General features: G+C 32.8%; 3 protein-coding genes and 1 pseudogene across 4 annotated transcripts in view; 2 read left to right on the forward strand and 2 right to left on the reverse strand.

Annotated features, from left to right (window-relative positions):
* Positions 1-11,357: 11,357 nt before the first annotated feature.
* Positions 11,358-11,875, reverse strand: LOC120184634. The gene is made up of 2 exons (XM_039189048.1): positions 11,781-11,875; positions 11,358-11,665 (listed from the first exon to the last, which is right to left on the reverse strand). Exons 1-2 carry the CDS (start codon positions 11,851-11,853, stop codon positions 11,511-11,513), a joined length of 228 nt encoding a protein of 75 aa, XP_039044979.1. The 5' UTR covers positions 11,854-11,875; the 3' UTR covers positions 11,358-11,510.
* A 28,897-nt stretch (positions 11,876-40,772) lies between these two features.
* Positions 40,773-41,598, reverse strand: LOC120184618 (annotated as a pseudogene).
* Positions 41,599-48,950: 7,352 nt separating this feature from the next.
* Positions 48,951-49,271, forward strand: LOC120184590 (homeobox-leucine zipper protein HOX3-like). Its single transcript, XM_039189012.1, has one exon. It carries the CDS (start codon positions 48,951-48,953, stop codon positions 49,269-49,271), a length of 321 nt encoding a protein of 106 aa, XP_039044943.1.
* Positions 49,272-69,474: 20,203 nt separating this feature from the next.
* The window catches only part of LOC120184562 (UDP-rhamnose/UDP-galactose transporter 4-like), a 3,575-nt gene continuing 960 nt past the window's right edge, over positions 69,475-72,089 (forward strand). Inside the window, exons 1-5 of one of the 2 annotated variants that reach the window (XM_039188992.1) lie at positions 69,475-69,514; positions 70,685-70,923; positions 71,384-71,568; positions 71,655-71,855; positions 72,072-72,089. The exon at positions 72,072-72,089 is cut by the window's right edge and continues 144 nt beyond it. In XM_039188992.1, the coding sequence (XP_039044923.1) occupies positions 70,794-70,923; positions 71,384-71,568; positions 71,655-71,855; positions 72,072-72,089 (534 nt within the window). In that variant the 5' untranslated portion in view covers positions 69,475-69,514; positions 70,685-70,793. Of the gene's footprint in view, positions 69,544-70,684; positions 70,924-71,383; positions 71,569-71,654; positions 71,856-72,071 lie in introns of both variants that reach the window. The other variant, XM_039188993.1, reaches the window with a different exon arrangement.

Below are 72,089 nucleotides of genomic sequence, written 5' to 3' on the forward strand. Positions count from 1 at the left end.
CACTTGAATGAGTGTTCGTCTACTCAAGTTTGGCTCGATGATAATTTTCGAAGTATTCAGCTCTTCTCAATTCTAGATCGCATTCAGCACTAAGGATTGGATATTTGTTCGACAAATCAACCACGAAGACCGAATTGAACTGAAAGGAAGTACAATATGTACCCAAAATTTAGAGCCGTCCAAATTAGTCTGGAAAACTCCGAAGTAATTGGAATAGATTTGACTGCTAAATGAACTAGGTAACCTCAATGACTGAGGATTATATAAGTGATTTGGATGAGTTTGGGAATGCTAATGAACTTACATGATGTATTGTCCTTCGGATCATGAACTACAAATCAAGCACGTCAACATTTCATGATATAGTGGAAGTGTGAACATGAAATAAAGACATTGAAAGATTTATTCAGCGATGATTCCGAAGATAATATATGGACTAGAATTTGTGGTATTAAAGTGTAAATACCCTGTAAGGACAATGAATTGACCAGTCGACAAGCATTAATTCTGGAAGATATTCATATGAAGTTGTTTGATAATGAAACCAATCGACATAGACTATAAATGTCCTGAACTTTCATTTCTTCTTTATCAGCTTTAGTCACGTTCTGAATAACTGATGATTCCGTCAGTTATTGAACTCTTCTAATAGTGATTCTAAATTCTGACATTCTATCGGTATACTGAAGATCCGTATTTCTCTGCATGCAAAGATTATCCAGTACATCTGAATAATATCCGTAAACTCTGGTGTGCTCCCTAATCACATGAATATTTTATTTGATTTTCGATTTGAATTCTGTTATGATATCTAACCTGGATTCTGATATGATATTGATATGGATTTTGATTTGATACATGACCTGGATTCTGATCTGATACTTAACTTGAATTATGTTTTGATTTTTTATATATCCATTTACGGACGAAACATGTTTTATTAGGGGGATTTTTGGAGGAAGAATACTTGCAGGTTCCTTGGCTTTGTGCTCAGGGCCTTACTAGACATGACGGGGTTGTATGGTTCTGGGGAACCTACATATTTTGTACGTGACGGATTGGGGTATATATATATGTTTTAAAAGAATATGTATCTTTTTACTGGTTTTATGGGAACACACTAGATAACCTATTCAAATCTCCTGAACCTAAACATCCGAAATATTTCTCTGAATTGAAAGCTCATTGTCCGTTAACATCTAAAATATCAGTAGGATCTCCGCTCAGGATAAAAATCTATGGATGTTCGGAACCAATAAGGAAATGTATGTTTATATGTATCTGCAAGTTCTTCAGCATCATCTGGTAGTTCTATATTACTGAGCTTTCCGAAGCTCACTCTATTACTCAACATTGGGTTACCCGCATCAGTCTGAGGGGGTTACATTTAGTGGTATCAGAGCTTAGGTTTTGAGTCAAAATTTTCAAGTTAGACCGACCGGTCGAATGTCAAAAGATATCTGATCAGTGCCCTAAACTACACTCATACCTCTCTAAGCCGGAACTCCAAGGCTAAGTTTCTATCTGTAACGAGCAAACCTAAGTTTTTATTCGTTAAGGCTGTACCTTTGCATAAAGGAATACCAGTAACATCTATCTGAATTCTGTAAAGTACCTCACGATCCATGTGAGAGTTACTCATATGAGAAATTATGACCTGACTCCGGAAATGAAAATTTGGATATGTTACCACTCTATGAACCTATTCTCGTAACAAAGGCTGAATTAATTTCACAATGATAAATCTGTTATGATTCTTTTATTGGAATGAGGGATAATTCTGATGATAATTTATACTCAACTGATTAAGGATTAGTAGATAACTCATACTTATGTAAAAGCTACCTGAAGATATTAAAGAATTGTTAGAAGCTTCATTTATGAATTTATGTAACTTGAGTGAATTTCGTGGACGGAATTCTTTTAAGGGGATGAGAGTTGTCATACCCCAATTTGTGGGAATAAAACTTTTTAGTTGAATGTGGGATTTAATGTATCAATCAAATTTTGTATTATCCTCAACCACCCCACCCCAGTCTGCACCTCAACCTTCACCAACCATATATTGTATTATCTATTTCAATAATTGTAGGAAAATGAAAAACCACAAGTGGGAAAAGTTGTTCAACCAGTGCAATTATTATTATTATTTTTATAGTATGTATAATAAAGAACAACAAGTGGCTAAGAGATGTCCCGAACTGTGTTTTCCTTCTTAACCTGCGCCACCAAAACGCACCCACCTACACCCTCTTATAATTCTGCACTCCGATAGTGTGCATGTAGATAATCTACTCATCACCCAGTTCCCGCGACTTGCTTCATTCTTCTACCACTGCTTCCAGATCCACCATATCGGTTCACCCCTTTAAAATCATCCCTCTCTAGCATCCCGACACGATGTCGTACGATAGCCAGGTGACTTCGGCAATTATTCTTCTTCGTCTTTGTTTTGGTCGAACTCCTTGTTTTTTGGAGTTTGGGGGAAGATTAAACGGATGATGCTTATTGATTAGGTCGAGATATTCCTTCCTTGTTGCCGTTGGATTCGGACGTACAAATGGCGGGAGTATTTCCAGGTTGATCTTATGGCCGGTACCACGTATCATGCTTGTTCCTCGGGCAATATCAAAGCCGACGAACCCATTCACACAAACAAGCGCGCCAGAGCTGTTGAGATTTTATGTAACAAGTAGGTGGTAGATGAAGTACCATGGAAATCAGAACTGCAACTGCAAAAAACATCAACTTCTTCTTTATTAACAGCTGCTTCTGATGTTGGCCTCAACTCTCTTGAATATGCCATTTCCAAGAAAGGCAGTGATGCGTAAAAAAAATGGTTGAAAGTTGCGTGGGAAATGAAACTTGAAATTGAGTTGAATTTCTAATAAATCACGTGGATTGTAGATAATGAAAAGGAAGATGGGCAAACCATAATTTCAGTAATCCATTTTTGGTAATGTTCTGAACTTGTCCTCTAGTTATGATATAGTCTTGATCAAGCCATGATAATTAAAGTTAATTCAATTTAGTCCCTAATTTTAGTAATTAGATATTATATTGGCTCCACAAGTTTTTAGATTTACCAATTGGGTCCTGAAATTATTATTTTTTAGATTCTAATAAATTATTTTTATGGCGAGGAAATTATTTGGAATCGATTTTGTATATTTGATGGTCCGGGTACGTGAGAGAAAAATTGAAAACTCGAAATCAAATATAATGAGTTCAGATTCGAGAAAAATGAGGTTCTGACAGCATATTAGATTATACCTGAAAAAGGCATATTTTGGATTCTTTTCGACGTCCTAGGTCCTAATCCGAAGTTCGTTTTGCCAAATTCGTACCCGGAAAGCCGTTTTTCCATATTTTACCTTCAGATTCAAGTTAGCTTTACAATTAAGTTAATTTTTTGACGTAAATTTGGTTACTTTGCATCCGAGGGATTATTGAAAGTTGATTTCAAGATCGAGGGCGTTCAAATAGATTTTAAATGATCGATCGGTATTGCACGAAAATCGAGGTAATACTTTACTACCTCTTTATGCTTATTGGAATATGTTGATATTAATAAATGCATGAATAAGATAATATTGGTCTTATATGTGTAGTTAATTAATTTCTACACTCGATCTGAATACGATAAAAATTCGGTATCTGATTATGGTTCAGATGATTTTTATAAGCAATTGAGGGATTGCTAGAATTAAAATTACAAGTTTTGTGCTTAGTGATAAAGGAATCAGCTTGGATCTATAACAAATAATTTATTTCATCAAAAGTATTTGGATGGGAAATTATGAGAATACTCTAGTAGGGTAAAATTATGAAAATACCCTTATATATTGTAAGATGACAAGAATTGTCCCTGGAAGTTGGTTAATAACTCTGAAAAGACATATTGATCCGGTAAAATTTCAGGTGTGCATAAGAAATGCTAGTTTTGCTTAGAAGATTTGGATAACTGGTTTTTAACCCCATTAGGGTTTGTGCAAGATGCTAGAAGTCTGTTAAGGGAATCATTTCAATATTAGAGAATGTTCGGGAATACTATTAACCATATGATCTCTAAATTATAATTATTTTCATTAAGAGTTAATATCGAAGTTATCTCATTAAGAAATTACAAAAATGCCCTTGAGAGGTAAAAATAGTTCGAGTTGACCCTGAATGAGAAAGTACTTTAAGGATTCATACTTAACTCGATAAATTACAGATTTAATTGTTAAGATCCTGTATTTGTATAGAAAATTCCTGATAACATGTTGGTAACTTCTAAGAAGACAATTGAACTGAAAATCTCTGAGTTAAGAATAATTTATCGATAGTGCTCTTTTGACAGAATTGTACGAAATGACTAAAATAAATGATAAGTTTAAATTCGATAATAAGATCGGACGGAAAGAAATTATTGTAATACACTGAATCTGTAAAATGACCAGAATATCCCTAGAATGGAAATGACCCAAGAATATCAACAAGCTGAAGAATGATTGGGTATCCTCGAGCTCTGTAATGAATGGAATAAAACTAAACAACAAAATGACCAAAATACCCTTATGGCCTAGACTAAGTAAATGTTTTGGATTAATTAAGGAATCCAAGTAAGTTTTGGTGTTGTACTACCCTTAAAAGTTATGGAACACAACTTAAGTAAGTTGATCAACCTTAATGATATGTCAGTACCTGATATGCTCAGATATCACTTGAATGAGTGTTCGTCTACTCAAGTTTGGCTCGATGATAATTTTGGAAGTATTCGGCTTAGTGCAACTCTAGATCGCATTCAACACTAAGGATTGGATATTTGTTCGAAAAATCAACCACGAAGATCAAACTGAACTGAAATGAAGTACAATATGTACCCGAAATTCAGAGCCGTCCAAATTAATCTGGAAAACTCCGAAGTAATTGGAATGTATTTGACTGCTAAATGAACTAGGTAACCTCAATGACTGAGGATTAAATAAGTGATTTGGACGAGTTTGGGAATGCTAATGAACTTATATGATGTATTGTCCTTCGGATCATAAACTACAAATCAAGCACGTCAGCATTTCATGATATAGTGGAAGTGTGAACATGAAATAAAGACATTGGAAGATTTATTCAGTGATGATTCCGAAGATAATATATGGACTAGAATTTGTGGTATTAAAGTGTAAATACCCTGTAAGGACAATGAATTGACCAGTCGACAAGCATTAATTCTGGAAGATATTCATCTGAAGTTGTTTGATAATGAAATCAATCGACATAGACTGTAAATGTCCTGAACTTTCATTTCTTCTTTATCAGCTTTAGTCACGTTTTGAATAACTGATGATTCCGTCAGTTATTGAACTCTTCTAATAGTGATTCTAAATTCTGAAATTCTATCGGTATACTGAAGATCCGTATTTCTCTGCCAACTAAGATTATCCAGTACCTCTGAATAATATCTTTAAACTCTGGTGTGTTCCCTAATCACATGAATATTTTATTTGATTTCCGATTTGAATTCTGTTATGATACTTGATCTGGATTTTGATCTGATATTGATATGGATTCTGATATGATACATGACCTGGATTCTGATCTGATACCTGACTTGAATTATGTTTTGATTTTTGATATATCCGTTTACGGACGGAACATGTTTTATTGGGGGTATTGTTGGAGGAAGAATACTTGCAGGTTCCTCGGCTTTATGCTCAGGGCCTTACTGGACGTGACGGGGTTGTATGGTTCTGGTGAACATATACATTTTGTACGTGACGGATGGGGGTATATATATATCTTTTAAAAGAATATGTATCTTTTTACTGGTTTTACGGGAACACACTAGATAACATATTCAAATCTCCTGAACCTAGACATCCGAAATATTTCTCTGAACTGAAAGCTCATTGTCCGTTAACATCTAAAATATCAGTAGGATCTCCACTCAGGATAAAAATCTATGGATGTTCGAAACCAATAAGGAAATATATGTTTATCTGTATCTGCAAGTTCTTCAGCATCATCTGGTACTTATATATTATTGAGCTTTCCGAAACTCACTCTATTACTCAACATTGCAGGTTAAAAGAATTGTACCAGTGCAACTATCGACATCAGTAAGGGAGTTCTTTCGGCGTTGTTTACGGAGGACAGTACATGTGATTAGGGGGCATGTAATTGTATTTTATTTTATATACGAGTCTGAAAATCTGTTTTATTTCCGTATACTGATAAATCATTATATAAGTTACATGTTTTAATAAAAAATTTAAATTTTCTGTTATTTTTATAGTGGGTCGCTCCGATGGTCCTAATGTGACACTCCAGATCAGATTAGGTTACCTGTATCGGTCTGAGGGGGTTACAGCAAACTTCAACAGGGGCAACGCCTTTCTCTTTAGTCTACTTGATAGAGGCAGTATTTCCAGTGGAAGTAGAAATCCCATCACTTTGAATTATGAAAGAGGTGAACTTGGATGAAGCTGAATAGGTTCAGGCTCGGTTTGACCAGTTGAATCTCATTGAAGAAAAGAGATTAAAAGCTATTTGTCACGGTCAGATGTATCAAAAACGGATGATGAGAGCTCATAATAAGAAGGTTCATCCAAGAGAATTTCGAGAGAGTGATCTGGTGCTAAAAAAGATTCTGTCAATTCATAAAGATTTCTGAGGGAAATGGATGCCTAATTGGAAAGGTCAATATGTTATCAATAAGGCCTTCTCTGAGGGAGCATTGATTTTGGCAGAGATGGATGGAAAAAAACTGAGAAATTCGGTAAACTCAGACTCTGTCAAGAAGTACTATGCTTGAAGAAGAAAGAATGAATGAATGAAAAAAATGAAAAAGTGAAAAAGAAAAATAACAAAAATGACTAAATGAATAAATGAAAAAAATGAAAAAATAAAAAAAAGAAAAAAGAAAAAAGAAATAAAAATGAAAAGAAAAAGAAAAAGGAGGGTTCGACATGAAAATCCACAAAGGACATCTTGAAACTAAAGGAAGGCTTTGAGTTAAAAACCTGAAAAGGCGGCTAAAAGGTATTTTGAGATTAGGCATCAGGCGTATAAACCCTCTTAAATGTCTGATATTTTGAGAGAAGCTTCACGTCTACAGACATTCTGGCAACATTTGAAGTCCTCCAGACATAAGCTCAATTCAATGCTTCAAGTTACATCAAGGGGATTGGTTCAGGAACACTCATGCTAGTGATCCATAGGGACATCTGAACTTGTAGTTCTAAATTTCCACTATTTATATGATTGTCATCACTTTGTAAATTCAATTCAATAATTTCAAAGTTTGTTATTTCAAGCCCAATTCTATTTGTTCTGTACATACACATAAACATCTTGTAAGTAGATTGACATAGCATTAAAAAGAAAATAAAAGATTTCTTGGTATTACTTTGAACTAATATTTCCAGTATAGAGAGTCTAAAATAAGTCAGGACCCTAATACTCGTGTATATAGTCGAAGAGTGTAGGGTAAAACATGGCCAAGGAAAATGTATGTAAGAGATGAAATCTTGAAATGGACATTGAAAACAATGATATTTTGGTGTGTGCTAAGACATAATATTATCAAGAAATTATCTACCTAACATAGATGAACAGTTCAAATTGAGGCAAATAAGGATTCGTATGGGAATGAGAAAAATTAGAACTTGTATAAAGTAACCCAAGTGAAGTATGGAACATAAATGAAAGATCAAATGACGCATTTGAATTAAAGATTTGCAGGACAACGGAGCTCACAATATTAAAACGATATCATGCATACATCAGTAGGCATCTATAAATAGGAGCATGTTCACCCATTCATATTCATTGAAATGCTTTGAATATTTTGACAGAAATACAGAGATATTCAACAACAACTATGATCCACCGCAGAATGAGGTGAACCAACATTTCCAGAAGAGTTCATAATGAGAAGAACTCGTCTTAAAGGAGAAAGTTCATAATGAGAAGAACATGTTCCTTTCAAATCCACCGCAGAAGGAGGTGAACTAACATTTCCAGAAGAGTTCATAATGAGAAGAACTCATCTTAAAGGAGAAATTTCTTAATGAGAAGAACTTGCTCCTTTCAAATCCATCGCATAAGGACGTGAACCAACATTTCTAGAAGAGTTCATAATGAGAAGAACTCGCCTTAGAGGAGGAAGTTCATAATGAGAAGAACTTACTCAATTTTTTGCTCGATTATATCGCATAAGGAGTTAGATCAGCATCATCGTTTCGCTCGTCCATCACATAAGGAGTTGGATTGGCATCACTATTGGTGCAACTATCACGGAAAGAGAATAATTGACATTTGCAGTGAAGAGGTTGCAATGTGACAAGAAGAGACCAATATGAAAAATGGTGTTTTTATATCTTTGCTTCATTTCCGTTTCACGGTAATGAGCAAAGAGGGGCAGTTGTAACCACTATTTTTCATACCCTAACAGAACTCTAACCTAACTATACCCTAGAGATATCATGCCTTCAACCGTCACTGCCATTTCCCAAGCCTCCTCAGAGATATCAACAAAACCCCGTAATATCCGGGGCATTAAAAGCATACCATCATCAACACAGTAGCACCACAGTAGATCTAGGATTGTTTTTATTTGTTTTTAAACCTATGTAAATCAGTTATAAGAACCAAACCATGTAACAAGAGCAGGGGGCTGGCTCTCGGTTATTCAGACCGAAAAATAGAAAAAAAAATATCAAAGTAATACAACTAGATTTTTCAGCAATCAAACGAGTGAAGGTATTCTTATGTTAATGTGTGTTTTTTTCTTTGTTCGTTCCTAGTTATGTGCTTAAAAAACGTAAATAAAATAGATGCATGTTTTTATATTATTTTAATTTAGTCCTCCGTTGGATGAATTATTTTTTGTTCAAGATTGACTACTGATGTTGATGTTTTTATGTTTTAGTCCTATGTTTATGGTTTCATTATGATTCCGGTGCTTCTATTTGTTATTTTCTTGTTTAATGCTATAATATTTGTTTTATTAATGTTTAGGATATCAAAGTCACTTTATAATTATTTTGTCACTATGTTATGAATGAATCCAAGTGTCTATTGTTTATTTTTACCATTAACGTATGTTTTATGTTTTAGGTATTTATTTTACTTGTATTATACATTATTTTATGTACATAAGATTGTATGTAGAGCATGGTATAAATTTTATTTTTTCATTTTTATTATATTTTAGAATAAATATTATGTTCTATGTTTAACATAATATTTAGAAAATATTTATATATTTATAAAGTAAAATAAAGTTAAAAATAATCTTAAAATTGTTTTTTAGTCCATATGTGTATTTATATATATATTTTTTTAAATGCTTCAATGTATCATTTTTATTTCATTTAAAAGCTTCATTAGCATAACTTAACTGATTACATAATTGGAATAAGGGCAATATTTATGCATTTTAAAATATTAAGAAGGGACAGTCTTAAGACAACTAGATGTCATTTTCCGATATTTTAAAATAAATAAATATCCCACTAGAAAAACCTAAAAAAATTGATTGCATTTAAAATTAATTAATTTTGAAGGGAAAAAGGAAATATTCACTATTTTAAACTTGTCGAGATAATTCGTCTAATTTTATTAGGGATTTAGTCTCGGTATTTTTAAATAATTGAATATCTCTTATCTTTTCTAGTAATATAATATTAATGGGTTTAATTTATTTCTTTGGTAGAATAAAAAATTATTTTAATATTGGATTCTTAGAAAAAAATATTATATTCTTTTTATTTCAGTTGGAAAGAGAAATATCCGTCCTAAAGTATTTTAGGGAGTATTTTCTCTTCAATTGGAAATATGAGAATATTTTTATTTTTCCTTAGAATTTTTGTATGGTTGAATTCGGAATAATGGAATCGTAATTTAAATATGTATTCAAACTCTTAAATTTCTACTATTTAGAGACAATATATAATCGATGGGTACCAATTTTGGGCGTTGTGGGGGTGCTTATCCTTCCCCACACGTAATCGACCCCCGAACCCTTTTTATTACTAAAAAAATAAATTTCTGGTTACATGTGGATCAGTGCATCTTTTAAAATGATATTTTTCTTTAAAAAAAACTCTTTTAAAAGAAGTTTTTTGGGTATTCGGCATACCTAACCTAAAAAAGCCGATGGTGACTCCGAAACATTTTTTTTACAAAATCGAGTTTTCACAAAATGAGTCGAGACTCGTCGTATCGCCGAAAATCGGTTACGACACCAAACTCCACACAAATGATCATATGCACAATCTACACTACCTCTCATGTCTTATTTTGTGTCTTTGACATGTTTTAATGGGTTGATTTCGACTTTGGTGTATTTAGGCAATATTTAGTAGCATTTCAATTTGGAAATTTTGCACTTTTATGGTATGGTATCGATATCTAGAATAAAGATACCTATTCTTTACAGATAAAAGTCGTACAAAAGTTAAGTGATTTTAGTATTAATACAGGGTTTAGGGTATCAATACTTAAAGTAAAGTATCAATATTTACTAAGAAGTAACAATACCTGTAATATTTTTTTGATCTGTCAAGATATCATACTTTTAAAAGACACCTATACATAAGATGAATATTGATTCTCAACCTTGAGTATCGATATACTAAGTATGTGTATTGATACTCATATATTTAATTCTCATGATTGATGATTGTTTTTTAGTTCTGAGTTTATAAAATCTACTCATACACACCTAATAAATGAATTATATATATATATACCTATTTCTTACAGGAAGGATAGTAATTTATTGTATACATCTATGATTACTTGGATTAGTTGTGTGATATACAATGTAGCCCTCAGATAATGTTATATCCTTTGTATCGTTTGATTAATTTGGGTGTAAAAGTTTTAAATTATTTTGATTTTAGCTCTAATTCTTGAAATGTAATGTTTTCTGTTTAAATTGTACTGAATAAAAGGTGTTACATTTAACCTAATAGACAATTAACATATGGAACATCTAGACTTACCCGATCACCTTCACTAACTAGATAGAACATACAACTACCAAACTAGCATGACGTGTCCCATGACGATCCTAATCTACCTTATGGAGACACTACATTCTATCATCTTCTTATATGAAGCTGCCACATGATATGAAGGCCATAAAACATATAAGAGGGTCCTTTCGCTCCTTACAAAGGAGGAGGCCCCAATTCGGCTCTCACCCTCCCTTTTTTCTTCTCCCTTCTCTTGGTCTCAGGCCACCTGATCTGAGTCTCATGGCCACCACTTTCTTCGACTATTATACTTATGGTTCTCCATCAAAATCAAAAGGAATGGACTGCTAAGAATAGCTACAACAACTATTCTCCAATGATTGAGCATGGACAATGCGTAAATGATTTCTTTTATTGCATTATCCCTTCTACTATATATACATGCACTCAAAAACAGAAGCAGGATCAAGGGGGAAAGAAAGAAATAAAGAGCTGAACTAAAACTAAACTAAACCAAATAGTACTTGTTTTTACAAAATCTGCCAATTAATTATGGATCGGTGGCTTTCTCGTTGCTGGAGTATAGTCCATAGAGACTAGTTCGTCAACGCTAATAGTAGTTTCTACTTCATCTTTTGTTAATGTAAGCTTTTGATGATCATGGGGTTTTTCAGTTTCTTTGGCCGCCGGTAGATTTCGTGCTGAAAAAGAAAATAAATGGAGTTAAGAGCAAGAAACTCCTCATATATGTCAAAGAAAATATAACATTAAAGGAATAAAGATATATAATTGATGAGTTGGAGACTCAAGATTTACCTCCAGCAGTTGAGGAGATGAAGAAGAAGAAAAAAGCAGCAAGAACAAGATGCTTGTAAGGAACTCTAGCCATTTAGAGTTTATCTGGTTTGTTTCAATGCTTTGGGTGTGAACAAACATCTTCAAGTTGCATGCTCTTATATAGAAGCAAATTAACAGGTACTGGTGTCTGGTTGTCTACACTGATACATGGATGGACAAGTGGAGCATTAATAGAAAATGACATCAAAATTTGTAGAAACTCTACGTGAGTAATGTGGTGTTTTAGAGTCTACATCAATGTCTCCTGCTGTCTTTGGCATGGAAAATACTAGCATAAGGCTCGGAAAGGAAAGCTCACACAGTAATGGAGGTGTCATTTAGACTGTTGGTGTAAGTTTGTTTCAATATTCTGCGTTGTTTTGTTGGTCTCATCTTATCAATTTTGCTTTCTAGACTTGTATCAAGAATAGGGACCAGGAAACAGCTTCTAGCACTGACTGGTTTTGTGGACCTTCATTTTCCTTTGCACTCAGGGCCATTCGATTTGGCACGAAATGTAAAATTACTTCTGTGAATAAAATTATTTAGAATTAAGATTTTTTAGTATATTTTATCAAATTATTTTAATAATAATTTTAGAACAAGTTTAATCTTTTTAAACAAACTTAATCTTCAACATTAAATTAAAAGATATTAGTATGAAATATCATAAAATTGGACTCTATCAAAAATTTATATTTAACATATTGTTAATAAAATTAATATATTAAAAATTATTTATATTATTAATATAATTAATGTATACTAATATATTTTCAATGTTATGTCTAACAGTGCCAAATCTATATATGCACAGTCTACTAAATAATAATATCATCATAAACAAATCATTACACGAAAAACTAAATGAACAAATGTGCATATAAATAAGAAGAAACTTTTATTTTTCATATTTTATTTTAAACTAGAGATACCATAGATCAGGTTGAGAACTTGACATCTGGTTTTAAAAACATTTATCCTAAATTACCTATTTAGTACTCATGTTTAAAGTTGAGGCATGGTAATTGCGAAAGGACAAGCGGAATTTGTAATAAAAGACAGTAATTTCCGATGTTCATGCCTACTAATATTAACATGATAAAGGGAATTAAGAAGATCCTTTGGAGTGAATGTGTTGTTTTAAAATCAAAATCAAATTGTTTAGTGATTAGACTATACGAAAACAAGTCATTAATTGATGGAAGGAGGAAATCCGACACCAATCGTTTTCAGATAGGGGTGGTCGACACCTTCAATACCAATAATCACGTGAAGTGTGTTAAAATTTATCAACTCAATGGGGTCCTCCTTGTCCTCTGATCATCAGCAAAACACTAAACATGATTTATACGCCTAATTAAGTAAGTCCAAGAATAAGGTAGCCTATTACCATGAAAGAAAAATAAGATAAATCAATTACATTCATCAACGACTATGAACATGCATTCAAAAATTATTTTTCTCATTTTTCTGACCTAAGTTTTCTCTTAATATCTTTTGTATTGCCTTCCTTTTTCTATTAATTTTTATTTAGCCGATGACGACGTCAATCTTAATGATGGTTACCGGCTGCCAGTAATTATTAGTTCTCTTATTTTTTTTCATAACATGTTCTTTGTTTTCCTTTTTTCTTTTCAATTTTGAATAAGAATCTATGTCATTGTGACACATTTTTCTCTGTTCTTGTGGCATGCGTTTTCTTTGCTCTTGTAGCACGATCCTTATAGCTTTTGATACATTTTTTGTCGTTTTGGTGCTTGCACAAACGACATTTTTTTATTAATTTTTAAGTTGTCAAGTACAATCAAATCCCCTTTGGTAAAAGGTTGTTTGCCGGTATAATCAGAATAGTATAGCGAAGCAGCCTGTCAGATAGTTTGATTCGCTCACTATTCTTTTATCATTTTGTAAAGCGTCTCGTCCAACAAAGACAATGAGTTTTTATGATAATTACTGAATTCTTTTAATATTGATCGTCATTCTCAAGAGAATATATATATTTTTTCCATATATTTGAGTTTAATATTTTTGTTTTTGTATTTATTTTTTTGGTGACAAATGTCTTGATTTTTCTCTTTATGCTTGAGTGCATTGTAATTTTGATTTCTCCATCTATTTTTATTAATAAAATCCGGTTACCATTGTTTAAAAAAAATCATTTGAATAGATGATAATATTAAAAGTAACGATTATAATTGAATCCAAATGAAATTGAAATTACATAATATGGGATTGGTAGAATCATTTAACAATTCGAAGTCGTGGTTGTTATTTCAAAGAATATTAATTAGGAGCATCGGTTCTTGGAAAATGGAAATGATGAATGAGTATGATGTAATAGTGAGATTGTAGTTTGAGCCCACATGTGTAGGGTCTAACAAGGCCAAATTTAGGCAGCTCGAGGTCATAAGTGCTACCAACCCTCCAAAGGCCCCAGCTCCTACTACTTTTTCTAATGTTGCTTCGCAATTGCCCCCTACAGTTTGAGGGTATGAATGCTGCATTTAATTTATCTGGTTATCGGTTTGGCCAGACCACGTAGCGAATGTGCTTTTCTTGTATTTTACCATTTCTAGTTTTCAGTCTAGATCACTGATTTAGGGTTTTATGGTTTGTGTTATAATATATAAGCGGAAAAAAATAATGAAATCGATATCAACATAAAATAAGACATGTACAGGAGACGAGATTTAACGTGGTTCGACATTGTCTAACTTTACGGGTGAGATGAAAAATAATCCAATATAGATGTAGAGAACATGAAGAATACAAGTATATGATATCACATATATCCCAAAACCCTATATAGATATCAAAACCCGATTTATCCCAAAAACTCTCTCAGTCCCTACAAGACTATCTATGTAACATAAACCCCAAAGATTACAGAGATCTCAGAAAGAATTCTCTCTCTAATTAGGTTATCTCTATTTATAAAGCCAAATACTTGATCACCAAGAATTCTTAATCGATAAGAATTCTTAGCTAAAACAATTACAATAAAATCCAACTTAATTAACAATTATAATTTAGGTCAAAATATAACAATAAAATAAGAGTTTGAATCGAATTCAAAGTGACACAAATTAATTAATATATAAATATTGGGAAAGTAGGAAACCCAGTTTGGTTAAAAGTAGAAAATTTTATTAAAGTAGATTTATACTTTATTTAGTTTTCCTTTGTAATCAAGCATTTATCCCTATAAATAGATACTAAGGGTCAGTGTTAGAAATCAAGTTTTTCTTTCACCAAAATCCTCTGATATTTTCTTCCTTTATATTAGTGAAATTATTCTCATCTGCCTGTGGTTTTTCCCTTTTGGGTTTTCCACATAAATCCTAGTGTTCTTTGTTTTTCCTTTTCGATCGTGTTTATTTGTTTGCCGATAATCATCATTCTAATATCATAACAAATTGATATCAGAGCTTCAGGTTTAAGATTATGACAACAATGAAGTATGATATTCCGCTGTTGGATCGAAATACCAGGTTCTCGTTATGGCAGGTGAAGATTCGGGATGTTCTTGCACAGTTAGATCTTGACGATGAAATTAAAGGATTTGATGAGAAGCCAGTAACACAATGGACGAATAAGGAAAAACATAAGGATCGTGTTATGCATGATATTGCTCGTGGTGAAACATTTGTGAGCAAAGTTGGCATTTATGATAATCATGTCGATGTGAAGACTAAATCCAAGCCTAGAACAAGCTTGAACTTGATCGGTGTCCGTTATTGAAGAATACCCCTTTGAGGGGTGTTGTGGAAGAGGTGGAGAACTTGTTCGTTGAAGTGAAGAATTATTTTTTGTTGAGGTTAGGTGTTACATCGAATTTGAGTGTTTTGTCTCGAAATCTTTGCACTTTCAGAATTCGTGTCAAGGTGGAGATTTGTTAGAGTTTGACTCGAATTCAAAGTGACACAAATTATTTAATATATAATTATTGGGAAAGTAGGAAACCCAGTTTGGTTAAAAGTATAAAACTTTATTAAAGTAAATTTATACTTTATTTAGTTTTCCTTTGTAATCAAGTATCTATCTCTATAAATAGATACTAAGAGTCAGGGTTATAAATCAAGTTTTTTTTCACCAAAATCCTCTTGTATTTTCTTCCTTCATATTAGTTAAATTCTTCTCCTATGCCTGTGATTTTTCCTTTTGGGTTTTCCACATAAATCCTAGTGTTCTTTGCTTTTTCTTTTCGATCGTGTTTGTTTGTTTGCCGATAATCATCGTTTCGATATTATAACAATTTGTTTAGTTGTAGGAGTTTTAGGTTAAGGGTTTTGAATGATTAATTTGGTGTCTTGTTTTAGAGTTTCTTAGAGTGAGTTATTGAAATATAATAGAATTCTTATGTATAAAGATACAAAATGTTAAGAAAGATTTAAAATATAAAGATTATTATTATAGAAAAATGTAAATGATTCGGGACTAAGAGACACTACAATAAAAGAAAAAGATTTTTTTTTATATTGTGCCATGGGTTTTTATAGTATCAGATCATTTAGGTTGTTCGGTTTCTCTTTGATATCTATATCAGTGCGAATCTTAGTTGATTTTGGATGATTTGTAAAATCTCTTTGGAATAAAGAATATAGTAGAATTGACCTAATTCTATTCTCTTTCATTTTTGATCGGATGGAACTCATACTCATATATGTTAAAGACATGAGAAAGGTAGAACACATTATCCATGTATAACATGTTATCGATCTTGACATATGAACATGAGATTATAATGTGGAGGCATGCATATTTGAACGTTTGAAAGAAGCAAAAATTATAATGCTTGTAATCCAGATTCACTCGTACTAAGTCTGACGAAATACATGTTGAAGAAGTTAGTTAGCTATTTCTGTTTAGTTAGGAATTAGTTAAAGGTTGGTTAGAAGCAGATTCTTTGTAATTAGCACAATATATATATATATATACACACATTTTGTATACCTTAAATTTAATTTATGAATCAGATTTATTTCAGTATTCTTGTTTTAACACGGTATCAACCTTAATCTCGATCATTTTCTTGATTCATTAAGTTTTTTGGGGTTTTTCCTATATGTCATTATCTTTTCGTTGAGCAGTTTATTTTCCCCATTATTTGCTTTCGTTTTTTCCGTTTCTGTCAACAATGCATTCTACCAAGGAGTTGATTGACTTCACTCATCTGCTTTACTTGCACCCGTCAAATATATATGGGTTAATGCTCGTTTCTCAGCCGTTGGTCGGCTTGGACAATTACAGTGTGTGAAGCCGCTCGATGAGGATGGCGTTGCTTGCTAAGAATAAACTAGGATTTATCGATGGTTATTATCAGGGAAGCCTATATAATGAAGCTTTGTAGGTACAGTGGGATCGATGTAATGCTATTGTTCTATCTTGGCTTCTTAATGCTGTTAGCAATAATTTATCAGCTGGGATGGTGTTTGCCTTGAGTGCTGCTTATGTTTAAAACGACCTGAAAGAACGATTTGACAAAGTTGATGGTTCACGAATCTTTTTTTGCATCATGAAATTGCTACGCTTTGCCAAAGGGATTCCATTATTTCTGGTTTCTTTACTCGTTTAAAGATGCTTTGGGATGAATATGAGTCTTTAATTTCTTTCACTACTTGTGATTGTGAAGTCTCCCAACAAAACATGAAACATTTGGTTCAGCAGAAGTTGTTTCAATTTCTGATGGGTTTGAATGACTCTTATTCGGCAATTAGGAGTCAAATCTTGCTCATACAACCCCTGCCAACGGTTAATCAAGCTTACTCGATGTTGCTCCAAGAAGAATCGCATCGATCTCATCTTTCTGTAATTGTTGCATCTGATACAAGGGCTTTGTTCTCCAACTCTAGTAGTTATTCTGATCGCAAACGATTTTCTGGCACTTGTGATTACTTTAAAATTAAGGGCCATAAAAAAGATCAATGTTATCGATTAATTAGATTTCCTCCAAGTTACAAATTTAATAAGAAGAAAGGCTTTTTTCTCCAACTCTAGTAGTTCTTCTGAGCGCAAACAATTTTCTGGCACTTGTGATTATTGCAAAATTAAGGGCCATAAAAAGATCAATTTTATCAATTAATTGGATTTTCTATGAGTTACAAATTCATTAAGAAGAAAGGATTTTCTGGTGTTGTGGCTAATTCAAGTGTCTCTATCGAATTTGAAGCTGCTTTTACTCATCACATTTCTTCTCCTTCTGCTCCAGTATTCACTCAAGAGCAATATAATCAAATATTACAGCTATTGAACAAGCCACCATCTGCAGATTATGATGTCAATCTTGCAGGTATTTTGGAGAACAATTCATTGCATTCTAATGTCTCACTTAAATGGATTATTGACACAGAAGCTACATACCACATTTTATCCAATTTTAAGAGCTTGAATTATTCTGTTTCTTGTGATTCCTCTACACGCTTAATTCATCTTCCTGATGGTAAAACAGTTCTTGTTTCTCACCTTGGATCTTATTTCCTTACCCCAGAATGTAAACTTGAAAATGTTCTTTTTGTTCCACAATTCAAACATAACTTGCTCTCAGTCTCTAGGCTTACTTGTGACCTTGGTTGTTTTCTTACCTTTTACCCTGATTTTTGTCTCCTACAAGATCTCTCCACTAGAAAGATTAAGGGGATTGGTATGGAATCCAAAGGCTTATATTTTTTAGTCATCTTGCTTAAATTCTGGTTTGTTTGCTTTGGACTATTCTTTGTTACCTACTGATGCTTCTCGTATGACTTCTTCCAGTTCTACTACTTGTATTTAGCATGCTAGATTAGGGCATGCTACTTTTTCCAAGATGAATTTGCATTATGTCAAGTTTCAACAAGATATTGTTCATAAATGATCTATTTTTCCTTTAGCTAAACAAACGAGATTACCCTTTCATGTTAGTACTTCTCGATTGCCTATGCCATTTCAACTCATTCATATTGATTTATGGGGTGCATATAGGGTCTCTACACATTGTGTTTGTCATTTTTTAAACTATTTTTTATGATCATACTAGGATGACATGGCTATATCTATTGAAACATAAGAATAATGTTATTTCTTCTCTCGAACAATTTTTTTTGTATGGCTAAAACCCAATTTTACGCTTTAGTTAAAATCATTCGGAGTGAAAATGGATATGATTTTTTTTAATTCTGAGTGCACTTCTTTCTTTTCTTCCCTTGGCCTCATTCATCAAAGTTCTTGTGTTGGTACCCCTTAGTAGAATGGGATTGCTGAAATAAATGATAGACATGTTTTAAAAGTTGCCCGTGCCTTACGATTTCAATCCAATATTCCTCTTAAATTTTGGGGTGAATGTCTGTTCACTGCTTGTTACCTCATTAATAGACTATTATCATATGTTCTTGTAACACCCCAACCCGTACCCGATCTGAATACGAGTTCGAGATGTCACATTGCCTTTTTAAAACATTTTTCCTTACAAAATAACAAAACATTTGAACTTATTTTAAGAAAATACTATAAAAAATTAATGAATTATGTTTATTATAAAATTTTAGGCAAAAACATATTTGTGTACATTAAAATACGTATGAACAACAATCTGCTACAATACCGTGAACAGTAACTGCTACATTAACCTGCTACAGTACCGATTACACAAATTTTCTAGAATGCAAATAGGGAATCAGTACCCTGCTACAGGGAATCGATTCCCCTGCTACAGTACTGCTACAATACTTTCGTAAAATGTACATAAGACTCGTAAAAATTTAACCGTTCATTATTATACATTTACATAAATACGTTCAAAACATTAGAAAAGTCGATCAGAGCGTTAGTACTAACAACTTATTACATTTCTTACATGCCAACATATTATACACAATCAAAATACATACTTTATTAATTACTTCTGATATGATCTTCTAGCAGTGTTGTTGTTTTTGCCACTTCTATTTCTGCTAATCTTGGTTCTTTGTACCTACGCGTAAATCGCTTACATGCTAAGTCATAGACTTAGTGAGGCATAATAATAATAATAATGAAATATAACAATGATGCTATAATAAAATGAAACGTAACGAAAACATCTATGCAATCAATGTAAGCTACATAACAATGTACCTTACCAATAATCTTCTCAATTTAATCATCATAAATTCATATAATAAATTTCTGTAAGTTTAATAGATTCAATAGCCCATGATACAATACTGAGAACCCGAGGTATGTGAGTACTGTAAGGTTGTGCACTATGTTTCACCACAGCTCATATAAATTTGCACCGAAGTGCCACGTAGAATTTGTCCCGAATGGCCGCGTAGAGATGCACCGAAGTGCCACGTAGAATTGCACCGTAGTGCCATATAATATGTCCCTAAGGACTACATAGAAATTCCTTAAGAATCATATACATATACCAAGGATCAAGTAAATGTCTCAAAAGACATCATACATGCTCCAAAGAATACATATACGTCTCGAAGGACCACGTAGAATTTTGTCTCGAAAGACCGCGTAAACCCTCTACTCTTGGCATGCCAACTATACCTATAGTTCTCATCTACATAACATGGGCTTTTACATTTCACATAGTTTATATCGCGTAGACATATAACTTCTTACCTTTATCACATAGTTCATATCATCTTTTCATGTAATCATATAACTCCATGTTACAAAATTGGTCTCACATTTTCATGTAATACATAAATCAGGTAAAACAATGCATATAACACACATAACATATGATCATAGTAATGTACACTTAGAAATCATATTATTATTCATGCATCAAGATATAAAATCTAGACTTATCACAAGTCTAGACCTGAATGTATTTATATAATCATGCTATGCATATGCACTCACCTAGATATCTTTTCCTTTTCCTCGATCAATCTTACTTGTCCCTTGTTCCGAAACTCGTTTAGGCTCGATATCTACATAAACATAATTTCCGAGATAATTATCAAAAGCCTAAACCTTATAATTTGATACTAATAGCTTAAATGACTTAATGAACCAAACTTTAACTTTTTATTTTAGTGGGAATCGATTCCCCCCAGGGGCATCGGTTCCCTCTGCATAATCTGTAAATTTTATCCAGAAATTTATTGTTCAAATCTGAAAATCATCAATTCTTCACTAAATTTTCTCATAAAAAATTCCTTTCATACCACCAAACTTAACTACAACCATTTTAACTAACTTCTATAATTTCAACACTTTAAAATCTCTCATCCTTCATTCAAATTCTTAAAGTTAAGAATCATACACAAATTTCAACATGTTCTAAATCTGATTCTAACACTTCATACTCCTTAATTAACCTCTTGACAAATCAAAAATCATATTCAAACTTCAAAAACTCATCCATATCAAAATTTCATCTAAAACCTCATTCTTCAAATCCATCTCTAAAACACTTATCTTGTTGTTTTAATGTCATATAAGCTTTCCTTTAGCTTATATAACATCCAAACTTTCATTACTAAACCAAAAATCAAAGAAACAACAAAGATTTAGATTCTTACCTTGAGCTAGGATGCTTCACGTTGATAGAAGAAGATGAAGAAGAGCCCTTTTACCCTTTTACTTCTCATTTACTTATTAATTCATCCTACCAACATCTTTTAATTAATTCCTTCACTTTTTGATTTATTTAATTTGGTCACTAAATTTTTTAAAATCTTACACTTAAATCACTAACCCGGTATTGAGGATGTTACAGTTTTTCAATGGAAAACATCATTTGAGATACTCTATCATAAACCACCAAATGTGTCTCATCTAAAAAGTTTTTGGTTGTTTGTGCTATGCAACCAAACCAAAATATATTAATAAATTCTCTCCAAAAGCCATCCATTATTCTTCCACTCAAAAAAGTATATTCTCTTTAATCTTGAATCTAAAACTTTTTTTATTAACCAAGATGTTATCTTCCATGAAGATGTATTTCCTATTAAGTTAGTTTCACCATATTCTACTTCTTTTTTCCCTCTAATCCTGATATTTCTGACTCAAATTTTTTGAATCTTTTCCTTTCCTTCCATGACTTTACCTGATCCTTCCTCACCTCATATTTCAAACTTTGTTTTACCTCAAGATTCCCCAGATTTTGTTTCCATTGATCATACAAGTGATATTTCTCATACTTCAACATATGTTGTTCCTACTACTTTTGTACCTAGGTTTGTGTCCACTAGGACTTCTTCTAAAGTTTCGAAACCTCCATCTTGGTTGAGTGATTACATTTATACATGTCAATCTACTTCTCTTCCAGGTCAGTATCCCATATCTAACCATATTTCTTATTCTCATTTACCACATCATACACAATCTTTTATTATTTATGTTTCTGATTCCCTTGAACCCAAAACTTTTCAAGAAGCTCAATTTGATCCCTGATGGGTTTAGGCAATGCAAGAAGAAATTCAAGCTTTTGAGTTGAATAAGACTTGGTCTCTTATTTCTTTGCCTCTAGGTAAAGTGTGCATTGGGTGTAAATGGGTTTTTAGAGTTAAATTCAAAGCCTCAGGTGAGGTTGAGTGGTTCAAAAAAAACTTGTGGCCAAATGTTATAATTAGAGAGAATGAGTTAACTTTGTGGATGCCTTTTCTCCTGTTGCCAAGCTCACTATTATTCAATTTATTCTTGCCTTTGCTGCCATTTTTTATTGGCCCCTTTGGCATATGGATGTTCACAAGGCTTTCTTGCAAGGTGATTTACATGAAGAGGTCTACATGGAGTTACCTCAAGGATTTTTTAGTAAGGAGGAGAATATTGTATGTAGACTACAAAAGTCTCTTTATGGCCTAAAACAAGCCTCGAGGTAGTGGAATACTAAGCTTACAGAAGCTTTACTTTTAACAGGCTATGATCAAAGTAAACATGATTATTCTATGTTTACTAAAAGACATGAGACTAATATTGTTGTACTTTTGGTTTATGTTGATGATCTACTGATTATTGAAAATGATGTGAAGATGATTGCATAATTGAAATAAGTTTTGCATAGGAGTTTTAAAATGAAACACTTGGGTGAGTTAAAGTATTTTCTTGGTTTAGAAGTTTTGAGAACAAAGGAAGGGATACTTCTAAATCAAAGGTGCTGCAACACCTTTGGAGCAGAATGCTAAATTCACTACAGTGGATTATGACAACTCACTTCAGCAATAGAACCAAAAGGAAGACAGCTTGGTTGACAAAGCAAAATTTTAGAGGTTGATAGGAAGGTTGTTGTATTTGACACACACAATGCCTGATATAGCTTTTTTCAGTTTAGCACTTGAGTCAGTTTATGCACCAACCAAAGAAAGAACACATGGAAGCAACTCTTAGGGTGGTAAGATACATCAAGAAGAATCCTGATTTGGGAATTATGTTGAAGGCTTCAAGCAGTTGTCAGTTTGTAGCAAGTTGTGATTCAGACTGGGCAACATGTCCAATGATAAGGAAATCGGTAACATGTTCTTGTATTAAATTAGGCGACTCATTGGTTTCATGGAAATCTAAAACACAGAGTACCATAGCGAGGTCTTTAGAATAAGATGAGTACAGGAGCATGGCCATAACAACTTCAAAGCTGGTTTGGCTAAAAGGGATGTTAGAAGAGCTTGGAATCAGCAATAACCAATCAGCAAAGATCTATAGTGACATGAAGACTGCTTTACAGATTGCAGATAATCCAATATTTCATTAAAGGATAAAAAACATAGAGATAGATTGTCACTTCATAAGGGAAAAATTCAGAAGGGTTTGTTCCAAACAGAATTTGTTCCAACCTCAGAGCAGCAAACAAATATTTTAACAAAGGCACTTGGTTTTTAACACCATGAATATTTTTTATCCAAATTGGGAGTCAAAGACGTGTTTTACCTCCCAACTTGAGGGGGAGTGTTGAAGAAGTTAGTTAGCTACTTCTGTTTAGTTAGGAATTAGTTAGAGGTTGGTTAGAAGCAATTTCTTTGTAATTAACACAATATATATATACACTATGTATACCTTAAACTTAATATATGAATCAGAGGTATTTCAGTATTATTGTTTTAACAATACCTTTTGCATGTCATGTCATCTATGTAACACAAAAGTTTTGATTGGTAAAAAAAACTTAAATCAATATCGAATTTCACATGGCTACTAGTTTGTCTAGACCAATCTTAAATTGGAAGTCGAAAATGTACCCATTCTTCATCTAAACAAGGGCTTTCCCCCCTCAATTTCACAATTAGTTTACTGAAGTGATAATATGTTGCTTTCATGACTATAGTTATGAGCAAATAACATGTCTTCTTTAAATATGAATTAATATTTTCTACCAGGTTCGTTGTTATACGACCATATTGATGATTGAATTCATATTTACTTTTCAATTTTGACTATGTAGTCATAGTCTTGAGAGTTTTTTTTTACTTTCAACTCATTAAGCATCTCCTTGAATCGTTCGAGTAAATTTTTTTATATATCCTAAGTAATCACGAATGATTAATTATAAAAAAATAATATGAATATGACGTGGTGTGTTGTATTAAAAAACAAATGATACACACCACACGTAGAATTAGTTGGTGTTCATCCTTATTTTTAAGCCTTTTATGATAATTTGATTCTATATGTTACACAGAATCAATGCTGCACATGTAGAGCTTGCCACATGGTGTCCCTTCCCTTAATTGCTAATTTCAGGTCCTCAATCAAATATTAGACAAATTTGATCTCGTTTGACTATATGAGCGTATAAATTTGTGAGGAAAAATTCCCAATAGTCAATATCTTCCTTTCCAACAATAAAAAAAATTATAATAATGATGAAATATGTTATTTGTACATTTTACTTTTAAAATATGGTAGTTTTGAAGTCCGTCGGCTTTACTTGGTGTGTACAGTCTTAGGCCTAATCTTTTTTAGTTAGGAGAGCGGTTGCTGTAAATAATCCACATGTTGTCTATTAGCATGAGGTGACAAAATGTTCTTTTGGGTTGCTTGTGGAATTTGAAGGTGCTTTGCAACCATTGCAAGTTATCTCTAACATAGGGATGGTCGAAGCCTTAATCACATAATATGAAATAGATATAACCTTTAAAATTATAACAAGAAATAAATATAACCCTAACTTTACATCATTTTCTCTATATCTAAATCACTAAAATAACTTCAGCCCTAAAATTAAAAACCTTTAAAATATTCAAACATGAAAAATACATTTTTTAAACTAACACTGAATTATAATCCTGAAAATGTGTGATACATAGACTCATTCAAAAAACTAATATAATATATTTTTTGACTCAACTTGATTCAATCAAACACTCACCCCTAGTTGACACATTCAGTAAAATAAAAAAAATAATATAAAAAATTTAAATTTTAAATTATACACGTTAAAATTATTCTTTGCTAACATCACCTTACTAAAAATGTTCTTTACTAACAGCGCCTTTATTATATGTGGCAAAGTGTGACAGAGCCATGCTTTCTGATCCGTTTTTAGGGAAGGTGATGCATACTAAAAACACCTATCACTAAACATTTTTTAAAAAAAGATTAGACGTGGTTTTCAACATTAAAATTTCTTTTTTTTAAAAAAAATGCACATTTATTTATTTATGCCTCCCATTAAGTTAAAAAAATCCGCTTAGGTTCGAGTTTCAGCCCACTGATGTTTAAGTATGTTTTCTTTATCTCATTGATGTCTAAAAATAATGATTTTGTCGTTGATGATATTGAATTTATAATAAATCAATCACTTAATCGTTAATCGTTGTTATTGGAGTGATGTAATGTTGATATAAATTAAACCCGATTACTTGGTACCATTTGACCATGCAAGACATCAATTTTGACTAGAATTTGACTCCTCCACTTTAAACAAAACCCATAATTCCTAAAGAAAACTTAATTTACCCATTTCACAATCACAATCAAGTAGGGACCGTAATTAAAATTCTACTTAAGTAGTCAGTTTTGGTATCTCTGATGATAATGGCGAAGATTGTTTTAGTATTTGACCGTTAATGTGTTCTCTTTTACTGGAGTTAATGCAGTTTAAAATGCAAGAGCCACAATTCTGCATAGTTCTTTGTCGGATTACGCGTGATGCCATAACTGCAAGTCAGTTTAAAGAGAAGATTGATGATGAATATCAAGTCAATATGATGCTATTTGTTTTTTCGGATGTGGAATTCTTATAGGAATCTCATAATAGTTATATAGCAAACTAATATAACTTCATCAAATTACTTCCCAATTGGTTGTTGAGTGTAGGGGTGTATTGTTCAGTTCGATAAATGTTTAGAATAATCCGTCAGTTTTCAATTGAGTTAACCTTGATTCTTTTCATATTAATTTTGATTTTTGAGATTGTAAATTTTATTTTAATTTTAATTTATGAATTTTAAACTTACTTCATAAAATTTTGAAGTATTTTTCATAAATATTTCTTAAATTTTTAATTCTAATGAATGACATGCTGAATATAACACTTAAAATCATGAAGAAAAAAGAAACAACCCAAACAAAAATTGAAAGAAATAGAGAGACCACCGTTAAACCTTGGGCTTATCCTTTTGTAGAAGCCCAAAATGGAACTAAACCAACCTAGGAACCACACTATCAAAGAAATATAACAAGACTAACCTAAGAATTGAATTTTGCGAGGTTTCCGAAATTCTAACACAATAATTTGTTTACCAAAGAAAGTCCAATTCTAAATTCAATGTTAAAAACACTTTGTAATTTACTTTAATATTTTTTTTGAAACATCTTTAAAATATTATAATGTTTCAATAAATACAAATAAAAAATATAAGTGATGAGTTATGTTTTTAGATATTAAAAAAATATGACTTTTAGTCATTACTTAAAGAATTGTGATTATTCGAATATATATATATATATATATATTTAAATAATTTTGATTATTTTTAAAAGTATAACTATTTATATAAATCTTTATGTGGATAGTTATATTTATATGAAAAGACATGAGCATTCTTATAAATAAAACATAATTCATTTTATTCTACTCTACGTTTGTATATTCAAAGAAATCTTTGTTATCATAGTCGTAGAGATATAATGATATGTTACTCGAAACGAAGATAGACGATTTCAATTATGATATCGGTTCGATAGCCATGATGTTGATAGTGGTCGTTCTATTATTCTTGGCTCCGATCGAAATGTCGGCAGTGCAACCTCCTCATGCTTACATTGGTCTCATATTATCTTTCGTGTTGGTTGTCATTTACATTTACCTTTCACATACCTTTAAATGATCAATGAATATTCAATAATGCCTTCAAATGTGATGACAATAAACTTTGGTTGAAATAATAACCAAATTTTTATTTAGCTGTATGTGTGATGACAATAAATTATGGTTAAGATAATAATCAGATTTTTATTTAATTGTGTGTGTGATGGCAATAAACTGTGGTTGAAATAATAACCAACAACAAACATTTATGTTTCTTTCGGTTTGTTTATTAATAAGTTAAATAATGGGAATTATGTTGAATTTAACCTATAGTAAGATAGGTAAACCATGCATGTATTCATTGATGCATTATTTGAACTAATTGTTCATCTTGTCTTGTCGTTTATTATTATTAGATCATACGAAAAAAAAATATGCACTACTCATTCACTTACTTTCAAGTCTATGACTTTTAAACAAATCTTTTTAATTTAATTTGGTTCTTTAGAATTGGCTGACAATGATCACTCCACTACAAAATCATCTAAAACCTTGGCTTTTGTGGTTTTCATGGCAAGAATTCGTCTTTGAACTTAATTTTATACTCTATTTGATCATTCTTTTAAGAAATCAATTTTCTATATTGAAGTATTCTTAAATATTATGTCATCGTCGTATACTTTCACGTTATTCCTAAGCTAGCCTTCAAAAATCTTATTAACCAACATTTGATAAGTAGCTCTAACATTTTTCAATCCAAAATGTGTCATCTTGTAGTAGAAAAGTCTATCTTCAGTGATGAACAAGGTTTTTTTTTCTTGATCTGTTGGATCCATATGAATCTGATTATTACTATATAAAGTATCTATAAAGCTCATATACTAATATCTTGTGGTAGTGTCTATCAATTTCTCTATGAAGGGAGAGAGGAAAATTATAATTGGGATTGACCTTGTTGAAGTTAATGACACAATTAATTGTTAGACGAATCTGTTGTTGATGAAAATTGTAGTAGTGAAGAGAACTACTATGATGACCTGTGTGCATTGGTTGTTAGGGCTTTAAGATTTATTTTTTATTGTTCACCCTTAACACCAAATAAAATCGTAATAATAATGATTATTTTATATGTAATCAACTCTAGACTTCCATATATTATATATCGACATTATACATGTAATTTTCTTTTAATTGATTATTTGATATAATAACAGACTAAAACTACTTCATTCTAAAATCACACGTTGTTTCCGTTATTGTAAAAAAGGCATAAAACTAAATATAAATTATGTAAAAAAAAAGGGATCCCATGAGTTGTGTTTTCAAGATGAGACATTTCAATTCGTTGACAACTCTTCCTTATATATATAAATGTGTGTATAAAACCTTTTCATTTGTCTTTCAAAGTTTAAACTTCCATGACATTCGATAGTATCAATAACTTGTCTGATTTCATTCTAACTCACATTCTATCATCGCTTCCCATAAAAAATACAGTTTTTATCTCCATTCTATCAACCCAATGACAATATCTGTTTGCCTCATTATTTAATTTTGATGTTGATTTCGAAATATTATGGTGTTTAAAGAGATATATTTGGTTTTTTCTCTCGAGTCCAACATCATTCCCATATTTTCTTCCACTATGCTTTTTACCTGCAAGACGCTAGTGAAGTTGAAATTGGACATCCAATTTGTAATGAGTGTTCAAATTCATGTTTGTTTGCCTAGTCTCAATACCTTGGTGCTTCGATCTACTAATTTTAAATATGATGATTCAGTCAAAATGCTCTTTTTAGGCTCTCCTATACTTGAACAATTGCCTCTATTGTGACAAGTGAAACATAATGTGTCTTAAATTTTGATTCCATCAATTAAGAGTTAGACTTTAGTTCTTAACGATTATCCCCTTGATGACCATTCACTCAGCTTAACATTTGTCATTGTCATTGATCTTCCAAGTCCTGTCTAATTCAATATGTGGAGTTTAGAGTAAAAAACTATTTGATGGTAAACATGTTTTCTCTTGTTAGGGATGGTATTAAGATTTATGGAACATTAACTTTTACAACATAAATACATGTTTTAATTGAGCTTTTCCAAGGAATTGACAAGGTCAAGTCACTTTATTTGAGTATCAATTTAGAAACAGCTAGTTAATTGATTTGTCATTTTTATTCTTTAGTATTGATGCTTTTCAATCTTTTATTTGACCAATATTTATAGGCAATTTTCATTTCTGACCCACGAACGTTTTTTTGTACTCCAAAACATACTTAAGCTGGATATTTTGGATTAGAGAAACACATGACAAGGACAGGAAATTCTCAAGTTTTTTGAATTCTCACCTAATCTACAACTCTTATTATATAAAAAATATCATCAAATGAGGTATGCACATATAATGATAAATATATTGGTATGTAGTTTAAAATTAAAACTTCTAATATTTCTTCTTTGGTGGTCTTAGGTCTCACTTCGAATGAAAAAGATGTCTTATTGTATTGTACATCAGCTCAAAGAGTTTAACGCATTAGGTTCTTATGATGAGAGTTATATATTTAAATTGTTTACTAACATCTTGAAGAATAAAATTTATTCATTGTTCAATTAATTTCATTTTAAAATAATTTTTTACCAGAATTTCTCTATCTAATAATTTTAATTCATTTAAATAGACGTTCAAAATCGTATCATTAAGACTATTAATACAATGTCTACATAATCTCATAGTGTTGTATAACTTGTAATTTATTCATCATATGCACATTAGCCGTCAAATGTTTAACAAAAAAAAAAGACAAGTTTGAAACATATGAATAGTCGAGTTTAGAACATATTGTCGTCAAGGTTTTGAAGTTAATTATACAATTAATTGTTAGACGACCATGTTGTTAATGGAAATTAATGGAGAGAATTACTATGAAGACATGTATGCATTGGTTGTGAAAGCTTAAAGATTTGTTTTTTTGTTATCCACCCTTAACATCGAATGAAATCTAGATAGGAGTAGTAATAAATAAAACAAATTTTATTTAAAATTTAAGAATATTTTATTTTATTCTACTCCACATATGTATATTCAAAGAAATCTTTATTATCATAGTCGTAGAGAGATAAGGATATATTACTCAAAAATGAAGATGGAAGATTTCAATTATGGAATCGGTTCGATAACCGTGATGTTGATGGTGGTCGCTCTATTATTCTTGGCTCCAATCAGAATTTCGGTGGTGCAACCTCCTCATGCTTACATTAGTCTCATATTCGATTTCGTGTTAGTTTTCATTTACATATACCTTTCTCATGCCTCTAAATGATCGATGAATATTCAATAATGCCTACTAATGTGTGATGATAATAAACACTTGTTGAAATAATAACCAAACTTTTATTTAGTTTGTTAGGATTTTCGGAAGTTCGAATCGACAACCGGAACGGTTTACAAAGAGGGGTCGGAATGATTTTGTGTTTAGGGAGTAAGGAGATTGAAAGATAGAGATTTGCACAATGATTTATAGTGGTTCGACTTTATCAATCAAAGTCTACGTCCACTACCTTAGCTCCTCACCAAGGATTTTCCAACAAATTCACTAATTTTTTCTTTCTTTTGAGGATAAAGAGTAACCTTACAAACTCCCTAGTTTTTCCGGGCTAAACTAGAACCTTTCCCTAGCTTTTACACGGGCTAAGCTAGAACCTTTCCCCTTTACAAAAGGATAAAAGATGTAAACAAGAAAACCTCTCTAAGGTAGGTGTTTACAAGATTGAGTTCACAAGAACAAAATATTTACAAGATAAAGATGAAATAAGAATGAAAAACTCTTCTCTTGTGTTTGATTGCTTGGATAGTTGTTCTCTTGCTTCTTCAAGTATCATTATCTTGTATTTATAGCTTGGAATGTGTTTGAAGTCGTATATAGTCGTTGGGGATGTTTTGGAGCCATTTGGGGATGAGAAACAATTAATAAAACAGCTTGGAGCGTGGGGGGAATCGGTACCCCTCATAGAGAATCGGTTCCCTAAGTGCAATCTGTTTTTGATCGTTAGACAGGGGGAATCGGTACCCCCTGGGGGGAATCGTTCCCCCTAGGGGGAATCTGTACCCCCTGGACAATCTGATTTTTCTTGAAACCCTTTAAAAAGAAAATATTTTTGGCTCGATTAAGGCTCGAAATACTTTGTAAAATTGTTTTAAAATAGTTTAAGTATAAAACACAATTTTACACTTTAGTAAGGATTAAAATGAACTTTGAAAGACTTGGAGTAATATTTTGATATTCGAATAATTACATCGAATATACTTAGAAAATCTTTTGTAAAATCTTAAAATTCATTTAACTTAATTTGTTATATCGAAACATCAAAATGTTTTCAACAATCTCCCCCTTTTTGATATAACAAAACATTTGCGTAATTTTAAGATTTTGAAATTACTCCCCCTTAATTTAACACTTCTCCCCTTTAACACCTTAACACTTCTCCCCCTTTTTGTTAAATCAAAAAGACTCTAATCTTTGAAGTTCAAAATTACTTTGGAGAGTAAGTAGTAAATTTGACATTTTAAAAATCATTTTAAAAAAATCAAAGCTCCCCCTCAATAAATGCATTCCAAATAAAATTATGCTTTTAGGATCTTGACACAAAATTGAATTTCAAAAAAGAATAACAAACATGTTAGTAGCACATGAAATTCAATACATCCAAGTCTAAAATACTTTATGCAATATCAATTATTGAAATTAAGTGCATATGCATAAAGTTTTCCAAAAATGTTATGCATTTGAAAATTTTGATATCAATTGTTAGAGAGATATCATTTTCATTTAAACCACATGCATAAACATTTAAATTTGGGTTAAAAATTTTAAAATTTATAAAATCAAAACATTTGAAAAGTTGATATCAATTGTTAGAGAGATATCATTTGCATTAAAAACCAAATTGACCAAAATTTTATTATGATGAACTAAAAATTCTTAAAAATTAATATATCTTTAAAATGTTCATCATAATCATCTTTTCAACATACATGAGATTAAAATAATGATGCATAATCATTTAAAACCAAAAATCATGCATGCTTAAAATCAAATGAGCAACCAAACAACCAAAATTAAAAGTATTAAGCTTAGAGGTTACCCATTCCTTTTTCATATGTGGCTAGAGCATCTTGAATATCATCATTTTCATCACCATTGCTCCCACACACCTACAAGAGACATTTAAGTAGATTTTGGTATCCAAATTGCTTTGGATCCTTGGACGTTAGTTTCAATGACCCTTGTTCCTTTCGGAATCCACACTTGTCTAATTTTAAAACGTTTTCCTTTCTTCAAAGGACAAGTATGTTCCTTATGACCATGATAATGACAATGTGAGCATATTGTCATTATTGAACTAAATGAATTATTTAAAATGATTTCTTTTTCTTTTGTTAAGCATTCAAGCTTAACTTTTAAATCAAAATTGTAACACCTCTAACTCATATTCGACCCGAATACAAGTCCGAGATGTCACATTGACTTTTCAAACTTGGATTCTTAAAAAAATAAAGAAATTTAAAACTTTCATTAAAACAAAATACTTTAATTTACATAAAAGAGACCACTTAATACAAAATCGATCAGAGCATTCGTAATTAACGACTTATTACATATCAACACTCTATACACAACAAAATACCTACTTTGTCAATTACTTCTGATCTGATTTCTTAGTAATGTTGCTGTCCGTGCCACTTCTATTCTGAATCTTCTTATTTCTTGGTACCTCAGTGTAAATCACTTACACGCTAAGTCATAGACTTAGTGAGGCAATAAATGAATATGCAACAATATCTTCATGAATATGCATTCTTACCATTTCCTTCATGACATTTCAATATGCATGTATCTATTACACAATAACATATATAATCATATAATGCATTTACGAAACTTACCTTCTTGTACCACTTTCACTTTACTTTGTATTTCAATTGCCCATGTATATTACTGAGAATAGAGGTATGTGAGTACATTGAGGTTGTGCACTAATGCTATCACCACAGCTCGTATCAATTCCCTCATGGGGCACCGAAACTTAGTTCAGTATTCGTCCCGAAGGACTGTTATATATGTCCCGTAGGACCACTACATCCCGAAGGACTACGTCCTGAAGGACTATTATACCCTCGACTCTTGGCATGCCAATTACACCTATAGCTCTCATATCGTATACTATGGGCATTATTCTTATATTTTATATGTTCATGTACTCATGTCATTTTTCTTGTGATCATGTAGCTCATGTCACTTACTTCATGTCATGTTCTCATATCACATATCATATCACATGTGTATTTGAATCTATTCATATATATACATCATTTATCCAATCACAGAAACATATATATGCCATATGCATGTATTACAATAATTATCATGTATGCATGTTCACAACTATTGTACTATGAAAATCAATATAGGGATTAGACTTATCACAAGTCTTATTCCATTATACTATACATATAGTATGCACTCACCTTATCTTTGATTCGATTCTAATCCTTTGATCGTTCCGGAATAAGCTTACTTTTAGTATCTACATAATCACACATGGATCTATATCAGTATTATAGCTAATATACTCTAATGGTTCACTCTTTATATTAAGATAAATGCCAATTTCCTCTTTTAATGAAGGTATGCATCGATGCACTACTTGTGCATCGGTGCATAAAATGCATTCGATGTTTTATTATTAATGGAATGCATCGATGCATGCCTTATGGATCAATGCACTAATTGCATTCGATCTTTTTATTTTAAAAGAGTGCATCGATGCACTACCTGTGCATCGATACACCTTCAAACAATTTCTGGGTTTTAACCTTGATGAATCAATGCACTATGAATATGCATCGATGCACTATGAATATGCATCGATGCACTATGAATATGCATCGATGCACTCTGCCCAGAATCCTCTTTTTGAAACCAAAAATTCATTCATTTTGGATTAAATCCTTCATGTTTAATCCCCTTTTTCATTCTTAACTCTAGTACACATCCTTAAACCAATTTATACTCATTTATTTCATCTTAAACCTCCAAATCCTATCCTTCATATGTAATTCAAGAATTACATCAATAATTCAACATGTTTGAATTCCACTTTTAACACTTCGTATATCTTAACTAGATTGATAACAAGTCAAATTTAACTTTCAATTCTAGTTATGAACTCTATTCCAAGATTTCATTTAAGAACTTCAAATCTTAAATCTCTCCTAACTCCATCATCCTTTGATGTTAAGATAACTTAAGCTTTCCTTAAGCTTAGTTATCATCTAATAATCAAAAACCAATCTTAATTTTAACAAGAAACTCAATAATCAGAAATCTTACCTTTGCTTTGGTTCACACGCACAAAGAAGAAAGAAGAAGAAGAGAACTCTGGAAGCCTTAGGTGTTTTCTCCCCTTCCACCCACGTGTATCCTTATATATATATATACTTATCCTTTCTTTAATTATTTTTCCTTGCAATTACTCTATTGTCCTTCCATTCCTTATTCATTTCAATTCCATCCTACATAATAATTTACATGTAAATCTTTATACTATTCATTCATTTTATTTTAACCACCAAATTCTGAGACTTTACAATTTAGTCACTAACCCGGTATTGAGGATGTTACAAAAATTTTCTTTTTCAAAACTTTCAATTTTTATTTTTGAAATCTCTACATCCTTTTTCAAAATTTCATTTTGGCTTTCAAAATCTATTTTTGTTTTCAAAAGAAAATCATTTTCGATTTTAAATTTTGAAATCATTTTCTTATTTTTGGAGTTCATGGCCTCAAACTCCGAATATAACCTATTAAAATAATCTTGTAACTCATCAAACGTATATGAATTAAATTCATTTGAGTTAGAAGATACCTCGGGCTCTTCACAAGCCATTAGAGACACCACCTTTGTTGGTTCTTCTTTCTTGTTTCCATGGATTTCCTCGAGCTTATTCCAAAGCTCCTTGGCACTTGAACATGAAGAAACCCCTTTATAGATTTCATGACAAATGCACAAAATAGCATGTGCATGGCCTTGGCATTAAGTTGAGCTTTCTTTCGTTCTTTGTCACTATTCTTCTTATCCTTCTTCTTTGGAGAAGAGTAGTCGTTCTTGATTATCTCTCATGCATCAAGATCATTGGATTAGATGAATACCTTCATTAATTTCTTCCAATGATGATAGTTGACTCTATTGAAGTATGGAGGTTTGTCGGTTGGTAGGGAGTCTTCCATGTAGAACGAGCCGGAGGTGGAAGTCATCTTCTCGGTTGTGTCAGGAATTGGTAGAGCTTCTTCGAGGATCGTCTCAAGGTGGTTAAACCTTCTTAACGAGTTAGGCTCTGATGCCAATTGTTAGGATTTTCGGAAGCTCAAATCGACAACTGGAACGGTTTGTAAAGAGGGGTCGGAATGATTTTGTGTTTAGGGAGTAAGGAGATTGAAAGATAGAGAATTGCACATCGATTTATAATGGTTCGAATTTCTCATCCAAAATCTACGTCCACTACCTTAGCTCCTCACCAAGGATTTTCCAACAAATTCACTAATTTGTTCTTTCTTTTGAGGATAAAGAGTAACCTTACAAACTCCCTAGTTTTTTGGGGCTAAACTAGAACCTTTCCTTAGCTTTTACACGGGCTAAGCTAGAACCTTTCCCCTTTACAAAAGGATAAAAGTTGTAAACAATAAAACCTCTCTAAGGTAGGTGTTTACAAGATTGAGCTCACAAGAACAAAATATTTACAAGAGAAAGATGAAATAAGAATGAAAAACTCTTCTCTTGTGTTTGATTGCTTGGATAGTTGTTCTCTTGCTTGTTCAAGTGTCCTTAGCTTGTATTTATAGCTTGGAATGTGTTTGAAGTCGTATATAGTCGTTGGGGATGTTTTGGAGCCGTTTGGGGATGAGAAACAATTAATAAAATAGCTTGGAGCGTGGGGGGAATCGGTACCCCCTCATGGGGAATCAGTTCCCTAAGTGCAATATATTTTTGACCGTTAGACAGGGGGGAATCGGTACCCCCTGGGGGGAATCTGTTCCCCCTGGGGGGAATCGGTACCCGGGGTGAATCTGTACGCCCTGGACAATCTGATTTTTCTTGAAACCCTTTAAAAAGAAAATATTTTTGGCTCGATTAAGGCTTGAAATACTTTGTAAAATTGTTTTAAAATAGTTTAAGTATAAAACACAATTTTACACTTTAGTAAGGATTAAAATGAACTTTGAAAGACTTGGAGTAATATTTTGATATTCGAATAATTACATCGAATATACTTAGAAAATCTTTTGTAAAATCTTAAAATTCATTTAACTTAATTTGTTATATCGAAACATCAAAATGTTTTCAACATAGTTGTATGTGTGATGGAAATAAATTGTGGTTAAGATAACAATAAGATTTTTATTTAGTTATATGTGTGATGATAATAAACTCTGATTGAAATAATAACTAGCAACAAATATTTATGTTTCTTTCAGTTTGTTTATTAATAAATTGAAGAATGTGAAGTATGTTGAATTTAACCTATAATAAGGTAGGTAAACCATGCATGTACTTATTATTGCATTATTTGAATTAAGTATATCGTATTTGTTCGTCCTTTTTGTTGTGTATTATTATTGTATCATATGAATAAAAAGTATGCACTACTCTTTCAATTAATTTCAAGTATATGGCTTTTAAACAAGTCTTTTCAACCTAATTTGGTTCTTCAGAATTATCTGACAATGATCACTCCACTACAAAAATTCCAAATGAAATTGATGGAAATTGTTAGCCAAGATTTTGAAATTAATGACACAATTAATTGTTAGGCGACTCTATTATTGATGGATATTGTAGTAGTGGAGAGAATTACTATGAGGACTATATGCATTGGTTGTGAGAGCTTCAAGATATTTTTTTGTTCACCTTAAAGGATCTACATATGTGTCGTAATAATAATGATTAATTTATATGCAATAAACTCTAGACTTCCATATATTGTATCCTGATAATGTACATGCAATTTTTTTTAATTGATTATCTGAAATAATAACGAACTAAAACTACTTCATTCTAAAACCACTCACTGTTTCAGTTACAGTAAAAGAGGCATAAAACGGAATATAAATTTTGTAAAAGAAACGGATCCTATGAGTTGTGTTTTCAAAATGAGACATTTTGATTTGTTGGAAACTCTTCCATATATATGTATAATCTTTTCATTTGCCCTTCAAAGTTTAAAATTCTATGGCATCAAATAGGATAGATAACTTGCATGATTTCATTCTAACTCGCATTCTATCTTCTCTTCCCATCAAAGATGCAATTTCTACCTTCATTCTACCAATCAGATGGTGATATTTGTTTGCCTCACTATTTAATTTTAATGTTGATTTCTAAATACTATGGTGTTCTCTTCCACATATTGTTAAGAGCTTCACCAACTTCATGGATAAAATGTTGTTTTCCTTACTAAGGGAATGATAGAACAATTTAGACTCAATCGTATTGACATATCAAGGATCGATGATATGTGTGTTTGTGTATGAATATATGGTGCAATTTGGCATGGAGTTAAGTAGTTGTAATGAATGTTTATATTCATGTTTGTTTGCCTAGTATCAAGACATTGGTGCTTCGATCTACTAAATTTGAAGATGATGATTCTCTTTTCAGGTTGTCATATACTTGAACAATTGTCTATATTCTACAGTGACATGCGAAGCATAACGTGTCTTAAAATATTAATTCCTTTACTGATGAGTTTGACTTTAGTTCTTAACGATTATCCCCTTGATGATCATTCACCCTGCTAAATGTTTGCCATTATCATTGATCTTCCAAGTCTTGTGTACTTCAAATACATGGGCTTTAGACCAAAAAACTATTTAATGGTAAACATGCTTGCTCTTGTTAGGGTTGGTATAAAGGTTTATGGAACATTAGTAGAAGTTTTAGTTGAGCATTTTCAAGAAATTGGCAAGTCCAAGTCACTTCATTTGAGTATAAATTCGAAATTAGTGAGTTAACTGACTTTTCATTTTTATTCTTCAGTATTTATGCCTTTAAATCTCTTATTTGATCGATATTTATGGGTAGCTTCCATTTTTGTCCCACAAACATTTTGTTGTATTTCAAAACATGCTTAAGTTGAATATTTTGGATTACAGAAACACATGGCAAAGACAAGGGATTCTCAAGTTTTTTGAATTCTCACCAAATCTACAAATCCTTGTTATATATAAAATATCATCAAATGAGGACACATATAATTACAAATATATTGGTATGTAGTTTAAAGTTAAAGTTTCTAACATTTCTTCTTTGGTGGTCTTAGGTCTCACTTCCGATGGAAAATGTGTTTTCCTGTCTTGTACATCAACTCAAGGAGTTTAACATATTAGATGTTGATGATGAGAATTATCTATTTATGTTGGTTACTTACACCCTGAAGAATGAAATTTATACATTTTTCAATTAATGCCATTTATAAATAAATATTTTATCGATATTTTTTTATCTAATTTCATTTAAATGGATGATCAAAATCGTATCATTAAAACTATTAATACATGGTCTACATAATCCCAGAGTGTTGTGGAACTTGTAATTCCTCTACCCTAACCGAGGAGTTCACAAGAAAATATTAAAAACTCGATATGGTTTGCAAATAAATTATTGGTTTGATAGCATTTTAAGCAGTGCTCTCAAACCACTTCAACTCTACTTGTAATGCCCACAGCCGTGCACATTAGCCAAAGCAATTGCCACCATTTTCACCACAAATATCACTTCAAAGAAAAGCATGGGCAAGACTATCGGAATGCATGTCCATGCAGTCATTAGAGCAGGGGAATTAGCATCCCTATTTTGTTGGTAAGGGTAGGTGCTCTCGTTGTTGTGTTGTCCATCTATTGAAGATAAAACATTGTTTGAATTATAGCCACCTTGTACTGAGTGGTAGTGTTGAAGGCTCCGACGAATAGGGCTTGATAGGGCATTAGAGAAAATCGAATTCTTAAATTTGTTATCACTAGACCGAACTCCCTGCCCAACAATTGGTGATGAGAATGGATTGGAAGAAACATGGGTACCTAAACTGTTCAACTGTGTCGAGGTTTATGAATGCAACCATGGGGACATTGGAGGCTCTTCCCCTCCATATTCGAGCTCATGCTGAAAAAGAAAATTAAACAAAAATTAAAGAATAATCTCATTGAAACAAGAGTAGGTAGATTGATATATTCAATTGTATTTGAAAAATGCAGTTGAAGCAAATAATTTTCAAAATCATGCATACTTCATAGATACATCATCTACATAGAGGCGTATGCAAAAAATGCATACTTCATAGGTGCATTATCTCTGTAAAGGCATATGTAAAAAAATGCATACCTCATGGATGAATCATCTCTGTAGAGGCATATGCAAAATGCATGCTTTTTCGTTCTCCTACACAATCAATAATCAATAACTCATTACAAAATAACTCTAAGGGTGCGTTTGGTTCACAGAATGTAAGATTGCCAGTGGGAATAAAAGATTACCAGGGAATATGATTACTGAGAATTTTGTATTTTGTGTTTGGTTGATTTAGTAGGAATGTAAGATTATCATGTTTGGTTAAAGGAATAAAAGATTATTGGAATGTATATTTTACCAAATTGTCTTTATTATATATTTGTTTTTAACAAGTTGAATTCTATTGTAATATCACTATAATTAATTTATATATTTTCTTTTAAAAATTTAAATTCATAAAATTTATATAATTTTTTTTTACAAAATTGAAAAGATAAATAGGTTTAATGAAAGGATAAAATTTTATTTTAACCCCTGAACTTCATATAAAATTATAATTATGGACTTTTTTGTAAATCTAAAATATTTTAAGGATAAATTTATAATTTAACCTTCGTAGAATTTTTATTATTCAATGACATAAGAAGGATAATTCTGAAGAAAAAATTTAAGGGCATTTTAGTCCAAAATGTCGATAATCCAACAATACCTAAGGGAAGTACGGTATCACATTCCCGGTAATATACCCCAAACAAATCACTGTTGGTAATAAAAGATTACCGAGAATAAGATTACCGACCAACCAAATAGGGAAATGAGGATTCCATTCCCCCGATAATGTTGTATGCAGTGAATCAAACGGCCCCTAAGGGTTAACTGACCACTGCTCCATGACAACCAATTATAAAAAAAAACCTAAGAACCTGGTAGCATTTGGCACTAAAAAAGGAGTAATAAAAATGATAAAACAATCTTTTAAATAAAAGTAAAATATAAAAAGACAATTAAATAATATATTTGAAACATTTAATATAGTTGATAAAACAACATAAGGATTTCAAAATAACAAGTATTTGAATCAAATATTACTTTCATGATAATAAAATTAAAAAAAACAAAATTAATATCAATTTATCATGTGTAAATGCTAAAATTGAAAACTAATTATCTTATTTTTATTGGATAATCTACTTATATGCTTACTTTTTTTAAAATTTACTTATTTTCTTACTTAAAAACAATATTTAGGGATAGGATTCCAATCCTCCAATTAAGAGGGAGATCCATGTACTCATCATAAAACAAAATGTTTATGTGCCAAATGCCAATTTCATCTTTTTATCTTATACTCCATTTTATTAACTCAATACCAAAGTAAACTTTTGGAAGGCTTATTTGGTATTTCAACAATTATATGATTCATACAAATCTAACTTAAAATACTAAAATATATTCAATTTTAAAATGACACTCGACTTGGCATAGATATCCAATTCAGTTGCAAAATTCAATCTGAAGCATATGAGAATAATCGAGGAAAATAGCCAGTTAGCTACTAAGGAAAGCAAGAAATGAAAAAAAAAACCTGCTAATAAGCAACTATATCGACCGTCGTTGCCCTTGACCCTTCTTGTAGTTGCCTCAGAATCCATTGATAGAGTTTCTCCTGATAAGAAAAATAGCAGATCTATACAGTTAGACAGGAAGTTGATACACGATGAAAATAGGCTCCATACACCTAAACCAACAAAAAAATAACCCAGAAATCGGTTTTAGTCTAGCAGAGATCCCTGTACAATTGCAAAAATCTATTTTAGTCCTTCTACCATTTAAAGGGCCATTTTAGTCCCTGTACATTTGGGAAAGAGGATATTTTAGTCCAAAATGTTAAATCTACCATTAATTGAATTGAAATATTAGGTTTAAGTACTCCTTAGGTGCCTATCAATCTATAAATGAAGCAAACGTACTATTGTAGTCTCGTTTATTTAAACTTTACAGGTCCATTAGAATTGTCCCTTTAGCAACTTGATCAGCACTTAGATAAACGAAAAAGGATTAGAATTGACCAGCGCGTGACGTTCACCAGCCTGAAAGGAAAGGCGTTGGTGGCACATGGCCTGAGTGTAAAGCTGGGAGAGAGAGCTGCGCTGCAAAAACTGGTGTACATGATGCGATCAACCTCGTCCAGGCGCGTTGCGTTGGATTTTCTCTTCTTCGTCATTATTATTTATATTGGTAACAAATTGCAAGTAAATAAATAAAAACGATAAGAAAAGAGGTTTTCCATTTTTAGTTTAAAAAAAGGGGAAAATGCAGATTTACATGAATGCTAAAAGAAAATATTAGGGCGAGGGAGAATTTGTGGTAGTTTGGAGTTTGAAAGAAAGAGACCATTACGATTTAGGAACGAAGCATACGACCGTATTTATTTGAGCTATCCTTTGGGCCCTGATGGGCCTCCTTTATAAATCGTAACACGAATAAAAAAATATTAATAATTAAAAATTGTTGTTATTTTTTTAAATTTTTAGATTTGAATATGACGTATTTATAAATATTTATTATTATATTAATAAAAATCTTTTAAATAAATATTATTTTATATTCACCTAAACTAATAGAAAAACACATATATCCTCAAGTCAAGGCAAACCACCATCACTAGACAAATATAATATAAAAATAAGATACCATAATAACACATTAAAATCAAACTCGCAATCCATTTGCAGATAATTATGAGATTCCTAGCCTTCTAGGAAAATTTACTTCTTAAAAAGAAAAGCGATAATGAGAGACAGTGTGATTTCAGAAATAGGGATAATTAAAGGGTTAGTGGGAGTGGGAGTGGTCGTAATTTGAAATTTTTAAATTTTTATATATTTTATATTCTATTAATAATATGTTTTGTCCCTTTAAAATATAATAGAAAGTAAAGTATACAAATGATCTTCGATTATAAGATATTATTTTGTTGAATCTTCTGACTATTAAAAGTTACAAAATAGTCCTTTAACTATAGGGTGTTTATTTGTTGAGCCTCAAACTATTAAAAGTTACATAATGGTCACCCGACTATTCATATTTTCCAAACTCGTCACTTTCTATTAAAAAATTGACGGTCGTTTGAGTTGGACGTTAACATATTGACTGTGATATGATAAAATCTGATCCCAGAATCGTTTGAGTTCTATTTTGTGGATTGACTCTCTGTTTACATTATGTCATCAAGCCAGACTTGAAAGCAACGACGATGTCAGTGGACATCATTAAAATGTGATTTTATCATATCTCAATCAACATGTTAACGTCCAACTCATATTGTCGTCAAAATTTTAATGGTAAAGGACGAGTTTGGAACATATGAATAGTTAGGTGACTATTTTGTAAGTTTTGATAGTCGGAGAATTCAAAAAAACAACCTATAGTCAAAAGATTATGTTGTAACTTTTAATAGTAGTAGACTCAACAAAATAACGATCTATAGTCAGGGAATTAGGTGTATACTTTACCTTTTTACAAAATTTATCTTTTGATATAAAATTTTTCATCCTTGTTTAGAAGGAAAAATCTTGGTGTGGACTATCGGCATCCATGCCTTCATATCTTAAGATAACAGTTATATGGTGTAACTCCTCATCCTCCCCTCCATTTGTTTGTCTCACATCTGTTCAAATCCTCGAATGAACTGTTCTAGTTAAATGCTCAACTGTTTGGACATTCCAATTGAATTCACGAGATGACCAAAATGATGCAAAAGCATACTTTGAAACATTAAATTAAAGGGTAAACAAGTTGGACAATCACTTAATTATAAGGGTGATTTTATTTTGACCGCCAAACTATGAATTTGATGAATCATATTATTTAGCTATTTAAATGATATCTGTAATAACCTAATTTTGTCCTAAAATAAAAGAAGGAACAAAATACAGGGACTAATCCTATAATTGTACCTATTGTAATATGAGCAAAAACATAAACACCCCCCAAACAACACGTTTTGTAATTTGAGAAAAGCAAATAAAACTCTCCTTTGTAAAAACTATTTTTTCCTTCTTACTTGCTTGTTTCGGGCATAGATAGGAGTTTGGGGGAGATCGAGGTTCCTCGTCGGAGCCTTGTCGGTGTCAGGGTGGTCGGTCTAGGAAGATGAGCTGTCGGGAAAAGCCTCAAATCAGGGTTTTTGGTTTTGTTTCGGTATTGGGTTTGGAACTCAATCACCGGCGGTGATGATTGGAAAGTAATGTCGCGAGTTGGGGAGTGAGGTCGTCGGTTAGGGTGTGTTGGCTTCCATCTCGGTGGCCGACGTGAGAAACGCCTCTTAGGCGCGGTGGCCGGTTGTGTATGTGAAGCTTTGGGAGTTTCTCGGTCGGTTAAAAAATAGGGTGAAGTCGTTCGGTCAGTCCTCATTCAGTCACGGTTGAGGTCGCCATTTTAATAGGAGGGTCACCGGTCTGGTGTCCGACGTGAAAGGGCCGGTTTGTGGTGGTCGGCGTTCGATTTGGGGACCTGAAAAGGGTGTTGTGCGTGCAGAGAAGAAAGGAGGTAGGAAGTTTCTGTTTTATGTTTTTGCGTAAATTACCCATAGTTCCCCAAGTTTTAGTCTTCTATTTGCGTTTTAGTCATCAATTCAATGGGTAAATCACCCACAGGTGCTCCCAACTTTTGTTTGTTTTACACTTTGGTCAATCCGGGGGAAATCACCTTTAAGCCCTCTGTATTTTAGTCCTTTGTCACTACAGTCACTCATATTTTATTTATTTCGAATATGCATGTAAATTTTATTAACTTTTAATTTGGTCACTATTCTGCTATGTTATTTATTTCTAACTACTAACTTTTATTTTATTGCATATTAACTACTGACTTTTATTTTATTACATTATAACCATTATTTATTTATTTATTGTTTCTATTATTCGATTTGACCTTGTGGTGACCAGATCTGGGGTATAATCTGCATTATTATAGTTTGAACTATGTTAACTACTAAATTTTATTTTATTACATTCTAACAATTGTTTATTTATTTATTGTTTCTATTATTCGATTCGACCTTGTGGTGACCAGATCTGTGGTATGATCCGCATTATTAACCATTTTTATTTATTTATTTATTGTTTCTAATATTCGATTCGGCCTTGTGGTGACTCGATTCAGGGTATGATCCGTATTATTATGGTTCAGACTATACTAATTACTGATTTTTATTTTATTGCGCTTTAATCAGTGTTATTTATTTATTTATTATTTCTAATATTTGATTCGGCCTTGTGGTGACCTAATTCGGGGTATAATCCGTATTATTATGATTTGAACTCTGCTAACCGCTAACTTTTCTAACAACTAACCTTTTTAACCGCTAATTACTAATTGTTAACCTTTTATTTATTTATTTGTTTTATTTCATGTTCGAACCATGTACGACCTTGCGACAATCTGCCCCGGGATATGACTCACATCATTTACGGTACGGGATACATAATAAAATTCGATATTAACATTTTATTTTTATTGCATTTTATTTGTGCTATTTAATTTTATGCACTTTTAAATTTATGTTTTTTATTTTCTTTATTTAATTTCAATATTTACATTTTATTTTCTTTAATGTTCTAATAGTTTATTTTTGTCTCTTTATTTTCCAGTACCTTAATTTTATTCGTTTAATTATTGTGTTTTATTATTTGTTTATTTTACTTCTATAATTTAGTTTTTGCTTAGTTAGATTTTATTTCCTTTCATTTTTACCATGTATGAATTTATATATTTATTCGTATTATTTATGTATGTATATATTCTTGGCTCCTGGGAATTGGTTACGAACGATTGTACAAAACGTTTGTTTCACTCATTTTTAACACTTTTTTACTGTAATATGTTCAAGAACATTTATTTGTAGAATGGGCGTGGAAAGCATTGTTTGGTCGAAGTAGTGCGATTTGATACGACATTCGAACGAAAATGTGAACTTGAAATAAATCGAATTTATTTTACTAATTAAATTTTTATTTCTAATTCAAATTATGCAATGCATGTTTTTTTAATATTTTATTTTATGCATATGTCGATATTCAATTTATATTCGATTCACGTTTTTTTCAAGGAGGGAATATTCTTTTTAAATAAGAAATAGAAGAGATAGTCATCCTGTCGGAGGATGAGCAAATCTCGATGTTTCTTTTCAAATTAAAGGATTTTCCCTAAATATAATTCGAAGCAAATTGATTAAACTTTAATAAATGGATCATATTTTTTCTTTATATTCGATTTATAATTTCCATTACCGTGACAATATATAAGCGACTAAGTACCCATTTTTGGGTGTGGGTGCTTATCATTCCTCACACGTAATCGACTTTAGAACCCTTAAAATGAATTTTTGGATAACGCAGACCAATTTTTCTCTTACAAAACGATTTTTCTTAAAATTGTTTTAAAAGACTTTTTTAGGTATTCGACCTACCTAGCCCAAAGGTTGATGGTGACTCATATTCTATTTGATTCAAACCAATTCAAAATCGTCAATTTTTCTAAATAAAAGTCATAATTATTTTTTAAAAACTTAATTGTTTTAAAAAAATGGTTATGATAGTTTAGCGACTCCACTGGAGACCTTTTTATAGAGAGTCAGGCTGTAAGTCGCTTATACATTGTCGTTGTAGTGGAAATTATGAGTTTGAGTATAGAGTTAGCTTATGATCCATTTATTTAAAATTTTAATTTATGTATTTTTATCTCACTAATGTTTTAATTTATGTTTTCAGCTTTGTCATGATTTCTGTCAAGTTTTTTTGTTTCTGTGTGAGTCAAAGGTTTGTGTGTTCCTCCTCACACATATCACGTGCATTTGCATAACATAACCTCTAGATCCGAGCTTCGTTCCAAATAAGTCGGGGTGAATGCTTTACTCTCGTAAGAATTTATTTTTCGTATGAGTTTTAGCAAATAACCCATATGATACATACCTTATACCTTCATAGGGATTTATTCCTCGTATGGGTATAAGGTAGTGAATCCCCTCGAATTTAACTCGTTCCGTTCGAAACCTATAATGGGTGATGATCGAGGGTTTGGCAGCCCAAGGGGGCACCAACATCAAGGACAATTCGAGTACATTTTCCTCATATAGCCGAAACCATGCATATAGTGAACCGTAGAACGATCACCCTAAGTATAGTTATATTGAACCTCTGTTCGTCAATAGGTGCCCAAAATAGGTGTACACGAAGGAGGAACAACTCTAAACCTTTACTTTTTGGTTTAAGTTTGTAGAATATATTTATTCTTTTCGAATAAAAGCATGTGAACTAGATACCATGCGATTAGGATCAAAAAATAATTATTTTTTAGTATAAAACATGTCCGGGTAGGAATGTTATTTAATAAAAGTATGTTTGGGTAGATATCATGTCGGGGTAGGTGTTATATTCATCTCTGAATAACTTTTTTATCTATATCAATTATCTTTCCTGTACTAACTTATTTCTTTTCTTTTATTTGTGTTGGGATTTATGAAGATGCTCAATTGACAACCGAAAAAGTGCAAAAGGGGTTATTTGATTAAAAAGTGTTTTGTGAGTAAGGAGAGCAAAATATATAAAGAATTGGCACAAGGATTTAAAGTGGTTCAACTTCTCAACTAAGTTTACATCCACTACCTTAGCTCCTTACTAAGGATTTTATAACAAATTTACTATTTTGTTCTTTCTTTTTCAAGGACAAAGAGATAACCTTTACAACTACTTATCTTTTCAATTGGCTAAGATAGAACCAAAAGCCTTTTACAAGGAAAAGAAATGTAAACAAGAAAACCTCTAAAAAAGAATGTGTTTACAAATAATTTAGCTCATAAGAACAAAATATTTACAAAAGAATTGGAATAAAGAGTGAAAAGCTATTCTCTTGGGTTTGAATGCTTATATAGGTGTTCTAACCCTTCTTCAAGTGTCCTCAACTTGTATTTATATGTTAGAATGTTGTTGTGACCATTTCTAGCTATTGGAGGTGTTTTGGAACTGTTAGGATCAATTTTCGTGCAAAATAAAGTTGCTCAGAACAAAGGGTATCGATACTCCTAAAGGGAGTATCGATACTACCTTTGTTATATTTAAATCAACTAGCCGTTGGGGCCTGATGGTATCGATACTACTATATAGAGTAGTATCGGTACCCCTTTGGGTATATGTACTATTTTTGCATTTTGAAATTTGAGTAAAGATGGTAGTATCGGTACTACCTAGTGAGTACGATACTTCCCTTACCTTTGGTATCAATACCATATGAACAGTATCAGTACTGTTCAATTGGTATCGATATTGTAAGAACAATATCGATACTACTTGTCCAGAAAATTGTTTTGTGCTCAATTCAAAGTTTTAAGTGTAGATGATCGTTTTTGTTCGAGGTTTTCGTTGGAGTTTTACATATATATAATGACATTTTTTCTTATATTAGTCATTTAAATATATATAGAGTATAAAATAATTATTTAATTTTTTTATTTTATTTTTCAGATCCAGTACAAGATAAAAATTTGGATTACAGGCCCAAATCAAAGTGCTCAATCAGTGGGAGCCCAAATCAACTAGAAGTACAGCAGCCCAATACATTATAAGGGCCTTCAGCAGATTCTCTTCATCCAGCAAGGTAGCCATATGAATGGCTTTCTCAGCTGACCATCGGAGACATGTCCACTGGTCCCATCGAGCTTATTTATTCACAAACAAAATAACAGATTGGTGACCTGTACTAAGGGGCTACAAACAAAAATGATTATGGAGGGAGAAAATGGGGATTACAGAACACCATTCAACAAGGGGGAACTATCAGCAAAGAGAGGAGGAATTCATCTCAACGTGGGGTTATGAAAACTGAATGAAACAATTTGTAAAGAGAGAGCATTTAGCGATAAAAAAGGGAGAGGAGACCATTTTTTCGAGGAGAGATTTTAGTGATAGCAGAGAGGGAAATGTAGGAGAGTCTTGGAGGGGGCATTCATCATCGAAAAAACCAGGGGGAAGGAATGATTTATGTAAAGGGGAACCTTTTTCAAAGCAATACACAAAGAAAACATCAAGCACTTCAAGGGATTCTTCTCCCATTTTCGAATGAAAAGCATTTTTTACTTTTCTGTTTTTAATAAGAAAACAAAGCAATACAAAGAATTTCGATATTTCGATTGACCCATTCAAAGTACAGTGATAAAACCAGAATGCAAAGAGTAGAAAGAAAGATCATTTACCTTCAAGATAGGGTTTCATTATTGGAGCGAAGCCTTATCCATCATTTTTTTTAGAAATCAAGAATCAAGCATGTTTTTCTTCCATTCGAAAGTACTAAGCAGTAATTAAACAAAAGGTATTTGATTTATTTTACCATATTTTGGCATTCATTTGAAATAAAATGAGAAAAGAGGAAAATAGGGTTCTTCTTCAGAGAATATTCAAGAAAAAAACAGAGGGTTCCCCCTTTCATTTTTTGGACAGAGAGCAACTATTCTAAAAAGGGGAGATAAACCTTTTATTTTATTTTTCTTCCCTCTCTCAAAAAAGCAATGTAATAGGGGTTATACCCGATTTTCTTCAATGAGCAATATGAATTGACCGAGGAGCAAGTTGAGGCAAAGTGAGATGGAATATGAGTACTTGAAGAGATGGTTCGGATTGCTGACTGAACAAAACCGAAGGCTTCAATGGGAAGTGGAGGAGCTCCGGGAGATGAAAGTAGCATCGCCGACAGTGATATCACCTCACAGTTGTGAGCCTCTACCGGCGTCGACCCTTACAATGTGTCCTCGGTGTGAGAGTGTGCCTATAACTACAACAGCTGCCCTTGACAAGGGTTCCACAAAAATGACTGTAGCTGCCACCACCGGCACCACTGCCGCTGCATTGTCGTCTAAAGTTGGGACACAAGCCCTCCAATCAAGGCCATCTTCGGCGGCTTGTTAGTCAGGTAACCCAAATCAAGTTTATCAACTTAATTAATCTAAAAAAAGAAAAAGGGAAACTACCATATTTTCGACGGCCTAATTAGCTGTTCTGTTTGTTGTGGGGGAGCGCCGCCGCATGGGATGGAGAGTGAGAGAGTTTCTAGGAAAGGATGAGGAGCAGTTGTTGGATGTAATTAGCGATTATGGTTAGTTTAAACTTATATTTAGTATATATAGTAAAGCTTTTGGGTTAATTGTTCTTTTAGTCACTGAAGTCGAAGGGTAAATTAGGTTCTACTCCCCTAAACTTAAGCGTCTTTTTGCAAATTAGTCACCTGAGGGGTTAGTTTTTGAATTTGGCCTTTTTTGTTTGTCTCGATTTCGTTATTTTTCAGATTTAGGTTTTAATTATTTTTGGGTTATTTATGTTTAAGTTCTTCATATTTATGCGTTTTTTATTTTAATCCTGGTTTTAACTCTTGATTTATATGTTTAATTTTCATTTTATTTTAATTTAGTCCATTGTTAAGTTTGTTTTCTTAAATTAATTGTTTATATTTATTTCACATAGTGATATGTTTACATATGTATGCAAATAATTCATTAGTAAATTGCATGGCATCATTTTTGTATGATTTGTATGATATCCTCACGTGCATAACTCGACATCATTACATAATTGGATTAATACCTTTTCATTTAAAATTGTTTTGATTGGATTGTCTTAACTTATTAGAGATTTGCTTTTGACGATTTTAAATTAAAAGTGTATCTCATCAGTGACACCTAAAAAATTGGTTTGTCATTTAAAATTATGGAACGAAAGAAAAAGAAATGTTCGGTTATTTAAATTTTTCGAAAAAAGATTGTTAGAACTTATCTAAGATCTGGTCTCGATATATTTAAATAATTGAATATTCTTCATCTTTCTAAAAGGCTTGGTAATTTTAATTTAATCTATTTTGGTGCATTTGAATATTATAATGGAATTATAATATTTCTTTATTTCAATTGGAGTAGGAATTGATTATTAAAAATTAACCAAAAGAGATAATTAAAAATGGTGTGGCTTTTAAATCTCACTTTTAAGGAAAAAACCGTTTCGACATTAAGGACTTTGAATTATTTTTGAAAAACTTAGAATAAATTCAATTCAAGTCCAAAAACACTTTGCCTTAAATTGTTATATCAAAATATAGTTCAACAATCTCTCACTTTTTGATATAACAAAACATTTACAAATTTGTTTTTGGCTAAACTCCCCCTTAATAGAATGTTTAATAAAAAAGATACCAATTGTTGGAAAATATGTGAAAATGTTTAGCTCCCTCTTTTTCATTAAGAAATTGAATTTTTTTCAAACCATACTCCTTTCCCTTTTTGTTAAATAAAAAAGAATTCAACTTTAAAGTTCTAAAATAACTTTCAAGAGTAAGTGATAAATTTGACATTGAAAAATCAAAGCTCCCCCTCAAAAAGTGCATTCCAAACAAAAATTAGTTTTAAAATCTTGACACTTAAACAAAATTGAATTTCAAAAAATAGTAACAAACATGTTAGTAACACATGAAATTCAATATATCCAAGTCTAAAATACTTTATGCAATACCAATAATTGAAATTAAGTACATGTGTATAAAGCTTTAAAAATGTTATGCATTTGAAGAATTTGATATCAATTGTTAAAGAGATATCTTTAAACATTTAAAACACATGCATAAACATTTAAATTTAGGTCAAAAATTTAAAATTTGAAAAAATAAAGCATTTGAAAAGTTGATATCAATTGTTAGAGAGATATCATTTGCATTGAAAATCAATTTTGACAAAAAATCATTATGATGAACTAAAAATTATGAAATATCATTAAAAATTTTAAAATGTTCATCATAAAACTTTTTCAAGATACATGAGATGTAAAACAAAACATAGCCATTTAAGATTAAAACTCATGCATGCTTAAAGCTAAATGAGCAATCAAATAATCAAAATCAAAAGCATTAAGCTTAGAGGTTACTCATTCATTTTCAAGTATGGCTAGAGCATCTCAATTTCTTCATTTTCATCACCATTGCACCCACACACCTACAAGGGACATTTATTTTTATTTTGGTATCCAAATTGCTTTGAACGTTAGTTTACATGCCCCTTGTTCCCTTAGGAACCCATACTTGTCTAATTTTAAAAGATTTTCTTTTCTTTATAGGACAAGTATGTTTCAAATGACCATAAAAATGACAATGTGAGCATTTTGCCATTTTTAAACATAATGAGTTGTTTTGAGAAATTAATTCTTTTTCTTTTGTTAAGCTCTCAAGCTTAACTTTCAAATCAAAATTTTCTTTTTCTAAATTATTGATTTTGACTTTTGAAAACTCTAAATCATTTTTCAAAATTTCATTTTGATTTTCAAAATCAATTTTGGCTTTCAAAATCAAATCATTTTCAACTTTAAATTTTGAAATTAATTTCTTATATTTGGAATTGATGGTCTCAAAATCCAAATGCAACTCATTATAAGCATCTTGTAACTCATCAAAGAATGTGAATTTAGATCATTTGAGTTCGGAGATACCTCGGGCTCTTCACGAGCCATTAAGGACACCACATTTGTTGGTTCTTCTTTCTTGTTTCCATGAAACTTTTTGAGCTTATTCCAAAGCTCCTTGGCACTTGAACAAGAAGAAACTCCTTCATTTACTTCGGGACTAAATGCACAAAACAACATGTGCATGACCTTGGCATTAAGTTGAGATTTCTTCCGTTCTTGATCACTCCACTTCTTTGTCTTCTTCGTTAGAGATGAGTTTCCTTTCTCGATCATCTCCCATGCATCAAGATCATTGGATTGGATAAATAACTTCATTACTTCCTTTCAAAGACGGCAGTTTGCTCCATTGAAATATGGAGTATTGATCGGTTAGAAGTCTTCCATGAGGAAATAGCCGAAGATGGAAGCCATCTTTTTGTTGGTTGCATCAGGAATTGGTAGAGCTTCTTTGAGGATCATCTTAAGGTGGTTAAACCTTCTAATGAGTCAAGCTCTGATACCAATTGTTGGGATTTATGAAGAGGCTCAATTGACAACCGAAAAAGTGCAAGAGTTATTTGATTAAAAAGTGTTTAGAGATTATGGAGAGCAAAAGATATAAAGAATTGGCACAAGGATTTAAAGTGGTTTGACTTCTCAACCAAGTCTACATCCACTAACTTAGCTCCGCACTAAGGATTTTCTAACAAATTCACTAATTTTACTTTTTTTCAAGGACAAAGAGATAACTTTTACAACTCCCTATCTTTTCAATTGGCTAAGATAGAAACAAAAACCATTTACAAGGAAAAGAAATGTAAACAATAAAACCTCTAAAAAGGAAGGTGTTTACAAATAATTTAGCTCACAATAACAAAATATTTATAAGAGAATTGGAATAATGAGTGAAAAGATCTTCTTTTGTGTTTGAATGCTTTGATAGGTGTTCTAACCCTTCTTCAAGTGTCCTCAACTTGTATTTATATGTTGGAATGTTGTTGTGGTCGTTTCTAGCCGTTGGAGGTGTTTTGGAGCCGTTGGGGATCAATTTTCGTCCAAAATACAGTTGCCAGAATAGAGGGTATCGATACTCGTAAAGGGAGTATCGGAACCACTTTGGGTATCGGTACTATTTTTGCATTCTGGAATTTGAGCAATGTTGGTAGTATCGGTACTACATATTGAGTATCGATACTTCCCTTACCTTTGGTATCGGTACCATATGAATAGTATCGGTATTGTTCAATTGGTATCGACACTGTAAGAACAGTATCGGTACAACTTGTCCAGAAAATTGTTTTATGCTCAATTCCAAGTTTTAAGGACTTTGAATTATTTTTGAAAAACTTTGAATAAATTCAATTCAAGTCCAAAACATTTTACCTTAAATTGTTATATCAAAATATAGTTCAACAATTTGTATCATTTTATATAATTTTTACATTGCATTTCATCAACATAACATAATGCGAAAGTCTTGATCCGCAAGGGGATATTTATGAGAAAATTTTCACAAGAATAGATAAAAGTTTTCAATCAAGCAGTCGTATACACAAACATGTACCGAGGGCTAAAAGAAGTTCAAAGTACAAGAATGAGACTTGCTCGAAGATCATGTAGCATTCGAGATTGAAATGACGATCCACTGATCCAAGGAGTAATCCAGAAGTAGAGTCTTATCTACGATCATTTCATCGCTAGTCATCAAGGAGCGACGCATTAACTTTAGCACCGTCGGGGCAGTATTGATCCACTTTAGACTCAACATCTAAGCGAAAGCATGTTTGTAAAATGGATTGTCTTGTAATGTGAAGGCTTTTATCTCCGGTGAAAATTATTCTACAATATTCATCGTTGGGATCAATCTTTTTGCATATGCATTTGTATCTTTGCATTTTGCATATACATTTCATTTTTTAAGCATTTTCACATGCATTATTCATGAAAACATGGAATTATTTCATGGAGGATTTGATGGTAGTGGTCCCGTTCATGTAACACTACATTAATAATAGAAGCAAGATTCCAACAATTAAAGGAATAATCTGAAATCAGTACAGTGGAAGTCTATTCAGCTGGTCGTTAGGCTAAACCTTCCAGGATGATCCGAGAAAATAATCCCCATATCCTGAGGTCTATGATGTTAATGCCGTGTGCAGTTACCACATAGGAAGCTCCAGACATTCTGCTGAAAACTGTGGGGCATTGAAGCTAAAGATCCAGAACTTGATTAAATCAGGAGCATGGGGCATTCGAAGTCGTTGCATCTACCACTTGCATTAATAGCCTTATTTTGTTTGAACTTATTTTTGTTATTTCTTTAATATTTTCTCTAATATTTTTAAATCTTTTAATGATTGAATTTATGCTACCTTTTAAGGTTAAATAGTTGAACAAGTTTTAATCTTGTAGTTCATCGAATATTGAATGGATTACATAATCTTTTACTTCTTCAAGAATTATAGATTTTTGACACATGACAAGATTAGACCTTTCTTATACCATCTAGAACCAAAAAAAAATCTATTGATTCTTTACCCGAAATAATTCATAGTCACTACTGAAGAACCAAATTTTGACATTACCTCTCTTTGAGACTTTGAAACATTGTTTTTATCTTTTTCGAGACATAAAAAGTCATACTCTTACCTTTGATTGAGCCAATAAAGTCACCATCGTCTTTTTAGACGCAAAACCGACATTTTTTCTACCAACAAAACCTGAAGACATTGAGTACAAGATGTTCACTTGGACATAAACCTTCATACGAGATTGAGAATCTTGAATCAATTTTCTAAGAATGAGCTAGAATAATTGGGACATGTTGGGACCAAAAAAGAAAGGAAATTAATTCAAAATAATTCTATCATGCATTAATTACATTGTTTTCAAGTGAATAAAATTAATCATGAATATCTATTCCCCTGGGGATACTTCTTCTGCAAATACTTCCATGTATGAAATGATGAACGACTTTATTTTATTTTCCCTTCACAAAAGGAGAAAATATATATCCCCTGTGTCCTATTTGAGCCTAAATTATATTTTTTTCTGGTTCAACCCTAACCAAGGATCACTCTCCACACTGGGGGGCAAGGTGAAGGAAATCTGCTCGCATAAGCAAATATCATCAATCGAGATAGAATACCGAAAGGTGAACCAAATGAAAAGTGCGAAGATTACATCAAAGCAAAGAAAGAAAAAAAGCAAAGAAAAAAATAAGCAAAAGAAAAAGTAAAGAAAAAAAAAAGACAAAAAACACATGCAAAGAGTCCCTCGAATCAAAGGACGCATCAAGCTTTAAACCATAGGATTGATCAAGCACAATCATTTTTGAATCAGTTCACCAGAAGATCATAGAACATCAAGAGAAAATAAAAGACAAATACGAGCAGATCCAAATTGAGCAAGACAAGATTGAAGGCATAAGAATGAATTGATCATTGGTTCAATTACCCTTAAATACTTGTTTGGGTCTATTTATCCATTTCTTTCATAACCATGAACCACAACCTACATTATGTGCCTTAAAAGTCTCTTCTAATCATACATGGATTTCTAACAGAAGATAATATCTTCATATCTTATCTCGCCCATCAGAATTAATCTTTTATTTACAAAAGGTTTTTTTTAAAATCTTTAATGCATAATAGATGAAAAAAATAAAAATAAAAATAACAAAGGAGGTTTAAGACGTAAATTCTGAATAACGTCTTGAAACCAAAGGAGGATTCAACTTGAAAACCTGAAAAGGCGGCTCGAATATAAAGACTGTGCAGCTATTTTAAAAAATGTTGTATAAAAAATCCCTTGAAAAGGCATCACATAACCCGAATGTGCTCATTAGAGCTGAGAACCGGAGAATAATTTCAGATGAGCATAGAAGTTACTTCATCATATCAGTGAACATCAAAGAAACAAGAATACCAAACCTTTAACCAAACACAATAACTTGAGACTTTTTTATCTTTTCATTACTTAACCATACCTCAAAGATAGCATTAATCTTGACACTTGTCAAATAGCTATGATTTACTGAAGGATTAAAAGCGTAATTAATTATTTGATATCCAATTAACTCTTGTCAAATAGAAAGGGATAATATTTTTCAAAATCTTTGATTAAACATTTTTCAAAATTCTTTTAAGTGATATTTTCAAAATTTTAAAAGAAGAAGAAAAATATTTGCAAATAAGACAATCTCTCTAGAGTGAATCTTAGTAGTTGACATGTGACTCTTAGAAACAAAGCTCATGCTTAGAATCAATGCTGAAGCAAGAAATGATGAATGTTGGGGCATATATGGAGATTCAACACCCTCAAGTGAACGGTCAGATCTTCTGAAGGTTTCCACGATGTACAGGAACATGCAGACTATTTGTCGCTTTTGAGACGCTTTCTCTCATAACAAAGTGTTGTCTCGCTAGAGACAATTTTCTGAAAAATAAATTTTGTCTCACTTGAGACATTTTTCTCTCAAAACAAATTTCGTCTCACTTGAGACATTTTTACTTTAGGATGCAAATTTAGAAATTGTTTCCCTTGAAACATAAAAAAAAATCTTTAACTATGTTTCCCTTGAAACAAAATTTTGTCTCTCTTGAGACAATTTCTCTTGAAACATCATCTTTGAAATCGTTTCCCTTGAAACAAAGTTTGTCTCTCTTAAGACAATTTCTCTTGAAACATCATCTTTGAGATCGTTTCACTTGAAACGGATTTTGTCTCTCTTGAGACAGTTTCTCTTGAAACATCATCTTTGAGATCGTTTCCCTTGAAACGAATTTTGTCTCCCTTGAGACATTTTCTCTTGAAATAAATCCCTAAAAATGGCATATCATCCTCATCGCGTAGGAACCGTGTCATCCACCAACCATATCTCCTCATCACATAGGAGCCGCGTCAACCTTAGATAACCAGTTGTCCTCATCACGTAGGAACCATGTTATCATCCCTAAAGATGGTCAATCATCCTCATCACGTAGGAACCATGTCATCCCTCAACCATATCTCCTCATAACGTAGGAGAAGCGTTACCTTTAGATAACAATAATTCCGCATCACGTAGGAGCCATGTTATCTCTAAATTTACCTAAAAATGACCAGAACTCTTCATCGCAGATGAGCAATGTCGTCTTCAACAACAAAATCATCCCCAGATTGATCCGATTTCCTCAACAAGAAGGAACATCATCGTCTTCAACAAATAATTTACCTGAAAACGGCCAGAACTCTTCAACATGTATGAGCAGTGTCGTCTTCAACACCAAATTATTGCCAGATTGACCCGACGTCCTCAACATGAAGGAACAATGTCATTTTTAAATCTTCTATTTTCAGATAGAAAATTGGAGCTCCAGATGCGACGCAAACATTGTAGCTAGACAAAATTAGGTCATTATTTGTCTTTGCTTTGTCGTTGTTTACATAACAGACGAGCAAAGAGAGACATTTTTAATACCCTAATTTTGTCCTAAAATAAAAGAAGGAACAAAATCTAGGGACTAAGCCTGTAATTATACCTATTATAATATAAAGGCTTTAAAAGCCAAGAAAAAACAGAAAGAACCCCCCACGTTTTTAATTTTAGAAAAAACAAATAAAACTGAGTCTCTCATGTGTCAAATTTGTTTTTCTTCTTTCTTTTCTTGCTTGTTTTGGGAGTATATAGGTGTTTGGGGGCGATCGGGTTCCTCATCGGAGCCTCGTCGACGTCAGGGTGGTTTGTCTAGGAAGATGAGCTGTCGAGAAAAGCCTCAAACTGGGGTTTTTAGTTTTGTTTCGATATTGGGTTTAGAACTCAATCACCGATAGTGATGATTGGGAAGTAAGGTATCGAGTTGGGGAGTGAGGTCGTCGATTAGGGTATGTTGGCTTCCATCTCGGTGGCCGATCTGAGAAATGCCTCTTAGGCGCTGTAACCCCCCTAGACCCGGCCTATGCGTTTCAACTAAGTCTAATGGATCACAAAGACATTTTCCAAAACCGTTATCCAATCAATGTAAAACCACATTATTCATGACATGAAATTATAATAAATTATACTATTTAAAACTCAACTCTTAAATATAAAACCAATCAGTAATAAATTAATTTAAAACATATCTTAAAAAAATCAAAAACCACGATAAACTGAATAGTAATAGCAAAAGTATCATCATTATAAAATCCAATACTTTAAAATAGGTCCATGTCACCAGAATAAAGTCAACTTGCAATTTTAAAATATTACAATCAGATATACTTCAAGAGATATGTTGATCCTCCAAGTGCTCGAACCGAGGTATCTAACCAACAGTATCTGAAAGGGGAAAAACATTTTCGAAAGGTGAGCTAGGCTCAGTGTGTCCCAACATTACCATAAAATCACAATAGGTACATTAAGCAAATCATAGTCCAGTAAATCTCACAAATTCGTAAAAGAGTTTAACTTTTGAAAATCATAGTTTAAACCTTTTTCTGGTACACCATCATTAGTTCCCAAAATTATTTTCCATATAGCTTACTTTATGCACATAGCAAAAAGAAAGCCGACTTAAGGATAAGCTATGAAGCCTGTATCCTTAAGCCCAAGTCAATAAGTCCATATAGCTTACCCTAAGCACACAGCAAAGGAAAGCCGACCTAATGAAACATCTTGGGGCCCTCAAGAGTCACATTAGGCCCGTTTATTAGCTTGATCAGAGCTATACAATTGTAGTTCAATCATCCCAAAATCAATATCCATATACCAGTCATCAAAGTCCATAAATCATCAACAATAAATCGGTGTACCAACAATAATAAACCATAGATTTCAATATACCATATTTCAAAACATATAAAACCATTATGTAGTAAACATGAACACACCTCGATAATGGGTTCAGATAGTAGATCTACTTATTGTTGGTTTCACCATGCTCTGTTACAGTTTTCGAACGGGTGAATACTGGTATACGTGGTTTAACTGGTCTAGAAGAGCTGGGTCGAGCTATCGAACGATCCAGAGAGTCTCTTGTACCTTCAAACAATAATAATTAATCAACCCCAAAGCTTACTTAATTGTTCAAAGCTAAAATTCTTAAGTATATAAGCATTTTTCGGGTTTGACTATCATTTTGGGGTATTTCGAGTCTGAATTTGGCCAAACGGATTACGGAATCGAAATCAGGACATCGAAAAACATAAAGTATGAATTTTCAAAAATTCAGATTCTTGGTCAAAGTCAACCACTTTTACCATCAATTTGGAGGCATTCGGGTTCGAATTTGACGAAACGGACTTCAGAAACGGATTCGGGACGTCGAAAACTATCAGAATAGGTATACTCGGAAAAGATTTACGGACGTTTAAGGGTCGGTCAAAGCCATTTTAAGTTTTGGTCAAAGGAAGTCAACGATCACGGTCAACGGTCAACGGTCGGGTCGGGTCAGTCGGGTCTGATCGGGTCAGTCGGGTCGGGTCATGTCGACCCAATGATACCTCTCTCTCAAATTCCGATACATCTTATCTCCACCGAGGTGCACAGCATATGGACTACTATGAGCCTCCGTGAGGATAGTCTGCCTCAATTCAGCATCATCCGGCACACAATACCAACCTTTGAAGCATAAAACTTCATCCTGATCAAGGGCGTAATCTGAGCTTGTCCCTTGCTCTACTTGCTCAAAGATGGAAAGCAATGAGCTATCAAGGGGCTGCTTAGCTTTGATCTCATCAACCAAGGTCGGCTTAACTTGTAATTCTGGTAACAGAGTGCCATCGTCATATAAATTCATCCTGGCCATTAAAGATCTCAACTCTGTTACCGTCTTTCGACTCAAAGCATCCGCTACAATATTAGCTTTACCAGGGTGATAATCAATCACGCAATCATAATCCTTTAGAAGCTCTAGCCAGCGTCGCTGTCTCAAATTAAGCTCCTTCTGGGTCAGAAGATACTTTAAACTCTTATGATCCGTGAAAATGTAACACTTCTCTCCATAAAGATAGTGTCTCCAAATCTTCAAGGCAAAAATCACTGCTGCTAACTCCAAATCATGAGTAGGATAATTACACTCATACGGTCGCAGCTGACGGGATGCATAAGCCACTACCTTACCTTCCTGCATTAGAACACAGCCAAGTCCTGAGTGTGACGCATCACTATACACTGTAAAATCCTTCCCGGACTCTGGTTGCATCAGCACTGGTGCTTGAGTCAATAATGCCTTTAATTTCTCAAAGCTCTCCTGTTGTACCTCACCCCAGTCAAACGACACATTCTTCCTTAACAACTTTGTCAAAGGAGAAGTAATGATCGAGAAGCCCTTAACAAAACGTCGATAATAACCAGCCAAGCCCAAGAAACTGTAGATTTCAGAGATATACTTGGGTCGTTTCCAATTCACAATCGCCTCGATCTTGCTTGGATCGACCTGAATACCTCGCGCAGAAATAATATGCCCCATAAATGACACTTCTTGAAGCCAAAATTCACACTTGCTTAGTTTGGCATATAGACGATGCTCTCTCAAAGTTCGCAGAACGATTTTCAAATGCTCGTCATGCTCTGCCTCAGTATGAGAATAGATCAAAATATCATCAATAAAGACCACCACAAATTGATCCAAATATGGTCGGAACACCCGATTCATCAAATCCATGAAAGCTGTAGGAGCATTCATCAAACCAAAAGGCATCACTAAGAATTCATAATGACCATATCTAGTGCGAATGGCCGTCTTGGAAACATCAGATCCTTTAACTTTCAATTGATAATAACCCGAACGAAGATCAATCTTAGAGAATACAGTAGCTCCTCGCAACTGATCGAATAAGTCATCAATTCTGGGTAGTGGATATTTATTCTTGACTGTCATCTGATTCAACTTCCTATAGTCAATACATAATCTTAGCGACCCATCCTTCTTTTTCACGAACAAAACTGGAGCTTCCCATGGTAAAGTACTATGCCGAATAAATCCTCGATCGAATAATTCTTACAATTAGACCTTCAACTCCTTAAGTTATTTTGGATCCATGTGATAAGGTGCCATAGAAATAGGTGCAGATCCCGGATAAGTCTCTATCTCGAACTCTACCTCTCTATCAGGAGGTAAACCAGGCAACTCCTCTGGAAAGACATCAGGAAACTCGCTAACTGTACGGATCTCTTCGATCGTGGACAATAAACTTTTAGTGTTCAAAATACAAGCAATGAAAGTCTCATACCCCTTCCGTATCATACGATCAATTTTCATCGCTGAAACTATATTGGAGAGATAGCCACGTCGTTCACCAATTAACACAACGGTCCGACCATCTGAAGTCTTTAGAGTAGCCCGCTTGTATTCGTAATCCAGATTTACCTTGTGTTTATTCAACCAATCCATCCCAAGAATTAGATCGAACTCCTCTAAAGGAAGTTCCATAAGATCAGCGAGAAAAATTTCTCCCTGAACCTCGAGAGGACAACGCCGAAATACTTTATTCACTAATACCGCTTGTCCTACTGGACTAGTAACTGTAATAATATTTTCAGTGTTCTCGATCGGAATTTGAAGGTTTCGAGATACCGAGCTCGATACATAGGAGTGAGTGGAGCCATTGTCCAGTAATGCAAAGTATGGGATAGAATAAATAGTAAATGTACCTGCAATAACCTCAGGCTCATCTATGTCATCCCGACGTCTAGTGGCATAAACCAAAGCTGGTTGTCTAGCCTCAAAAACTGTTGGCCCTCTTGCTGAGGTTGGGCTCTACTGTCAGTCCCGGACGCTGAACCACGAGCCTTTACTTGGCTACAGTCTCTAATTGGAGTCTGTACTGTAGTCTGAGAACGCACAGGAGTCTGAGTAGCGGTATGCTCAAATGAAGCTAGCTGAGGACAATCCCTCCGAAAATGACCACTATATCCACACTGATAGCAAAGACCCATCTTCTTACGACACTCTCCTGTGTGTTGTTTACCACAAAACTCACAGAGGAACCCATGATAATACTAACGGTGAGGATGCTGCAGGCCTGAAACGTGTATTGCTTCTCTGAGGGACTGAAGTACGAGTCCTTTTTCCCGGACTGTGCTGATGACTCCATCGGACCTGAAAATTTCTTAGATTGTTCCTGTTCAACACGCTCTCTACCAGAAGCTAAAACCTCCACTTCTTCAGCATCTTTGGCTCTGCCCACTAGCACATCAAATATCTCATCATGGTGGGTTACCACTTGTCTACGCAGCTCGTATCTGAGTCCAAGGGCAAATTTACGACATTGATCTCTCTCAGTAGGTACCATACTGAATCCATACTTCAGCAACTTCAAGAACTCGATCTCATACTCAGAAACAGTCATGTCTCCCTGAACCAGGTCTTGAAACTGCTGACGTCTCTGAGCTAAGTAGCGCTCTCCCAGAAAATGACTCCGAAAGCGATCCTTAAAGAAATTCCAGGTCAAACGATCGGTAGGAACACTACTGGTCACTGACTCCCACCAAATGTAGGCATTGCCATCTAACATCGTCACAGTACCCTAACATCTCTTAGTTGAGTCTAAACCCAACTGATCCATGCATCTCTCTGTATCCTGGAGCCAATCCTCAACTTCAGTAGGAGCTCCACCTATCGGTCCCCTAAAAGTTCTAACTCCATTGGCAATCAAAGTCTGCGAAATAGGAACCTCTGATACAACACTAGTAGCTCTGACTGCTCCCTGTATCAACTGCAGAAATTGTCTACCAAAATTCTCATCCAAAGCAACTCCGATAGACTCTGACTCAATATTGGTCGCTCCTATGATCGGTGTAGTCATGCCAATACCAGCGGCATGAGGCAGATTCATTGGGGTCGTAGGAGCAGGATCACCTATCGGAGGTGGGGGATCTACCCGTATCTCATTAATCGGATCTGCAAATCTAGCCACTCGACCTCGTCCACGGCTAGTTCGACGACTACGTCTAGCACTCATTTTGATGGATCTCAAGTTTACTACAGAAGATAAAACTTAGGGTTAGATAAGCACTTGGAGTCTCGAACATAGTTAAAATCTTAATAACTTTGTGGCATGGCCTTAGTAACTTGTTTTGTAAAATATTTCAAAATCATATTTTCAATGTGGACTCATACACAGTCTGAGATTTAAAAACCAAAAGCTCTGATACCAATAAATGTAACCCCCTAGACCCGGCCTATGCGTTTCGACTAAGTCTAGTGGATCACAAAGACATTTTCCAAAACCGTTATCCAATCAATGTAAAACCACATTATTCATGACATGAAATTATAATAAATTATACTATTTAAAACTCAACTCTTAAATATAAAACCAATCAGTAATAAATTAATTTAAAACATATCTTAAAAAAATCAAAACCACGATAAACTAAATAGTAATAGCAAAAGTATCATCATTATAAAATCCAATACTTTAAAATAGGTCCATGTCACCAGAATAAAGTCAACTTGCAATTTTAAAATATTACAATCAGATATACTTCAAGAGATATGTTGATCATCCAAGTGCTCGAACCGAGGTATCTAACCAACAGTATCTGAAAGGGGAAAAACATTTTTGAAAGGTGAGCTAGGCTCAGTGTGTCCCAACATTACCATAAAATCACAATAGGTACATTAAACAAATCATAGTCCAGTAAATCTCACAAATTCGTAAAAGAGTTTAACTTTTGAAAATCATAGTTTAAACCCTTTTCTGATACACCATCAGTAGTTCCCAAAATTATTTTCCATATAGCTTACTTTATGCACATAGCAAAAAGAAAGCCGACTTAAGGATAAGCTATGAAGCTTGTATCCTTAAGCCCAAGTCAATAAGTCCATATAGCTTACCCTAAGCACACAGCAAAGGAAAGCCGACCTAATGAAACATCTTGGGGCCCTCAAGAGTCACATTAGGCCCGTTTATTAGCTTGATCAGAGCTATACAATTGTAGTTCAATCATCCCAAAATCAATATCCATATACCAGTCATCAAAGTCCATAAACATCAACAATAAATCGGTGTACCAACAATAATAAACCATAGATTTCAATGTACCATATTTCAAAACATATAAAACCATTATGTAGTAAACAGGAACACACCTCGATAATGGGTTCATATAGTAGATCTACTGATTGCTGGTTTCACCACGCTCTGTTACAGTTTTCGAACGGGTGAATACTGGTATACGTGGTTTAACTGATCTAGAAGAGCTGGGTCGAGCTGTCGAACGATCCGGAGAGTCTCTTGTACCTTCAAACAATAATAATTAATCAACCCTAAAGCTTACTTAATTGTTCAAAGCTAAAATTCTTAAGTACATAAGCATTTTTTGGGTTTGACTATCATTTTGGGGTATTTCGAGTCTGAATTTGGCCAAACGGATTGCGGAATCGAAATCAGGACGTCGAAAAACATAAAGTATGAATTTTCAAAAATTCAGATTCTTGGTCAAAGTCAAAGGCAACCACTTTGACCGTCAATTTGGAGGCCTTCGGGTTCGAATTTGACAAAACGGACTTCGGAAATGGATTCGGTACGTCGAAAACTATCAGAATAGGTATACTCGGAAAAGATTTACGGTCGTTTAAGGGTCGGTCAAAGCCATTTTAAGTTTTGGTCAAAGGAAGTCAATGGTCAACGATCACGGTCAACGGTCGGGTCGGGTCAGTCGGGTCGGGTCGGATCGGTCAAACCGGTTCAGACCGGTCAAACCGGTTCGAATCGGTCAAACAGATCAGAACCGGTTGAAAACCGGTCAAACCGGTTTCCAGCCCTCCACTCTCCCTGCGGCGGTGTGTGAGGCCTCCTCCGGGGGTCTAAAAATTCTGGAAAAATTTCTAAAATTTATTTTAAGCGATTTCTAGATACTTACAAAGATCGGTTCAAATTTTTGAACGGTGGAGAGCTCGATTTCAACTCGGTCGAATCTTTGACTGCTCCACCTCCTCACGCGCCGCCGTCGACGGCGAACAAGGTTGACACCGGCGGACTCGAAACGACACAAGGAACACGATGGTGCAGGAGGTGTCGAAAACCGATCAACGATTGGAGATGAATTTAAGATTTTCCCGGCGGTGGTGCTAAAAAAACGTCGATACTTTGACTCGAAATTCACGGCGTTTGGTAGCGTTTCACTAAAATTGGTTTATTGGGCTTTGTTCACGAGTCGAAGATGAACACGATGGTGGTTTCAATTTGACGATCGGATGTCGAACGGCGTCGGGATCAGACTTGCAAGAAGGGTGCGAGAGGAGGAATTTTGTTTACAAAAGTTTCTGATTTTAAAATCAGAAACGCAGTGCATGTATAAAACCACATAACCTGCCGACACTCTTTGGTTAAATTCAGGGCTTAGTCCCTGAATTTCCTTTAACTTCTAAAATGGCCTAAAATTTTGAAAACTTCCGATTAAATCCTCAAATTTTGCCAAATTACTTAATTAATAGTTTTTTTTCCAAATTTTATTCCGGGTTGTTACAGGCGCGGTGGTTGGTTATGTATATGAAGCTTTGGGAGCTTCTCGGTCGGTTAAAAAATAGGTTGAAGTCATTCGATCAGTCCTCATTAGGTCGCGGTCGAGGTCACTGATTTTAGTATGAGGATCACCGGCCTGGTGGCTAGCATGCAAGGGCCGGTTTGTGATGGTCGGCGTTCGATTTGGGGCCCTGAAAAGGGTGTTGTGCGTGCAGAGAAAAAATGAGGAAGAAAGTTTCTATTTTATGCTTTTGGGTAAATTACACATAGTTCCCCAAGTTTTAGTCTTTTATTTGCATTTTAGTCACCTATTCAGTGGGCAAATCACCCACAGGTGCTCCCGGCTTCTGTTTGTTTTACACTTTGGTCAATATCGAGGGAAATCACCTTTAAGTCCCCTATATTTTAATTCTTTGGCACTCAAGTCACTCATTTTCTATTTATTTTGAATATGCATGCAAATTTTATTAATTTTTAATTTGGTCACTATTCTGCTATGTTATTTATTTTTAACTACTAACTTTATTTTATTGCATATTAACTACTGACTTTTATTTTATTACATTCTAACCATTGTTTATTTATTTATTGTTTCTATTATTCGATTTGACCTTGTGGTGACCATATTTGAGGTATGATCCACATTATTATGGTTCGGACTTTGCTAACTACTAACTTTTATTTTATTACATTCTAACCATTGTTTATTTATTTATTGTTTCTATTATTCTATTCGACCTTGTGGTGACCAGATCCGGGGTATAATCCGTATTATTATGGTTCAGACTCTGCTAATTACTAACTTTTATTTTATTGCACTTTAACCATTGTTATTTATTTATTTATTTATTGTTTCTAATATTCGATTCGTCCTTGTGGAGACCCGATCCGGGGTATGATCCGTATTATTATGGTTCAGACTCTGCTAACCGATAACTTTTAACAACTAACTTTTCTAACCGCTAATTACTAATTGTTAACATTTATTTATTTGTTTGTTTTATTTCATGTTTGAACCATGTACGACCTTGCGAGAATTTGCCCCGGGGTATTACTCGCATCATTTATGGTACGGGATACATAATAAAATTCGATATTAACATTTTATTTTTATTGCATTTTATTTATGCTATTTAATTTTATGCACTTTTAAGTTTAAGTTTTTTATTTTCTTTATTTAATTTCATTATTTATATTTTATTTTATTTTATGTTCTAATATTTTATTTCGTCTCTTTATTTTTCAATACCTTAATTTATTCGTTTAATTATTGTGCTTTATTATCTGTTTATTTTACTTCTATAATTTAATTTTTGCTTAGTTAGATTTTATTTTCTTTCATTTTTACCATGTATGGATATTATATATTTATTCATATTATTTATGTATGTATATATTCTTGGCTCTTGGGAATTGGTTACAAACGATTGTACAAAACGTTTGTTTCATTCATTTTTAACGTTTTTTTTACTCTAATATTTTCAAGAACACTTATTTGTAGAATGGGCGTGGAAAGCATTGTTTGGTCGAAGTAGTGCGATCTGATATGACATTCGAACGAAAATGTGAACTTGAAATAAATCAAATTTATTTTACTAATTAAATTTTTATTTCTAATTCAAATTACGCAATGCATGTTTTTTTAATATTTTATTTTATGCAAATGTCGATATTCAATTTATATTAGATTTACATTTTTTTTCAAGGAGGTAATATTCTTTTTAGACAAGAAATAGAAGAGATAGGCATCCCGTCGGAGGATGAGCAAATCTCGATATTTCTTTTCGAATTAAAAGATTTTCCCTAAAATATAATTCGAAGCAATTTGATTAAACTTTAATAAATAGATCGTATTTTTACTTTATATTTGATTTATAATTTTCATTACCACGACAATATATAAGCGACTAAGTACCAATTTTTGGGCATTGTGCGGGGGTTTTATCATTCCTCACACGTAATCGACTTCCGAACCCTTAAAATGAATTTTCGTACAACACATATCAATTTTTATCTTACAAAACATTTTTTTTAAAAATATGTTTTTAGGTATTCGACTTACCTAGCCCAAAGGTCGATGGCGACTCATATTCTATTTAATTCAAACCAATTCAAAATCGTCAATTTTTCCAAATAAAAGTCATAATTTTTTTTAAAAAACTTAATTGTTTTTTAAAAAAAATGGTTATGACAATATTAATCAAGTCACTAATAGTTAAAAATTAAAGGAAATACTAATGTATCAGTTAAGTAAATTTATATAATTACATATTTGATTATTTTTATTTATATGTGTCATCATCTTATTAAAGAAAATGAAATAAAATGGAAAAATGAAATAAAATGGAATGATAATGATAATGATAAAAACTAGACCCGAGCATGAGATGAGAAATAAGAAAACCTTAATTACTTAACCAAGCTCAATATTTGGCATATTATTAACAAAGAAATAGGATCTTGGCATGCATTAATCACAAAATTAGGTTCATTATTTGACACTTTCTTAAAAAAGTATTATATTTAACTTAATCTATAATTCATATTTAGAAAAATATGATAAAATATTAAATAAAATTTTAATTTAAAAACAAATAATTTAACTTAAAAGAATTATCTTTTTATAAAAATAGAACACATTTAAAGGCAACATGTGGGTGGGATTTATAAAAAATTAAAACAAATTTTAATTAAAAATAAGTTGATTTTAATAAAAATCGAGCACATTACCCCAACAGGTGGATGGGTTTTTAAAATAAAAAATTATGTTTTTAAAACAATTCCAAAATTAAAGTTGTACTTGTATGAAATTGAGAAAAATACATAAAAATGAGTAGAAAGGGAGCACCTCCAAACAAAAATAATTCCAAACAAATTCACAAGAGAAGGAAATCACATAAGATACTTGCAAATAAGTAACTATATCAGCTGTCTTCATCTCCAATCCTTCTTCTTGCTGCCTTAGAATCCACTGAAAAAGAGTATCTCGCGTTACATAAATAAATACAGAAATTTATATTAGGGAGCACGGACTTAAAAAATTATATTAAAAATTTTAAGATGTTAAGTTATAAAAATTTAACGGGTGCGAAATTATATAATTAATAGAAAATACAAAGAAAAAAATTTCAAATATAAAGGAATTTGAAATTTTTAAGAGGTATGACTGTATCATACAACACTCCCTCGGTTCATCATGCTGCCATAGAAAAGGGGGAAAAGAGAGAAGAAAGGTTTATATAATCGGATACAGCACGAAATGAGGAACCAGTGAAAAATTAAATCCAATCAAATGGACTCAAATTACTTAATGCCTTTTTCAGATTAATATCGAGTTTTAAAATAGAACTTGATAAAATTTGAGTTGATTTTCGAATTTAAATATCTATTGATGTGCAGCTCAACTCAATTACAACTTAAGTTGCCTGCTCTGCTATGTTCAGGATGAAAAGGGGCTTCTCCTTTGATATTTTTTCAATTGGATTATACACCTCTTTCTTTCTTTCTTTCTTTCTTTCTTCTTCTTTTCTTCGTTTATCATTGCAACTAATCAAATTATATTATTTTGTTTGATATTTTTTATTTTTCTAATATAAATAATAATATTTTTTATCTATTTTTTGTAATATATTTTTTATGCTCTTATAACACTTATTTTAGCATGGTGGCGATTTTGATTGGAGAGGCATGATTTTCGTCTCGTTGGTCTACTTTTGTTTGATGATGGCATTGAGTCCCATGGGCCATGCCGATGGTGGAATAGAGAGTCTAGCGGAAGATGGTGGCAGAGACGCCAGGGAAAAGAACAACCATGCCCTCAGTCTAAAAGAGGAGGTAGTGATAATGGTTGTTCGAAAAATAAAAGTAACCGGAGCATAACTTTTTTAAAATCGATGATCAAAACAAAAAGAACCAATGCTGTAATTTACCATTTTATCATGTTACATGTGAATTTAGAGAATTTTCACTACTCTCAACATAATTACCAAATGGAAAACCCATCATCAAATTATAGTAATCCATCATTTCCCTTCATTTTCATCATAAGTGAAAGGAAAAGGACTAGGCGAGGGAATAAACACATTTATGCAAGGTTCTAATCTCAAATAACAATGGACATAAAAGGTATTTAATATGAAAATAATAATTTTGTTTATTCTCCCTCTATTTATTTCCTTTGTTTTCTTATTGGCTACACAAATTTCATATCAAAATATAACTGTAAAGACATTTATCTCCCTCCTTTCTCCTTTAAAAACTGCGCAAATCAGGGGGGGGACCTTATTTGGACTCTCCTCTTTTACTCCTCTTATTCGTGTTCCGCCAGGTTCGTTAAATCTATTTTCTTTCGCCTAATTTCTTGCAAGTTTTTCTCCAGAAGATCTTTTTCTTTTCTAAGTATGTTTCGATTCCATCTTTTTTTATATATTATATTTCTGATTAATGCATTGTTAATCCGATTAATTAGACTTTTTTCCTCTTAATTCTCTAACTTTGGGGTTGAAATTGCTTGTGATTTCTGTTCTCTTTGAGAAATGAAGCGTTATTAAGAAAACGTTAAAGATGATGGATGAGCTGAGAAATAGAAAACTGTTTTCCTTTTTATTTTTTTATGATCCAATATCGTTGAGTTTTGGTGGATGCTTACATTTTAAATTTTTAGCGCTTTTCCAGCTGAAGAATATAGTATCAACTCTTATTATTGTAGATCTTTGCAAGCATTTCAAATTTTTGCAGCTTGAAAGGTTTCAACGTTTGATCCCGTTCTTTATTATTTTTTTTACATAAAAAAGTAGAGCAGATAATGTGTGCCCAAATAAATAAAAACCGTTTGATTAATGGGGGAAAAGCAATGAGGATGCCTAATTCATTAATTATTTTGTCTGTTGCTGCCGAGGTTTTAATGCCATAATTACTAGTTATTCATTGTTGCAAGATATATTTGGTTGCTATTAAAATTCTTAATAGGATCTGGATTTTGAATCATGTCAAAATTTTGACTAGCTTGATATTCTTGATTTGAAACTATTTACTGCAGAATTTTTTGTAGTTCGCGTTCTATTCTGATTGGATGTAACGAATATCAATCTCAATGAGTAGATGCTGAAATATTAAATTTAGCCTCGGCCCTTTCAAATTTTTTAGTACTCTGTCAAAAATCAAATCCAGCTTCTTTAAATCATTTTCAGACTATAAAATTGAATTTAATTTCCAAATCTTCTCGTTTAATGAAGGTTTCCAAACAGATCTCGGGCTCTCAAGACTTGTAAGAGATCATTGTATATGTTATCTCTTCCTAAAAAATTGTTACTTTCCTATAACTGTGTTAAAATATATGCATTGCAATTGTATGCTTCTATTTTATTTCACAGTTATTATTGTTTCTGAAATAAGGAACTTTCTTCATTGTCTTTATTACATGCGGATGCTTGTTTGTTCTTCTTTAACCTTTTGATTTTCCAAATAATTTGTTGATTCAGGTATAGCTGCTGGTTTTTTGACTCCCGAGCTTTGTTTTTGCTCCCATGAAAATTGAGAAACAAAGATTGCTTGATTAATTGGAGACTGTAGTTAATAATGTCCTCTGTAAGCAAGGCTGATAGGAAGGCAGCACTTGATGTGGCCTCATGGTTCTTCAATGTTGTCACATCTGTGGGTATAATCATGGTCAATAAAGCCTTAATGGCTACGTATGGCTTCAGTTTTGGTATGTTTCGAATGAACATTTTATCTGTAAACTTTGATAAACTTTGCCTTTGCATTACATGTCTAATGGATCAATCACTTGTTGGTACACGGATACGACTGCATATGGTCGTCTAAGTCTAAAAGGGAGAGCAATTATGAATGGCTGAAGGGCTAAGAAGTAAACAACACTTTTAAAGTTGGATAAACAAAGAAGTTATCTATCATTAGCATTATTTTCTTTATCAGCTTCTGTTTGAAAGACCCAAATTGGAAGGGTTCAAATCCTTGAATGGGCAGGGTGAGATTTGTGGGATGAGTGAGAGCTTCCTCCCATTGTCTTGCTCAATTTCCTTAAATACCAAAAAATTCCTTGCATACGAAAAATAGCATGTTTTGACCATATAAATTCTGAAGTCAATGTTAAGAAATTTTTACCTTTCCAACAACCCTGATTGTGTACCATTTTTACTTGGGTGCAGCTACAACATTAACTGGTTTGCATTTTGCCACCACAACCTTGTTGACGGTTCTTCTTAGATGGCTGGGTTACATTAAGGGATCGCATCTGCCATTACCCGAACTTCTCAAATTTGTCTTGTTTGCAAACTTTTCTATTGTTGGAATGAATGTGAGTTTGATGTGGAATTCTGTGGGCTTCTATCAGGTCAGTTTCTGCAACTAGGCTATTATCTACTATGTATGATCTGGTTGAAGTTATGTTACATTTGTTTGTTTAAAAATTATTCTCAGATAGCAAAGCTTAGCATGATTCCAGTATCGTGCTTTTTGGAAGTTGTTTTTGACAAAGTCCGCTACTCAAGAGATACAAAGCTTAGCATACTGCTTGTTCTCTTTGGAGTTGCTGTCTGTACTGTTACAGATGTGAGTGTCAATTTCAAGGGTTTTTTAGCTGCTGTAATAGCAGTCTGGAGCACAGCCCTCCAACAGTATGTAAGTAAATCTGTACTAGTATCCTGATTTTACCTAAGACGCAATTTGTTGGAAGAAAATTTGGACAGTAGTGTCACATAACTTTTCAATTAAACAAGGTTCAGAATGCATGTCTTGGCTTAATCCATTCTATAAATGTGGCACATGCCATGCGTAATCTTGTTTTACGGACTGAAATTTTTTGTCTTTCGTTGTTTTACTTATTTATTATTGCAGTACGTACATTTTCTTCAA

This window comes from Hibiscus syriacus, unplaced genomic scaffold, assembly GCF_006381635.1.
Source record: "Hibiscus syriacus cultivar Baekdansim isolate YM2019G1 unplaced genomic scaffold, ASM638163v2 tig00112925_pilon, whole genome shotgun sequence".
Lineage (NCBI taxonomy): Eukaryota > Viridiplantae > Streptophyta > Magnoliopsida > Malvales > Malvaceae > Hibiscus > Hibiscus syriacus.

Bases quoted from the DNA above. Each gene is read 5' to 3' on its own strand.
- LOC120184634 (XM_039189048.1), bottom strand. From the start codon at position 11,853: ATGGCTAGAGTTCCTTACAAGCATCTTGTTCTTGCTGCTTTTTTCTTC. The intron at 11,666-11,780 runs GTAAATCTTGAG...TTTCTTTTTCAG, and splicing joins CATCTCCTCAACTGCTGGAG to CACGAAATCTACCGGCGGCC.
- LOC120184590 (XM_039189012.1), top strand. From the start codon at position 48,951: ATGGAATATGAGTACTTGAAGAGATGGTTCGGATTGCTGACTGAACAA.